General features: G+C 46.0%; 2 protein-coding genes across 3 annotated transcripts; one reads left to right on the forward strand and one right to left on the reverse strand.

The window, feature by feature from the left end:
* Positions 1–2,838: 2,838 nt before the first annotated feature.
* NES (nestin) lies at positions 2,839–26,498 on the reverse strand. Its single transcript, XM_083167175.1, has 4 exons — positions 25,568–26,498; positions 19,725–19,849; positions 12,496–12,569; positions 2,839–11,859 (listed from the first exon to the last, which is right to left on the reverse strand). The coding sequence occupies exons 1-4, from the start codon at positions 26,369–26,371 to the stop codon at positions 4,262–4,264; spliced, it is 8,601 nt and encodes a 2,866-aa protein (XP_083023301.1). The 5' UTR covers positions 26,372–26,498; the 3' UTR covers positions 2,839–4,261.
* Positions 26,499–41,341: 14,843 nt separating this feature from the next.
* Positions 41,342–60,370, forward strand: LOC146050528 (dnaJ homolog subfamily A member 1-like). Of its 2 annotated transcripts, none has more exons than XM_083167577.1 (8): positions 41,342–41,498; positions 51,092–51,226; positions 53,162–53,351; positions 53,564–53,668; positions 55,183–55,413; positions 57,757–57,987; positions 59,356–59,456; positions 59,593–60,370. In XM_083167577.1, the coding sequence occupies exons 2-8, from the start codon at positions 51,095–51,097 to the stop codon at positions 59,809–59,811; spliced, it is 1,209 nt and encodes a 402-aa protein (XP_083023703.1). In that variant the 5' UTR covers positions 41,342–41,498; positions 51,092–51,094; the 3' UTR covers positions 59,812–60,370. The 2 variants fall into 2 exon arrangements, with proteins under 2 accessions (XP_083023703.1, XP_083023704.1); XM_083167578.1 differs by lacking the exon at positions 41,342–41,498 and adding an exon at positions 46,172–46,254.
* Positions 60,371–72,089: the final 11,719 nt, after the last annotated feature.

A 72,089-nucleotide genomic window follows, 5' to 3' on the forward strand; every position in this document is an offset into this window, starting at 1 on the left:
GTCACCTTAAGAACTTTATCCCCCCACAGTCAGGATGGGGGATACCTAACAAGCATGGAATAAATGAGGCCATCATTTTATCCTTGGGTGTCACCTGCAGGCCAACCTCCAATCAGCCTAAGCAGCCTATTGGTTAATATATAATCAGGCACTGGGCAACACGCTGATTTACCAAACAAATCCACTGTAATCCTCCCCCCCCCCCCCCACACCCAAAAAAAAGAATGGAATTTACCTCCTTATAGTATAGAACAGTGGTTCTCAAACTCGGTCCTCAGGACCCCCCAACAGTTCACGTTTTCCAGGTCACCCGGCAGGTGCACTCATTATTCACTGACACATTTTAAAAGATACCCAGGTGGGGCTTATTACTTCACTTGTGATTCTGTGTGGAGACCTGTAAACCTGCGCTGTGTGGGGTTCTGAAGACCGAGGTTGAGAACCACTGGTATAGAATATAATGTGCCTCCTCTTCCCTGTATTTTAGAGTACAATTAGCCTCCCCCGGCCCTCCCCATAGTATAGAATGTAATAAGCCTCTTCCTACTTTTAGTGAGACTTAGAACCCCACTCTGCCTTAAGAACCCATGCATTGAGCCGTTACAGCGGCCTTTCTCCCTGCATCATGCCGTCCCCAGCAGGTACCGTCCCCAGGCACGTGCCTTGTGGAAAATCCGGCACTGGGCAGAGTGACTGGTAAGTGTTTTGCCGAGAAGGCAGGGAAGTGGGCACAGATTACCGGGGCCTCTGTAGGAGCCCGGGAGTGCAAGGGAGGTGTAACCACACCTTCCGCAATGCTGAAATTATGCACCACCCGCAGTGCACATGCCAATAGAGGGGAATAGCTGCCGACAATCCACTGGCCCAACTGGGGTATCATGAAACATTCTCAGTTTGCAGAATGGAATCTCGTTTTCACAAAGCCCCACAAAACTAGGGGGGGAGATTGATCAGAGCTTGGGAAGAGAGATAAAGTACCAACCATCAGCTCCAAACTGTCATTTTGCAAATGTAGCCTGTAAAATGGCAGTTAGTTCATACCTAAACGATACCAGTTCACACTTAAGCTGATATCGTCCCTTGCATCATGCAAGTATAATCCATGGTTGCCGACTTTCTGGCTGGAGGGAAAGGGGGCGGGGCCATGGCCATGATGACAAGTTTAGGGGTGTGGCTAGAGTGATCGTGTCATTTAGCCACGCACACACACACACACACACTGGGCAATGTCGGTAATTTATGCACTGCACTGCGGGGTGTGAGGTTTAAATGATGTGATCGCGTCATTTGACCCACGGACACCCCCCTTCCCCCCCCCCGCCGAGGGGCAGTCCGCTGGAGATGCAGGACAATACGGGAGGGTTGTCGTCCTTTCCACGGGGCCGGGAGGGGACCCGATTTTTGGGAGGGTAGGAAACCCTGGTATAATCGCACAATACGATTCAGGGTCCCACCGCCTATTGGATAGGCCAGGTACACATTTACCCAGAATTAGGAGCTGATTGGTTGGTGCAGTACTTTATCTCTCTCCAAGATTCGATAAACCGCCACATCTCTAGTCACACACTCTTCCTTTCAACTGATGCAGGCTCCCCGGTAGAAACATAGCACATGCAGAAATAAATACACCAGAGTGATTCAACATTAGCTAATTTTTAATTCGTCATAAAGAAGCCACATAGCTACATGGTTCTCAGTTTACATTCCATCTAAGACACCTGTGACAGCGCCTCGGACATACAATGCTAAGTAGACATGGCACAATCATTCATGTAGTGGGTGCAGTATCTGAGACAGTCAGATAACGCATTAGGCACATTAGCGGTGGACACATCTGGAAGACAAGACACAAGCTGTAGCCCATAGCAACCAATCAGATAACGTTTCTCATCAGTCTAGTCTATGCATGCTAGGCTGCTAAGAAAGCTGATTTCTGATTGGCTAATACAAGTGACAGCCCTAATAACAAATAAGTAAGATATAATTTCTTGTCCTTTTAAACAGGGTTTACTCGCCGACCAAGAACCTGATTTGGGAATAAAAAAAGTTACTACAGTAAGCACCTACGCAGAGCAGTGCTGCATTGCTGGGGGGCACGTGTCGCATGCGCAGCGAGATTTAGATTTGGTATAGATGTGTCCAAGTAGAAATCTAAATTGCATTGTAAATATTTGTGGGCTAAAAGCAGCCCGCATTTACCCTGCACAGAAATAATATAAATGTATTTGACCTCCTTGTATTGTAACATGGATTGTTCCAGTAACCAAGGCCCTTATTCTAATCGGATCGGTACGGCCCGCGTGCGGCCGTACCGCCGATGTTTTTACTCTGCACATGCGCAGAGGTGAATCTGCGCATGTGCAGCCCCCTTCGCCGCAGACGTATTTCGTCCGCCGCAAAGGGGGCGTATAGGGGCGTGAGAGGCATCATGCCCTCATTTCCCTATGTGTACGCCCCGCGTTTCATGGGCGTTCCCATGCAAACGCGGGGCGTACGCATGGTAATGAGGCCATGACGCAACTCATGGGGGCGGAAAGCTGACGTCGCCGGATGTCAGCTTTCAGCCCCCATACAAGCTACCACACGGACGATTGTCCGTGTGGTCTCAGCTTGCGGGAGCTGCCGCGGCGTGCGGACCTGCCTTCGATGGTCGACGACCATCGAATGCAGGGGGCAGCTCCCACCATGGTGGAGGCGTAGCCTCCACCATTTTTATGCGGATCGCCAGCCGTCCGTGTACGGACGGCCGTGGCGATCCGTAGGGTGGGCGGGGATTCGTCTGGTGCGGTCGGAGCCGCATATGCGGCTCGACCGCACCAACCAGAATAAGGGCCCAAGTGACTTGGTTTTCTTGCTTTACTCCCAATTAAGAATCAGGGAGATCATAATCAGCAATTACAAAAATTACAAAAAATAAAAATAAAAAGACAGTATCACATACACTAAAGTGTTTTCTTATCAATCAATATATCTTTGTTGTTGTGGCAGTAGCTGTTATAATGTTATAGTGAATATACACCTCACTACTGCAATAGCAAAAATATGGAGATCAAGAGGTAATATGTTATACAACAAAATGGAGGACCTTTGCTTTGATGATAGTCCTATGGGAAGAGCACATTTATATAAACCTCTCAGGCCTCTTCAGTCCTCAATTAAAAATGTGCTGATGTTAAAGCTTGCATATATAGGTCACCCATTTTAAAATGACACTGTTCTTTTAACTAAAACATAACAAGTACGCAGGCAGCGATTTTGTTAGCTGAGATTCAAGCCCCATAATCCGCTACATAGAAATGATATCACTTCATAAATTCATGAATAGCAGACCATTCGTAAATTCAAGGGTGCCAAGAGGGGGTTTGGGTAGAGAGTACCTGAGTCTTGCCCATTTTTGGGGCCTAGATCTGCCAATGATGTGTAGCCACACCCCCAAGTTGGTGAGACTGTGGTACCTTAAGCACTACCATGTATCCCAACAAGGTGTGGCCATGCCCCCACATGCTTAGCCCCAGTGTGAATGTGTAGGCCACAATTTGATAAATACTGCTTCAGGCTACAAAATGGCTGCCTCCATTTTTTTTTTATGAGAGACAGCTGCAGTTTAGACAGGTATGTTGAGTTTACCCAGCTGTATTTTTTTTTTCTGTATCATAATAAATTCAATGAAAATATGAATTTACATAAGCTCAGAGTACAGATAAGTGATTAAAAAAAACATGCAGCCGTGATTGCTCATATATAATAGAGATGTTGTACCATGCAAACAATTAATTAATTAGTCTGAAGAAAAATAAAACTGCAATTAATTATTGAAAGAATGAAGATAGATAAAAATGTTAAGCTGGACCTCTCACCCTCCAAATTCAAATACATTGTCATAGAGGAGTTTGAACATCCAATAAACCTTGTCTGATTTCCTGCCTGTATGACTCACATAAGAGATTACATATGATAATATACCATTCCATGCATAAAGGTCCCATTTGGTGATATGGCCTTGCCAAAATGTCAGCCAGCTACATGTTGTGTGCCTGTGCCGGCCTCTAAATTTCTGATCCAATGAGTTATATGGACCCCTGATTTGTCCCAGCTCTCCCTTGTGCCTGTATAAAACTGCTGGCACAGATCTTAGGGCATTCGCTGTGGTTTGGGCCTGTTAATGTTAACTTCTCCATAAACGGAGCAAACACCCATTGTTGTCATGACTTTCAAATAAATAAAGTTTTTGTTGTTTAACAAACAGTGTCCTTTAGTCCATTTACTTGTCTGATGACCATGAATCTTCTTTTTCCTGGTTAAGTTTTAAGCCCAACAGTGTCTCACTGGCCTCCTGGTTCTTTTTGGTGTCTACCATAATTTCTTCATCGGCCAGTGAAGACTTTATTTGAGTTTGATCGTTAAATTCAACCTCAAGATATGGATTTATTGCTTTCTTGGTAAAATTTATTATATTAGCAGCAGACTCATCGTAGTCAAAAGCAGCATAAATGGATTTTTGAATTTCATTGCCTTCATCTAATCTACTAACTTCCTCATGGTCTAATGTTTCAGGCACAGATTGGAAGACACCCTCTAGATTTCCTTTTGGCATCATAAATTGAATCATGGGGTCTTCTATAATATCCCGAGAACATTCATCTGCAGTGTCTTCTTCCCACTTTACAATAGTCTTCAGTTCAGATATGACTATTTCACTGTGCTGCTTTTTGGAATGTCCATTGAACAGATGGTCTTCTAAGTCCAGTGTAGCCTGTACAACTGTATGCTCGTGCATTCCATTTACGGTGTTAATATCTATCTCGTGTTCTGTTGAGTGTTCTGATACAACCTTGGCTTCCTGAACTGCTCCTCTCTCAAAAGCACTGTACGAGTCAAGAGAAGAATCACTGCTTTCACCTGTAGTATCTTTATCGTCATCAGATTGTTCTGAAGGACTTAAACTGGGAACTGGTCCAGAAGTTGACAATGTTTCACCTACGTAGGTATCTTTAGAAATCTGCACAACTTCTCCACCAATGAAATCTTCCTCAGTAATTCTGTCTCTTTCGTCTTCAGGCTCAGGAACATCATGGACAGTGGTATCATGTGGTGAGCTTTCATTTGAAGAAACTTCACTTTCTAAAGGTATATTGGCTACTTCTACATCTTCTTGGGGATTGTCCACACTTATTTTGTATTGTACTTTGGATTCTTTCTCCATTGTATAATTTGAAAGTTCTAAATCACCATCCTCGCTTTCATTCTGGTGAGAGTCTTTAATATAGACTTGATTGCCAAGTTCAGTTCTGTCACTATTGAACTGTGTTTGCTCTTCCATATCAGTAATCTTCTCAATTAGGCAGTCTTCTTTTTCTATGAAATCTGCATTTTCTCCACAAAAATTCAGAGTGACCGTTTTATCTTTGACTATAGGTGTTGTTCCGGCATCTGCAAATAATACTATCTCACTTTGTTCAGGTGGAGAAATCAGTTCAGTGTCCTCCGTAAAATGTGTCTTTGCATTTGTACCTTCATCTACAGTTAAACACTGTTCATGTTGTGATGTCAACTGGAACTGGTCTTCTGCCAACTTCTCAAGTTTCTCCATGAAGTCAGATGACGGTGTCATTTGCACTAAAGTTTGTTCCAACTGGTTGTGTTTGCTTTCTTTGAATGCACTCTGCAGTGAGTACATTGAGACCTCTTCTTGTGAGTTCATGGATTCGTCAGATTCAGAGTTTTCATTTTCCAATGTGCTGACTGTTAGATCCTCATACTGCTTTTGCTGCACAATAACTAGTTCATTGTCCAGTACTTCAGATAAGGACTGAACTTCAGGTTTTTCAGTTTCTTGTTCAATAATACATGCTTCATCTTCTTTGCTTAAAGAGTATTGCTCAATTTCTCCTAGGGCTACTTGGGAAGACTTTGACTCCACACTGCTGTCGAACACTAGGTCATCTTGCTTATTCTCTGCTCTGTACTCGGGAACTTGTGGTTCTGCAACATCTTCAGGTTTTTCTGCTGCTGACATTACCTCACTGTCTGCCAATTCATCAAATTCATCATCAAGGTTAGGCAATGGTGTTGTATCTGGAAGAGTTTGCTCCAACTGATAATCTTTACTAATTTCAAAGTCCTCACTTTTCTGAGAACATATTGAGATATCTTGAGAGCACAATGATTCATCAGATATAGAAAGTTCATCTGTCAGATTACTGGCTGCTGGAAAGTCTTCAATCTCCTCCTGATGTCCAATAGGTCCTTCAACGTCTGATATCTCAGGGAGGTTCTCTTCTGATAGCTTCAGTGATGACTTGTGTTCTACAAGGATGTTTTCAGACTTTGTCCCAAGCTGAACTGTAGACTCTTCCACCCTTTCTTCATTATTTTCATGTTCAGTATCTTTTGTTTGGTACTGTTGTTTGTCTAAATTAGAGGGATCCTGTTGTTCTGCGAAGAGGTTTTGATGTACATTTTCACTTCTCGCATTTTCTGTATCAATATCACCTTGTTTTTGTTCTTCCTCTACAAGTACTTTGTCTTCAGAAATGGTCTCTTTCTTATTGCCACAATTATCCAGGATGGAATTTTCATTTGATTTTGCTTGTTCCTCACACAGCTTATCAAGAGGTTGTTGTTGTGCTGGTTCAGTTTCTCCATCATTATCACTTACAAATCGAAGATTGTTTTGAATGATATTCAATGAGAACACACTATTTTGCTCAACACAAGACTCTTTTTGAACTGCTTGGTTGATCTCTTCATTAATAATGGATACAATGCTATCTTCTGCTGTGGAAAGTGTTTCAAAACTCTCTTCACCATCTCCTTTACTACTATCTGATTGGGTTAAATGCTTTTCTTCTTCCTGATGCATGCTTGATATGGCTACCGTATCACCGAGATGGTCATTGTTAGGTATTGTTTCATGGACATCCACATTATGGCTACGTGGTTCCACCTCTGTCTCATTTACTGGTAACTGACTTCCCTGAGCTATATCTGTTTCTGTTGATTCATTGTCTTCAACAACATCAGAATCATTTTGAACTGGTTGCTTGTCCTCCTTCACTACTTCAAATTTCTCTTCACTTAAAAATTCTATTTCTCCAACTGATTGGTTTAAAGTTTCATCTTCTCTTTCTTGCTGAGAACTTATTTTGGCTTCTTCATCACTTTTATAGTCATTGTCATGCACTGGTTCATGGTCTTCCACATTATGGCTGACCAGTTTTACCTCTGTATCATTGATTGATAGCTGACTGTCCTGTGCTGCATGTATTTGTGTAGATTCATTGTCTTCAACAACATCAGAATCATTTCCAACTGATTGCTTGATCACTTTATTATCTTCAGGTGCTAAATATTCTTCTGTTATGAGGACTACCTGATCCTCCTCTTCTTTTTTTCCACCTGTTTGGCTTAGATCTTCACTTTCTTGCAGAAAGTTAACTCTGGCCTCTGTATCTCTCAGAAGGTCATTGTCAACGTCTGGTACCTGGTCATTGTTATCCACATTATTGGCTTCCAGTTCCTCTGTGTTACTTTCAATGCACACTTCAGAATCATCATGAATGATTGGTTCCGTCTCATTAACCTGACTATCAGTTTCTGTGTTATTACTTTTCTCTGCCTCATGGCCCAGTAATTGACTTTGAGATTCTGTGCTTGTCAACAAGGACGTATCTTCTTTAGCAATACACTTCTCAATAGCATATTCTTTCTGAATTGATTGCTTGGCCTCCTCCATTGTTTCATAACTCTCTTGACTTAGTTCTTCACCTAATTGGTTTAAATGTTCATCTTCATTTTCATCCAGATGGTCGTTGTCCGGCACTGGTTCATGGACATCCACATTATGACTTTCCAGTTCCTCCTCTGCCTCATTCTTTGGTGACTGACTGTCCTGTACTATGTGCATTTCTGTAGATGCATTGTCTTCAACATCAAAATCATTTTGAACTGATTGCTTGATCCCTTCATTCTCCTCAGATGATGAATAATGTTCTGTTGTGAAATCTACTTGATCCATCTCTTCTTTTTCAGCACCGTTTTGACTTAAATCTTCACTTTCCTGCAGCAAACTATCTGTGGCCTCTGTTTCTCTCAGATGGTCAGTATCAACTTCTGTCAAATGATCCACATTCTCCACATTATTAACTTCCACGTCTTCCTCTGTGTTTCTGTCAGTGCGCTGTTCAGTATCATCTTGAATAATTGGTACATGGTCATTAAGCTGATTTTCTGTGTTATCACTTCTAATGAGACTCTCCTCTGCCTCGTGTTCTAGTAATTGACTTTGAGATTCTGTGCTTGTCAACAAGGACGTATCTTCTTCAGCAATACACTTCTCAATATTATATTCGTTCTGAACGGATTGCTCGGCATCGGCTACTATTTCAAAGCTCTCTTGATTTATTTCTGTCTCTCCACCTGATTGGTTAAAAATGTCATCTTCCTTTTCTAGCTGAGAACTTATTTTGGGTTCTGTTTCACAGAAAACTTGTTCAGGGTCTTTGATATTATGGCCTTCAGGCTCCACATCTGTCTCATTCTCTGGTGACTTACTGTCCTGTGATGCATGTGCTTCTGTAGATTCATTGTCTTCTACAGCATCAGAATCATTTCCATCTGAGTGATTAATCACTTTGTTCTCCTCAGATGCAGAATATTCTTCTGGTGTGAGGACTACTTGATCTTGATCTTCACTTTCCTGCAGAAAGCTAACTGTGGCCACTGTGTTTCTCAGATGGTCATTGCCACCTTCAGACACCTGGTCTGTGTTATCCATGTTATGGCTTTCCAGTTCTTCCTCTGTGTTACCATCAGTGCAAACTTCAGAATTATCCTGAATGATTGTTCCAGGCTCATTAGGTTGACTGACCGTTTCTGTGTTATCACTTCTAATAAGACTTTCCTCTGTCTCTTGTCCTAAAAATGGAATTTGAGGTTCTGTGCTTGTCAATAACATATCTTCTTTAGCAACACTCTGCTCAATATCATAATCTTTCTGAACTGATTGCTTGGTCTCCTCCGCTGTATCATAAGTCTCTTGCCTTAGATCTTTTTCTTCACCTAATTGGTTTAAATGTTCATCTTCATTTTCATGCTGAGGACTTATTTTGACTTCTGTATCACCGACTTTGATAGGTATCAGTTCATGGACATCCGGTTCCACTTCTGTGTCATTCTGTGGTGACTGACTGTCCTTTGCTGCTTGTGTTTCTGTAGAATCATTTTGTTCAACAACATCAGAATCATTTGGAACTGATTGCTGGATATCTTCTGCATCCTCAGATGCAGAATATTCTTCTTTCATGATGACTACTTGATCCTCCTCTTTTTTTCCACCTGCTTGGATTAAATCTTCACTTTCCTGCAGAAAGCTTACTGTGGCCTCTGCATCTCTCAGAACATCATTGTCATCTTCTGACAACTGTACAGCATTATCTACATTATTAAATGAAGTGTATTCACTTGATTCTAGACACTTTGGTTCCAGTTCATTGAGCTCAGGGATTTTTTCCGTGATGTTACTTCCCATAATATTTTCTTCGACATCATTCTCTGAGAACTGTCTGTCTTCTACTTTGCTTGTCAATGTGGACTCATCTTCAGGTTGCTCAATATCAGATACAGGTGTGCTTTGAGATGATTGGATAAACACCTCGCTGTCAATTGATTTGCTATATTCAATTATAGAATTTTCTGTGGAAACAACTTCATTATTCTCTTTACTTATTTCTTCTCCAACCTGTGACTGAGAACTCTCTTGGTCAATAAGACCTGTGTTGTCTTCTTCATCAAGAAATTGTCCAAAGTCCTCTCTTAAGTTACTTAGCTGATGAGCAAATTGTTCCTTTGCAAATGATTGAGCAGCGGTATAATTTTCTTCTGCGTTGTCTAATGGCAAAGGGTTCTGGTCTTCCTCTTCTAACTGTTTAACTTCCTCTGCATCAGTCACATCAAGACTCTTATGTTCACCTTCTGGTAACTGTGTATGCAGTTCAGATACTAACTTCACATTCTCAGGCTCAGCATCAATTAGATCAATTTCATTGCATAATTGGTTATCCTCATGATTGAGTCTCTCTTCATCACTAATAATGTCTCTTTCCTCATCTTCTCCAGTGACTAGGCTCTCCTGTTCTTTGCTATTCAACTCAAAGTCCTTCTGATCATCTTGATCTTCAGTTAGAATGTCTTGTAGCCGGCTTCTATCCTGCAGAGCACCTAATATGTAACACTCTTGTCCCACAATCACGTCTTCCTCTAGACCTTTTTCAAATTCTACATGTTTTAAGATGGAATGTTCTTGATCTTCGTTATATAACTCATGACCATCAGTTAACTGGTTATCTTCATTTACATCCCTTAGCACATGAACTTCCTGGTATATTGTGACTTCTTCTGAAAGCTGAGCTTCAGCCTCTACAGGCTTTACATTATCAGTGAGATGTTCTGCATCTGAAAGCTCAACATCTTTATCTGCCTGCGGGCTTCCTAGTTTACCATTTACATCAGTCCACTGGTCAATGATATCAAAGGACTGAGGACCATCAGTAACATCTTCATCTTTTTTGGAGGATTGTGTGACATTCACAAGATCACTAAGTTCCAGACTTACTTTCTCTGTATCTACCTCAGGATGCTCACTCTTTTCTTGTGTGTCCCCCAGTTTCTGTTCATCTTGGCCTTCTCTTGTGAGATCTTCTTCATTATCAAATAACTGGTTACGGTTTTCCTTTAGAGCACTTAGCTGACACATTATCACTTCTTCCTCTTGAAAGTCACTTTCAATTTCAACCGGTTTTAAAAGGGACGTATCCTGTGCAGCAACATCCTCATTAATTTGCAAAGGTTCATCCTCTTTATTAGCCCACTGATTTATGTTGTCTGTACTGTCACTTAAAGAACCAACATCATGTTCCGTATCGAAGGATGCTGTATGATTGATATCATCTTTGCAACTGGCAAGTCCATGGTTTGAAACCCCATCGAAGGGGAACAATTTTGGTTCTTCCATTTCAACGGAAGAGGTTTCTCCTTGTTCCTTTATCTGTGATGAAGCCATAGAGTCATCTGTGTCTGCTGTAATTGGATCTTTAAAATCCAGGACCTCAACATTTTCCTTAATTGTTGTCTCATTACTTTGGTACTGTAATGATTCCACAACCTCATGTTTCTGACAAATAACAATTTCTCTGGGATTCTCCTGTTTTTCATTGAAATGTCCTACAAGTACATTCTCAAAGTCTTCACATGGACTGTCAATGACAGCTGGTGGGACATCTAGCCTGCTGTTGTCTTTGTGAGGTTTCTCAAAGAATTGGTCTTTGTTTTGAGCTTTCAGAGAAGTCTGTTGATCCTCCACCACTAAATCATAGATAACTTGATTATGTTTTCTAACAGTCTTCAAAGAAGATTCAAGGTCTTCAGATTTCTTTAACGTTGTGTCTACTGAATGGTAGGTATTTTTGTTTGAGTCTTTTGTGTCATTCTTTACGGTCTCTTCGGTAACAGCTTTCGATGAATCTCGAGTATATGAGTGAGAAATGGTCTCTACTTTACTTTTCCGGTCAGCGTCTACAGTTCGAGCAGAACTCTCTAAGTTGCTTTCAGCGGTAGGTAGCGGAGTAGCTGCCTTAGCAGAAGAGGCTTTGGCGTATTTTAGGCTCTGAGACTGAAGCACAGAGCTTACTTTCTGGAACTCTTTGGTTACAGGACTCGCCCTACTTGAAAATGAGGTATTCTTCACGTTTCTGGAGCGTGGAGGGGTTGACGTCTCTACACTCTGGTTTTTGTTACTATTGAGTCTATAGTCCCTATTTTCGGCCTGTCTTTTTCGGAGTGACTTCCGTTCCAGCACAGAATCTAAAATATGAGACATAAAACAAACACGAATGAGCAATTTCTCCAGCAATAGCATGTATAAGTGTACAATGACTTAACAGAAGAGCCAAATAATATACAAGTGGGGGCCTGATTTGGAGCTGGATGCGAATTTGCATCCAGCTGTGGAGCTTAAATATGCAAATGCAGCATCCACCAGAAATTGGTTATGTCTGAACAGAGCCAAACAGGGTCATATATTCCAGGTCCACAACCCTGCTTATTACCCAGGTTGCCTGCTATCAGACAGGCATGACCCAGGTCATGATAACCAGGTTATTTCAAAAATGATTTGAATGGTGGATACAGTATGCCTTGGATGGCTCTCCCAGAATGGCTGAGACGCTCCTGGTTACAGGGAAGAACCGGCAAGTCTCCCAATTTCAGCTTGAATCCCTGCCCAGCCACCCACTCAGCTAGTAAATGGACGTTCCTGGTTTCCAATGACGTGATTGTCACAGAATCACGTCATTGTGGCCACGTCCCTGCGGTATAATGACAGTAATGTCTGCATTGTAAAGCAGGGCGTGGCTATGTTGACATGGTTGTGGCTACTACGACCTGTACCCCTCCCCTTGTTATACATCCCACCCCTCCAGAAATACAGGAGAAACTCACCATTAAAGGCTGAAGATACTTTATAATCCACACTTGGTGAGTATATTCTTGTACTCTCAGCTTCTAACAGGGATCTGCAAGGAAGACAGAATAAGATTATTAGTACAATACCTCTAAGGACAACACAAGACACCTAAGCACATAGTGGCAGATTCAAGGGTGGGTGTCATTGCATTCACTATATGCCCTCTTGCTGGCGTGTTGCCCCGGTGATAATATGCAAATGCCAGTTTCAGCCTCGAACCGTGTGTACTAGCATGTGCTGGAAGGTACAAGCCGTGAGACGCCATTTCTACAACCCTGCAGCAGCAGTGCTGGTTGTACTACACCATCAGCACCCCCCCCCCGCCGTTAATGGGGGGGTGCCCCCCCCCCTCCCTGCCTGTCCGGCCGGCCCCCCGTGCCTGCCCCCCCTCCCCCCATTGCCGCATACTTACCTGTCTGCGCGTCCCAGCTCCCCTCCTGGCTTCAATAAATTCTATGCAGACGGACCACGATAAACTGGCTGCCCCCATACCGCAGACAGTTTCAGAGAACAGTCTGCTTTATGGGGCGGCCATTTTATTGTGGTCCGTCTCCATAGCATTGATTGAAGCCAGGAGGGGAGCCGGGACGTGCGGACAGGTAAGCATGCGGGGGATGGGGGGCGGGGGGATTACTATAGCACCGCAGCCCCCCCCCCCCGGCGCCCCCATATGCACAGCGCCCCCCCCGCGGCCGCGGGGGCTGCGGTGCTATAGTTACGCCACAGGCCTCCACCATCAATACACACACAAGCCTATGGCAGACGCTGTGTCTTTGTCTGATCTCTGTCGAACAGCATACCCTGCTACACCCTGCTACAATTTTGCTATTTGGCCACACTGAAACTGTTGCAGAGCAGGCTGGGATGTGTAGTTCAACAGCTGGAGGACTGGATCTATGGTTTCATAGCATTAATGTTAAAGACCAATGGCATTAATGAACACCATCGATAGTTAACCCTTCAGTGTCCAACTGCAGTTATGGAGCTGGTGCATTGTGGGAGGAAGGAAGGACTCTAGAAACATTGTGGTGCATTGTGGGAGGAAGGAAGGACTCTAGAAACAAGCAATGTCAGAAAATCACAAATAGAAGGAAGCATCCCCAGTCCCAAGGATGCCGCACAATGCATCCTTGGGACTGGGGATGCCACTAAAGAGGAGTCCGATGGACGACAGGGAAAACAATGGACATTGGGGAGGGGGGAGGGGGGCTTTGGAGGACCGCCACAGGACCAGGTGAGTATGTTAAAATATATATATATATATATATATATATATATATATATAAGAGAAGTGAGCCAGTGGCAACCAATCAGCTGCTACGTATAATTTTATAGAATGCACTCAATAAATGTTACTTCAAAGCTGATTGGTTGCCATGGTCAACTTCTCTACTGGCTCACTACTCCTCTTATCCCTGCTTCTTATCCATGCTTTTTTCTTTATTCTGCATCACGTTCTCATTCCTCATTTTCCAGTCACAGTTTTGTATAATAACTATATTACCTCAGCAGTAGAACCAATCTATTTCCTTGTTATCTGAAGCATTCATAATTAGCAATTTTAGTTTTATGTAATGAAGTGTCTAATTTAGAAGTGGACGGTAATCACACTGGCGCTGACCCAATCGCCAACACAGAATGGGACACACGTTCTGAGATTTGTAATGTTCCTGGGAGGTAATGGGAGGGTGGCGAAGGCGGTGCGGGCATGTCACAGAGAGCGGCTGCATTCCAATTATTATTATTATTATAATTTTATTTATAAGGCGCCACAAGTGTTTCGCAGCGCCGTACACAGGAACAGTACAGGGAGACAAAACTTGGCATAACATTGAATAAATAACAAAAATAAAGTACAAATAGAGAGCACCACAGTGCAATACACATTACAGCTTAAATGTAAGTAGTGAGGACCCAATCAACATACAACTAGAGGCTTGAGGCCAATGATGGAGATGAGTATGAAGATGGTCACTGAGTGTTGGAGTAAAGGAGAGCTGTGAGTGAAATGTGAAGAGAAGTGGGCTTTGACAACAGGAGGGAAGAGGGCCCTACTCGGAGGAGCTTACAATCTAGTAGGAAGGGGAGACAGACAGATTACAAGAGGTGCAAGCGAGAGGGTGGTGGTTAGATAGCAGGATGTAAACAGGCAAGGGGTCGGAGAACCAGCTGGTTTATGCAGTGGAAGGGTACGCTTTGATGAATAGGTGAGTTTTCAGTGCCCGTTTGAAGCTTTGCAAGGTCGGGGAGAGTCTAATGGAGCGAGGGAGTGCGTTCCACTGAAGGGGTGCAGCACGGGCAAAGTCCTGTACTCTAGCATGGGAAGCAGTAATCAGGGTGGAGGAGAGACGACAGTCGTCAGCTGACCGTAGAGGGCGGGAGGGTGTATGAATGGAGATGAGGTTAGAGATATATGGAGCAATGGAATTAGAGATGGCCCTGTATGTGAGTGTGAGGTGTTTGAAGAGGATTCTGTAGGGGAATGGAAGCCAGTGCAGATTTTGTTGAAGGGGAGTAGCAGAGTTAGAGCGGCGGGAGAGGAAGATTAGCCTGGCTGCAGCATTGAGGACAGATTGGAGAGGAGCTAGTTGGGATTGAGCGAGGCCAGTGAGAAGAGCATTACAGTAGTCAAGCCGTGAGATGACTAATGAGTGGATGATCAGCTTAGTTGCACTCTGTGAGAGAAAGGGCCTGATGCGAGCAATGTTGCGTAACTGGAACCGGCAAGAATGGGCCAGGGCTTGGATGTGGGGTGCAAAGGAGAGGGAGGAGTCAAGAGTGACACCCAAGCAGCGGAGTTGGGGAACAGGGGAGATGATGGTGTTGTTAACAGTGATAGAGATATTAGTAGGGGGCATAGTTCTGGGTGGGGGAAAGATAATAAGTTCGGTTTTGTCCATATACAGCTTCAGAAATCGCTCAGACATCCAGGTGGAGATGGCAGAGAGGCAGTTGGAAACTTGAGAGAAAACAGTGGGGGACAGATCAGGAGAGGAGAGGTAGATTTGGGTGTCATCAGCATAGAGGTGATATTGGAAGCCAAAGGAGTTAATAAGTGCACCCAGAGAGGAGGTGTACAGAGAGAACAGAAGGGGGCCAAGGACGGAACCCTGAGGGACCCCGACAGGAAGGATAGAAGGTGGTGAGGTAGAGCCAGAGGCAGAGACTGAGAAGGAACGGTTGGAGAGGTAAGAGGAAAACCAGTTGAAGACTGTGCCAGAGAGGCCAATGTTTTGGAGTGTGTGGAGGAGAGGGTGATCCACAGTGTCAAAGGCAGCAGATAGGTCCAAAAGGATAAGCAGGGAGAAGTGACCCTTGGATTTGGCTGACAGCAGGTCACAGATGGATGGTGCACCACGGCTTCAGACATCTCAGTCATTGAAAAACCGCATTCGGCATTTGCGCAAAGATACATGAGCAGCTGCGCAAGGCCGGTCCTACCATTAGGAAATTGACGCGTTCCTTCCTGTGTGTGATTAGCAGATAACGCTTCCAATGAGAAACTGGGTTTCGAGGATTTTACTGGGGAAATATTTGCCACCGATCCTGATAAAGTCATGCTTGTGTGCAGGAGGGCAAATGTAATTTGATGGACCTGCCTTGTTCTGGATCATCCATTCATACAGTGAATGAATTAACTACAACTGTCCGCTGATGACACTTCATTGCTGCTGGCATTGGCACATGTGTATGCATTGTGCCGAGTTCCGTCATCCACGGTATCACTGGGTACACACATTGTCTAGTGTTTAGACTCTGCATCCCCTATGGGGGGATATGGCAGGGTTGCCTACCCTGCCGGATTGGCTGGGAGGGTCCCGGAAATCGGGTCCCCCTCCCGGCCCCCGGAAAGGTGGGCAATCCTCCCAGATTCTGCCTCACCCTCCCGGCCGCATCTTTTAATTACCGCGATTCGCGGCTATTTGCTGAGAGGAGCGGGGCTAAATAGGCAAATAGCGTCATTTAGCCCCGATCCCTCTGCAAGGCCCCGCAAATTGAGGGGATTTACAGTGCTGGGGGCGGGGCTTGATGACATCTACATAAGGCCCCCGCCCCCACACGTGATGCTGACAGACTCCTCTCCGGGCTGCTCCCGGAGAGGAGAATTTTAAAGTAGGCAAGTACGGGATACGGTCGGTTGGTCGACCTGAAGATGGTCGACAGTCATTAGGTCGACACCACTAGGTCGACATACTGCAAGGTCGACAGGGGTCTAGGTCGACATGGGACAAGGTCAACAGCTCATTAGGTTGACACAAGCATTAGGTCAACAGTCAAAAGGTCGACATGGGTTTTTTCATTGTGTTTTTTGAGCCGACATGTGCCGACAGGCGGTATTTCATGCCCTACCATCCACTAGGGTGTGGTGGGAGAATAGCGAGGCACCGTGCCCGAAGCATGGCGAGCGCAGCGGTGAACTTTAACCTGTGTCCATGTCGACTGTGTCGACATTCGGGTAAAACACAGTGAAAACCCCCATGTTGACCTGTTGACCGTCGACCTAGACCATGTCGACCTAATGCTTGTGTCGACCTAATGACCTGTCAACCTTGTCCCATGTCAACCTAAACCCCTGTCGACCTTGCAGTATGTTGACCTGGTGGTGTCGGTCTAATGACTGTCGACCATTGTTAGGTCGACCAACCAATCCATACCCCCTGTGGGGCACCCCATACACAAAAGACAACAATAATAATGCTGTAAGTAACAAGTGGCCTATTGCAGATTTTGTAGCCTCGCAGGAGAGCCTCCGCCAGCCCCCGACACATCTACTTATCCCTTTCACTCAGATTTATTCCGATGACATAATGGAATGGCTCAGGAGGGGATCTGTAGCTGCAGCCCCCTATGATCGCTATTATGATGCTAATGAGGAGCCGGCATTGTCTGGAGCCATCTGGGAGGCCTGAATCGAACACAGCGCGAGGAGGCGCAGGCTAGAGGTCCCTTGTCGGGAGCAAATTCCCATGCAGAGAATGGGGCAGAGCTTATAGATATTGCACATTATTACCAATGCTTGTTTTTTTTGGTTGGGGGGGGGGAGGGTGTACCAATGGGAACAAAGGCTGCTTATGCCCAATTATCCTTATATAATTAGCAAAATTACAGATCCCCCACTCACGTTGATCTGTACAGGACATGGTGTATGTCTCTTATATTAATTTACCCCCGGGATTTCTCTGTGGGTCTATTGTGAAACCGACAAAGAAAGGGCTGGGTTCCACCACACACAATCCGGATTCTCGGCATGATTGTTCCGCATCAGCAAATCGCAGTGTTACATTCATTCGGCCTTTAGCTAGTACACTTGTGTACTGTACACTGCTGCTGAATGCCACATTAGCCTGGCAGGGTACCCACTCAAGTGAGTAATCATGTAGGCTGTGGTGTAAAAGTGCGGGAGAGCACCCTGTGCTGACCACGCCCCCTGAGAGCATGACATCATGACCCTGTACACAGAGCCGAATTTCCCATTAGGCACGTGAGGCACCGGCCTAGGGGCGGCACATGTTTGGGGGCGGCACTTGGATGCCTGTGATAGTACGGTCAGCCCAAAATGTACCAATAACTGCAAAATATCCACTGTACTGTACTATATGCCATCTTAAATAGAGTGTAAATGGATAGGACATGCAGATACTGTCCCTATAAACTGTCCTACTTAGTAAACATTATTGTTGTGCCTAGGGGCGCCCTCATCCCTAAATCCGCCCCTGCCTGTACATAGAGGGTGGGGCTGTCCGACTCCTGAGCATACTGAAGCAGCTGCTCGGCTATTCCTTAATACCCCATGTACTGTAGTTTATTTGGCTATGGGGCTTATTGTGATGTCTATTGTATGTGCAGTATATATAACTAATCAGAAGCGTGCTTACTATAGAGTTACTGTGTGCCTTGTAACAGTCCTTAGAGAGCCAATTGCCCCTACATGTAGTTGCCAAGCATATTTAAAGGAGTAAGCCCACTTTAATGCCTTCAATTGACCCCAGGGAAGACCAACATTTGCCGGTTGTAGGACGCACAATTATGTGATTGTCACAAGTCTACTGTTACTATACTCCGGCATTGTGTGTTTAGTACTAAATGCGGATTTTCTCCCGTAGGCATGAAGCTCCTGCAACGTGCTCCTATGGAGTTCAGGTGCGGACAGATAGTCATCTAGCCAATGGGAGCTGGATAGCACCAGAGTCTTATGGGCAGGCAGATTGTCAGTTAGCCAATGAGAACTGGTTGGCCCCAGAGTTTGGTGGGCACGCAGATATTCAGCTAGCCAATGGGAGCGGAATGACACCAGAGTCAGATGAGTGGGCAGATAGTCAGCTGGCCAGTGGGAGCTGGTTGGCCCCAGAGTTTGGTGGGCGGGCAGATAGTCAACTGGCCAGTGGGAGCTGGTTGGCATCAGAGTTTGGTGGGCGGGCAGATAGTCAGCTGCCCAGTGGGAGCTGGTTGGTGCCAGAGTTTGGTGGGCAGGCAGATAGTTAGCTAGCCAATGGGAGCTGGTTGGCACCAGAGTCAGATGAGTGAGCAGATAGTCAGTTAACCAATGGGAGCTGAACGACACCAGAGTCAGATGAGTGGGCAGATAGTCAGCAGACCAATGGGAGCTGAACGACACCAGAGTGAGATGAGTGGGCAGATAGTCAGCAGACCAATGGGAGCTGAACGACACCAGTCAGATGAGTGGGCAGATAGTCAGCAAGCCAATGGGAGCTGGTTGGCACCAGAGTTTGGTGGGTGGGCTGACCTGCCACTGCTCTGATGTTCCTGGCTTGTCCCTTTTGCTGCTTCACATCACAACCACTCCTGGCTGTTACTTAGATTAATATGTGGCCCTTTTGAAGGTTAGAGGGCCACCCATGTGGTCCCTGAAGTGTTACCTGGTTGCCCATTACTGGCATAATGTCAGTTAGTATGGGTTAAACCTAGATATAAAGTACACGTTTCTGGAATGTGGCATGAGCTTTCAAAGAAATATGGCAGCATGCAGTAAACCACTTCTGTATGGGTTTTCTGAGTAGGCAGAGAAGTTCTGACATGCAATGAAGGGCAAGATATTATTATCCTACTAAGATGGTGATCATTTATTTCCAATGCTGTAGTTCTAGGGAGGCAAATGTCTCCTAATGACGACAATGAAACTTTAACATGAAAAAATTGTGCATTTCCATTTCAGGCCTGAAGATGGCAGCACTGTGTTATTTACCTGTATGTGGCCACTTCCAAACTGAGGGTCATCTTCAGGTGCATGAGCTGCTGTCTGTCCTCGAGGACCTGAGCAATCTGGACTCTCAGATCCTGTTTCTCCTTCTCCAAGGCTTCAATTTCAAGCTGGGAGAAAAGGCAAATACATTGACATTAGCTATAATATAAAATAGAGGCCACACGAATTGTAATTACTGGCCGCAAACTGCATGGGAGTATTACACTGTCAAAACACAGAGTAAAGGCAGTATAAACTTGGTCAATAGTTAACTGCAGGGAAGTATACATACATATATATATATATATATATATATATATATATATATACACACATACATACATACATACATACATACATACATACATACATACATACCACATGAAAAGCCTGTGATTGTCCCTTTGAACCTTACTCTGTAGGAGACCTCACAAGCTCAGTGCTGCATCTGATTAAAAACCCTCCCATGACTAGGCTGCTGCTGTCCTCTATGGGCCTGAGAAGCATGTAATGAGCTCCACCAATCAGAGCTCAGCACAAGCCTCTCAGCCTCTGCCCTCTTGTGCAAAGTCTCATTGTCACATTGGCAGAGCACTACCCCACTCCCATGCACAAAACCTTTAGCTAAAAAAAAAAAAAATATATATATATATATAACCACAGGGGGCCCCTGGCTAGAGGGGGGTCCAGGGGTACTGACCCCCTTTGCCCCCCCCCCCCTTTAATCGGGCCCTGGCCTTTAGTAGGCAAGGCCTCGCTTTGCCTGCTCTATCAGCAGAGGAAGCAGGGACCTCAGAGATGCTCACTGCCCCCCTTATCATTGTTCCACGAGGCACGATGGAGCCCTAGCATATATCCTTGGCTGAGTAAAGGTACCATGGCCGCCCTCTGGCCTCTCTGTGGCTCCTCTGGCCTCTCTGTGGCTCCTCTGCCCAGTGTGTTTTTGGGTCAGTAAAACCCTGTTCTGTACAAATGTTTTTGTTAAACATATAGGAGCATATGTACCAAGCCTTGGAAAGTGATAAAGTGGAGAGCGATAAAGTACCAAGCAACCAGCCCCGAACTGTCATTTATCAAACACTGTTAGAAGCTGATCCGCTGCTACTTTATCTCTCTCTGCTTTATCGCTGAGGCTTAGTATGCCCCCCCTAATTAGCAGCGACCATATTTAAATACTCTTGTTACCAATTGGAAATTTTAAGGTGAAAAGCAAAAACAAAAAAACAATCTGACTTAATAGAGGCACAGAAGTTACTGTGCTATACTATATATACTATATACATTGCTGGGTCCTTCTGTCCTCTGGTCACTGACCTCTCGTACAATGCAGTCACAGAGTAACATTGATTGATAGCTTCTCTCTACCATCACCCCCATGTCTTCCTGTATATGGACACCCCCCATAAAGCTACTGAGCCCGCAGAGACCCATCGTATAGCCTGGTGCACTCCGGGGCCGAGCACTCCTGTCACCGGGTCCAGCTAATACGGTTAAGTGGACAAAATCAACTTAAGGGCACTAAAGGAAGCAGCCATATGCCAGACTGATCTATAATTCAGGCCCACGAGACATCTGCTTCCTCCTCCCAGCAAATGGAATTAGTGTGTAACTCCCGACTGGTAAGTAATAGATGGGTTCTGCGATGTCTCTAGGACCCGCTTATTCCCGCCGGCGCAGTGGGGCGCGAGTCGTGTCTTGTCACCGTGTCGCCTAATGTACCGGGGGGCTGCGAGAGTGGGGATGCAATCATTAGGCCGATAGTATCTAAGTCGGCGTTTAATATGCCATCCACTTATGGTCGACACTTGAAAAAAGGTTGACATGCTTAGGTCGACGTTGACAAAAAAAGTCGACAGAAGCTAAATGTTGCCATGGAAATAAAGGTTGACGTGAGTTTTCTCAGTGGGAGGGAGAATATAATAGTGCCTGAAGCATGGGAGCAGCCGCAGTACACTTATACAGTGTCCTTATCGACATAGGACCCCTGAGATGGAGACATTGCCCATAGCAACCAATCAGTGTATAACGGTTTGATACGTCTCCCCCATGTCACTAGATTTCAGGCTTTGGAGCCAAGATACTTAGACCTATCTCAGTGCTGTGTACAATCTCCGTATACAGTGTCATTGCACTGCGACTTCCCACTATGGGGTCAATCCAATAAGTAAGGATGAACTCTTGGGTGTGAATCAGCCCGAATTCGCCCCTAAAGTTCCATTGCTGCACTGAAACACTGCAGCAGCACATTGCGCCCATTGCACCTAATTGGACATCTCCGACTGTAAGCTCCTGGGCTCAGTGTTTTCTATTGTGCTTTTCAGGGGGCATTTATTGCATCATCAAATCACATGTATTACAAGGAGTACCGTACCGGTCATTGGGTCGACCGTTGAAGGTCAACACCTGAAATGACCTATCGACACCTGTTGACATGGCTAAAGTCCGACACAAGCATTAAGTCGACGATCGAAACATTGATCTGAATTTTTCATGGTTTTTTTTTTGTCCCAAATGTTGACACACTATTTTATTCTCCCACCACGCCGTAGTGGGTGGTAGGGTACGAAATACCGCCTGTCGGCATGTCGGCTCCCAAAAAATGTGAACAACTCATGTTGACTTTTCAAACTGTCGACCGTCCCATTGACGATGTAATGCTTGTGTTGACCTAAGACCGCGTTGACCTATTTCATGTGTCAACCTTCAGTGGTCATCCTCAATAGGGTCGACCGTATGACTGTAGCCCATTAGGAGCAAATTGTAAGTTTCTCTCTTTCTGCACACAACTAGATTGCAAGCTCCTGAGCTCACACCTTCTATGTACATTTATATATAGGGTGCAGCGTTCATGATTCTTTAGTGCACTTACTGTATATACGCTGGTTCTACCATCACCAAAAAGTTGTATATCGCTATAATGAGACCATTAGCGGGGGAGAATAGGGGACAGGAACCAATCACGTAATTGGCTCATAATGTGACTCAGCTCCCAGGACAATAGGGGCTTCCTCTCCCAGACACAGCTGCGCTGACTGTACCAGATGGCAGGCATCTAAGATGCGCAGCATTCCACGCAGCAGCCACGGGACAGTAGCAATTATAGAGTCATTATACGGGCGCAGATCACAGTAACTCCCTAACCCCTCCAGTATGCCAAGTATGTATACGTCCACAGAGCCAAGAGCTGCAAACAAGTCCGATATATACAGTTATTTACATATCTTCTAACTTGTTCTTAGAAATTATAAGACATACTTGCCTACTTTTGAAAACTAGTTTCAGGGAGATTATAGTTGATAGCAGAATTTTGCACAGTGCCCCATTGAGAGGGCGTGTCATGCTCCACCCAAGGGGTGTGTCTAGTTCATATATGGAGAGATTGTGAAAAGAGATTGTGAATGTGGCACCTAGAAGTGTGGGTGTGCACTGCTACATCTGAAAATAATCTTTTAAAAGGACTTATATACAAATGTATATGAGCCCCAAAGCAGTTAGGAAGAGCTACTATACTTGGTAAAGTGCTGGGAAATGGTGCTGATGATTCAATGTAAAAGTATCAGTCTCTCATTCCTTTTTTCCCCAAAAATGCAACAGTGTAATGTGGGCTAGGTGAAATGAGGGAGATTGCTAGACTAATGAGGGAGAGAGGGAGATTGCTGCTATTTCAGGGAGTCTCCTGCAGAATGCAGGAGGGTAGGCAACTATGTTATAAGAGCACAAGGCTGCAGATTAGGGTATAAAGGACCCCCAGCATGTTCCCTTCTAGCCATACTGTATATAACATGTTCTTCTTGTCAGAGAAGGTCAGGTTATATAGGTTTATGTGTGTATTAGCAACAGGTCATGCTTTCGTCTGGCAGAGCTAGAAGTAGACGTGTGCAAGTGTCAGTCACACGGAGGGCGGGCTCTCAGTGGGCGGCACCATCCTTGTATCTGGCTAGCAGGGTGCTCCCTGCAGGTGGAAACTCCCACGATTGGACCATAGTTGCATAGGGGTGGAGCTAAAATAGCACAATTAACATAGAATCATGTCATTAGGTCCCTCCCCTTCCGCAGCAGTACTATCTATTTTGTTATTCTACCCTAGTTTGCAGGAGGGGACCCACTCTTCCGGGGCTGAGGGGGCTACCCTAAAATTTGAGTCTGCCTGTATAGCCTGGTTTAATGAATATTGAATGAATATCCGCCATGTATAAGTGTCACTGTTTACTCCGGAGTGCAGAATAAGCTCCCAGAAGGGAGCCCACAAAGTGAGCGGGGACACACGAGCGATGGTACGGATTGCCTTGCCCCGCCCACGTGATGACATAAATGGTGTAAAGGAGGGATATTGTGACATCATCGGCAAGTACGGAAGTACCTGGTCCTCATCCGAGGCTGTACAATAATAGCGTTGGCTGTGTAACTGGGTCTGGTCTCTTGAGGCCCCGTACACTTGTTCCGATTTGAGCCCAAATCGGATGTGTCTGGCATCCGATCCGATGCATGGTCCCATGCGCATTGGATGGGACCCAGAGATCATATGTGCTGCACGTATGAGCTCCGTGTCGGACCCCTCCCATCGGCAGGGAGCGGGGAATGCATGCGATACATGGCAACCAGAATAACCCCCATAGTGTATGGGCACCTTCTTCAGTAAGGACTGCATACTTATCATATACAGCGTTCTGTGACCCAGCAGTATCCTACTTAGTGACTGCTGATACGTCCGTGTAATGCTGCACACACACCGTTTACAGCAGGGGTGTCAGCGTGCAGGCTTCCCTGCTGTTGTGGAACTACACTTCCCAGCATGCCCTGCCAATTTTTAACCACTTCCTAACAGAAAATCTGTGGCAGGGCATGCTGGGATATGTAGTTCCACAACAGCTGGAGGGCGGTCAGATGTACACCCCTGATCTACAGTATAATCACTGACTTAACGTCAGTTTATTTATTATAGTTCTTCATATCCCCAAGTATAAAAGGAAAGTCACTGACACACCTTAAGGTAGAATGACATATATGTCGTGCTCAAGGGTATTATATGCTTACACAGTATAATTATGCATAGCATCCAATCAGCAGCTTGTATTCTGCTAGTACAAGTTGCAGACTCTGCATCTCATTTACTAACTGGTATGGATTTATGGGGGGAGGGGGATCTATGGTGAAGTGGTTCATTCTCACGGGCAACGCATTACTGCTAATTCCAATGTCTGCTAGACTTTTATTTGTTTTCTGTGTTTCTCAGCCATGTTTTTATATCATTAGGCAGACTTGTCTTTTTTTGCCCTTGAATATGACACAGAGCAGCTTTACCCTGTGTGTTAGATAAAATTGCATCCAAAGAGCAGTTCTGTGCCATATCCAAAGGCAATATGAACACAGAGCTCTATCTGCTGATAAGGCATGGCCGAAAAGCACAGGATGGGAAAGCAATGCATACAATTGTTAGCGCAAGGGTAAAGAGAAGGTTCTAGATCAATATAGTTCAGATACAGACATCCGGCGGCTCTCTAGCAGTGGAGGAACTACAAGTCCCAGCATGTCTCGTCAGGGTGGGACTTGTAGTTCTGCCACTGCCTGAGAGTCACACGTGGCCAAGTACAAGTTAGAGTTGTACCTGGGGTGCAGCGACTACACCCAGTGATAACAGTCTCATAATGAATTCAATGTGCGGTTCCTGTTTATAGTTCATTAAGAATGTACTAAGGCGTCCAGGAAGCGCAGTGACTGTTATTTCTGGGCTGTGGGAACTGTTAACGTTTGATGAGTGTGATGTTTTACATGCAGCAGCTAAGTGTTTAGGATGATGTGCTTGTGTATTGTTTGCATTGGTGCTACTGTTTGGTTTGGTTACACACCTGGAACTTCCCTTCCTCTTCTTGCTGCTCCTGCCACTGCTGGGAGAGGATTTCCTCCAGTAAATCTTTCCTCTCCTTGAGACTCTGCAACTCTCTGTCCAGGTTCTGCAGATGCAGCTGACTCTGTTTATTCTCATCCACCACCTTCCTCAGGTTCTTTTGGATCTGGGACAAATTGGTTTCCAGAGCTGACACTTCATTCTTGTACTCCTCCACAGCTCCCTGCCAGATCTGGGACAGCTTGCTGGCATAGTCCTCCACGTTGACCGGGTTGAAAGCTACAGGTGCGAGCTTGACGTTCCCCAGTCTTTGGGAGTAGCTGGAGATCTCTTCCTCCATCCCTGCCTTTTCTTCCTCGTGAGCATTGAGAATGTCCTCTATCTCTTCCTGGAGCTGAACAAGTCTATCTTTCAGCCAGATCTGGGCTCTCTGTTCCTCTTCCAGGGTCTTCTGGCTCTCACACAACTCTTTCTTAACGCCTTGGCGGGCTTGCTGCTCCTGCAGGCACAGTTCTTTCACGTATTGTATCTCCTGATGAAGATCATCCCTCTCCATCTCCACCTGGATCATCTCCTGGTGGCCCTCATCCAGAGCTTCCCTCAGCTTCATAATCTCCTCATGGTACTTCCTCGACAGAGAACTCTCGGACCTCGTGCTTTTCAGGTGATGGATTTCCGCTCTGAGCGTTTCATTTTCTTCTTCCAGGGACTTTACCCGGGAGAGATAACTTTCCAAGCGCTTGTTCAGGCTCCACATTTGTGAGGACTCTTCGCCCAGTGACATGGACGCCCGGTAGGTCTCCATTCTCTCCGTCAGCCTGGACTGAATCACTGCGAGTCCTTTCTAAGGAAATTTGTCAACCAGCCTTTGGGAGTTGTTGGACGCTAGGTTGATGAGTGAGAGAGTAGCTGTGTAGGAACAGAGCCAAGCTATTCATGAGCTGCATCTGGCTGGGGAGGGGACGTGCCCATTATAAGACACTGGTTAACCCTTTACAGGACGTCCTGCAATTAAGCAGCATCATATGACTGTCCCAGGCAGTGTCAGGTTTAAAAAAACATCTTGGCACGAGTCGTACTGCAACAACGTAAACACCCAACACCTAAACTATTCCTCGTTTTCTAAATAGTCATTGACTCTCGAGGAAAGAATTTTTTTCAAGAACAGATGCCCAATGTCATTAATTTTAATAGGATCATTTGTCTTAGTACACAAGTGATGTTCCTGGTAAAGTATATTTGGGGGTACAAAATAGAATAAAAACTATTTTTGCGGGTTATTGGCGCCCATACATCCGTATTGTATTGCTGTGATGTGTAAGTAGAGATAAGTAAATTCATTTGACGATCATTTTAATGGATTGGATCGTAAGTTTGGAATCTGAAAGCTCATTTCTGTAAAATAAGCATAAAAGTAATAAAGGAAAACAATGACTTGGTTAAAAATGTCAGTGCGCTGCGGCTATGGTTGGTGACATTTGCCGCTTTAGGGCTGATTTTCGACAGGGAGTAACTGCGCTACATTACAGGTAACTTAATAATGAAATGAGTTTGGGGTCAGGGACAGTGATTTATAATTTATTGGGGCCAGTGGCCCGGAGGCAAGATAAATAGTGGTGCACCCCCCCCCACACACACAATTGTATGTATGTATGTATGTATGTATGTTGTGTATATTATATTATAGAAGTGAGTGTGACATCTATGGTCCTACTAGTCAGCCACAGAAGCGATTTTGATGGCTTTCAATTAACTGATTCAAACTGGCAGGCGAGGAGAGGTGGCCCCTTGGGAGCAGGAGCCCAGCAGCTGATGACTCCATTGCCTCCCAGTTACCCCTCTGATTGGGGCCATGTCATCCTTTTTGTTCCAGTTACTTCCACTGAAGGTCAACAAATGGAACAGGTTGACATGTCTGAGGTCGACAGGGTTTTAATGTCGACACAAGCATTAGGTCGGCAAGGTCGACAGTCAAAATGTCAACATGAGTTTTTCACAATTTTTTTTAGCCGACATGTGCCGACAGGCGGTATTTCATGCCCTACCATCCACTCGGGTGTGGAGGGAGAATAGGATAGTGTGCCGAGTGCAGTGAGGCACTGTGCCTGAAGCATTGCGAGCAGACGCAGCACACGTTGACGTTGTGCATGTCGACTATGTTGACATTCAGGGCAAAAAAAAAACTAAAAAAACTCATGCCGACCTTTGGCATTGTTGACCGAATGCTTGTATCGTCCTTATAACCCTGTTGACCAATTGCAGGTGTATACACCTCCAAGTAAAAGGGGAGACTTTTTACACCAAGGGTTGCAGAACATTTCCTCTGAACCACCAAGCCGTTCATTTTATTTGTTCTGTACAGGAGAAAAAACGGTTTTGTATATGACTAATGTAAGTAATGATAATGTGCATATGTGTTACAGAGAAGAAGAGATAAAATAACATCAATCAAAGGCAAAAGTCTGACTGCATTAACCCCTTACCGACATTGCCTTTTAAGGTAATTTTTTTTTTTTTTTTCCTCCTTGTGTTCAAATAAGCGTAACTTTTTTAATTTTCCGGCTATATAGACACATGAGGGCTTTTTTTTTGCGGGACAAGTTGTACTTTCTAATGGTACCATTTACTATACCGTATAATATTCTGGGGAATCAGGAAATAATTCAATGTGGGGTAAAAAAAAAAAAAAACGCAATTCCACAATTTTGCGCTGGTTACGGTTTTTTTGGAGTTCATAGTTCGTTTAAAATGATGGGTTATCTTTATTCTATGGGTCGTTACGATTCCGGTAATACCAAACTTATATAGTTTTCGTTACATTTTACCACTAAAAAAAAAAATAGAAAATGTTAAGGTTTTTCGAATTTGCGTCGCGTCGCCATGTTCTGCGGCTTATAACTTTTTTATTTTTCCACCTACGGACCTGGGTGAGGGCTCATTTTTTGCGGGCTGAAGTGTACTTTTTAATTAATACCATTATGGGATATGGGCGACTTTCTGATCTCTTTTAGCTATTTTTTTTTGGGTAGGCGATGCGACCAAAAAGCGTAGTTTTGGCGTTGGGGATTATTTTCCGTTTACGCCTTTAACCGTGCGGGATAACTAATGTTATATTTTAATAGATCGGACTTTTAGGAACGCGGCGATACCAAATATGTTTATTTTTTTTATTATTTATTTATTTTTATTTGGGAAATGGGGAAAGGGGGGTGATTTGAACTTTTAATATTTTATTATTTTTTTTTTATTTTTAAACTTTATTTTTTTTTTTTTTTTTACTTTTACTACAAGGCCCCCTAGTGTACTTGACCACTAGGGGGCGCGATCGCCTGTACTAGGTTCAGCCATAGAGCTCTATGGCTGAACGTAGTGATTTTTTGCACTTCCTATTACATCCTGCCTGAGGCAGGATGTAATAGGTATGAATACACGGACAGCACAGGGGTCTACATTAGACCCCTGGCTACCATGGCAACCGATCGGCACCCTCCGATCGCGCATTACCTGCTCTCTATCAAGCCAGCTCACTCCGTGAGCTGGCTTGATTCACCCCCAACCGACATATGACGTAAATGTACGTCCTATGACTCCGAATTTTCAATCTTGACATTTTAGTTGCTGAAAGCAAAATGAGTGCACATGTGCTGCCATCTTGTGCCCCTACATTGCTGGATTACACTGGTGTAGGTGCATCACTCCCAGAGACAATGGGGTCATCTGCCTCAGGGCTCCAAGCCGTGAAAAGGGCACCTGCATGTACAGCATCACCTGTGTGGGATTTAACTGTGATTGCTGCTCTTACAAATGCAGCTCTGTGGCGCACACGTAGAGTTAATGGCAGAGCTCCTCGGTTTGAGCCGAACACCTGCAATAGGGGACAGGATGGCTCCTAACTGGTACCACTCAACCTGTGCTGCTACAAGTGACCATAAATTCACGGTGTGCTCCAGAACACATACAATATTTGTTTCCTTTTTTAAGGGGGTACCAAACTTCAACTTGCCTCCGGGCGATTGGAATGAACTTACGCCTCTGCATTGGGGTATATTTCATTGGTAGGGTGTGTGGTGCACAGTGGTTCAGGAGGACCTGCACCGTAAACCCTACACCTGGGAGCAGCCTACTCACCCAGTATCCCCCTCTCGCTATACTCATCCTGCGGCACCATCATTTTCAGTGATATATCCTGGAATATGTCTCCTCACAGGCTCTGCCACCATGCCACAGTCTCTGCTCTGTTCTGCAAATGCACCATCTCTTCTCACTGGCAAGATGGCGCCAACACATATGAGTATTGGAGTAGCCGCTGCCTTCCCACTCCTTCCCCATCTACAAACACTCCCCCCCCCCCCCCCACCAGCAGCCACTTTTATTCCTCTGTTACCCCTTTCATATCGCAAATGGCGGGTCTCATCTGTCATGGGAGCGACCCGGGATTTGCAGTGTCTAGCTGCTCACAGCATCTCGGCTTATTGCCAGGTCTCCAATATCATCAGGGGGGTGGGACGAAGTGGCAGCGCGTCAGGTGGGGCAGCACTAAGGTGACGCTACTGCCTCCTCCTTAGAAGAGAAAGGGACCCGGGTTACCTGTTCACACTGCTCAGCAACCCGGGTCCAACCCTGGAATAACACTTCTTTTATCCCGGTTGGGATTACCAGGTTGCTGGACCCATGGTATTCAAAATGGTTGCACCCCGACCCAGCAACAACCAGGGATTGACCCGGGTTATTTGTGCGGTGTGAAAGGGTTATATGTTATGTATGAAATGTGGGTATGGGTCACTGGGTTGACCACTAAAGATCTAGACGCCTTAGGTCGACACAATATGTCATGTGTCGACCTAAGGCCTGTCAATTTTAATAGTGTTGACCAAACGACCGTATACCTGAAATGTTGGGTTTATTCAAAAAGAGGGGAGTTCTATTTAAGATAGGATGTTGCCCGTAGCAACCAATCAGAATCTACTACTTTATTTAGCACCTTCTAGAAGATAATAGATACAATCTGATTGGTTGTCATAGCAACGTCCCATCTTCAATACAACTCTCCTCTTAGTAAATAAACCCCTAATGGTTTATGGTACACCGTTCCCAGTATCTGGTCCTAAGATCGACATGCACTAGGTCAACATTGGCAGAAGGTTGACACAAGCAAAAGATGTGGCAATAGTCGACATGAAGAAGTCGACATGCATGAGCTTATCATGCATGGTGAGTGAAGCCAGCTATTCAAGGGTACACACTACACTAATTGGGGGTATCTACATTGACACCAAAAAACATAAAGAGGTCATGTTGTCCTTTTTATGTGTTGACCTTTCAATCGTGATCTTTAGCTTGTGTTGACTTTGTGCATGTCGATCTTAGGTGTCGATCTATTGACTGTCAGCCTAGGCACTGTCTGTCCTATGATCCACAGTCACTCCTGTTAGGGTTCCTGGCCTCACGTGATACTGTGCATAAGCGATTTCCATGTTGCACATGCACAGCACACAAGTGACATCATCAGCACACAAGTGACATCATCAGCTCACAAGTGACATCATCAGCTCACAAGTGACATCATCAGCTCACAAGTGACATCATCAGCACACAAGTGACATCATCAGCTCACAAGTGCCTGGTGTGGGGACAAGTGTCTCATTTCAGTGCACCAATACGGCCTCTCCTGCCCGCACACGTGGGCTTTCCAGAAGGCCGCCAGGGGTACGAGGGTATCGCAGCACATCGGAGGACACCAGAAAATATTTATTTTTAAATTGGTAATAACCATGGAAATAATCATCGCAGAACAGTAAGGGAAGTATCAGTCACTACCTACTGACAAATCCTTATATATATATATATATAGCCCTGGACCTTTAACTAGCACCAGCAGAGGTGGCAGCACAGCATGGGGACAGAGGTGAGAGGTCAGACACTCCCAAAGCTGTACACCAATATCTGATATACATAACAACTTCCAAATGACACCTCCGGAATATGGACTTTTGGGGCCAAATGCAGGATACTGGCCGAACTCGGACATTTTTATTAAAGGGGCAAAGGGCAATCATTTACAAGGCAAAACCATCCACACAGAGGATGTTACATTTGGTCATTGGGCTAAAAATAAATGGAATACACTTGTTTGAAATAGGAAATATCCATTAACATTTCAAACTGATAATTAGCGTAGAATATCTTCAGAAAAGCTTTTCTAACATTTGTTGGTATTTTACTAGGGAACTGAATATCCTTAATGTTAGAATGTAATGCATGTAGTGCCCCCTGGTGGTGGAAGAGTGTCTTACACTTGGAGTTTTGAAACCAGTATTTGAAATGAGTTCTGTGCTTTGTAGAGACTCAGGTGTAACAGACTCTCTTCTTGAGCAGGGGTATTTAACATGCTGCCCTCCAGGTTCTGTGATACTACACATCCCCACATGCCCTGCCACAGTTTAAGCATGTCCAAAAGGGAAACTGCTTCATAGCATGCTGGGATATGTAGTACTACAGCAGCTCTGAATTGCGCTGAGACTCAGGAGTCACAGACCAATCCTGAGTAACTGCTTAAGACCAGGAAGAAATGAGGGTCCGGTTCCATTATTGTCCTTAACATCGGGGTGCTTTATATGACCGACCATGGAAGAGAAGAATAATTCAATTACTTCCAGCTCAGAAGCACCCGGCATAGGGACACTAGACCGGGGGCACACTTACAGTATGTGTGGTTACACAATACGGTGACTTGACAGCGGACTCCTCCCGTGGATCCAGAAGCGGATTTAGACGTCAAGGGGCCCTAGGCAGGATACCGGTTTTGCCCCCCCCCCCCACCCCCCAAAACCATCCATAGCCCTATATTTTTTGCTGCTGATTGCAGGTGGCATCGATAGAGTACCTTGGCGCATGCACAGTTTACCGAAAAAATGCTCATCTGCGTGAACCTGGGCAAGGGGGGGAGGGGTGCGGCCAGAGGGCTGGCACATGGGTACGCCCACAAAAACAGTGGGTGTGCCCAGAAAAATGCTGGGTGTCACCATGCGAATGTAGGCGTGGCAAAGCCTGGACGGGGCAGGCGGTTGACGTCACATGACGGCTGCGCCCGCCCCCTTTTGGGCCATTTGCGAGCAAGTGGAAAATCTGTCCTTTTTTCCTAGCAGGGCGCCCAGATTTATTATGTAAGCGAACATACAGTAGTAGCATGCGATGCGCTTTTCCCGTTCTCGTTCCCTGTCACCTGTCATTCCCACCCCTTGTCAGATCCTCTCAGAAATCACTGATATTCTGTCGTGAGAAGAAGCATACCTCAGAGCTGGTGGTAATTTATTGTGATTTTTGAGATACGTGTTGCGATTATCGAGATGGCTTCATCGTTGAAGGTGTTCACGCTGGAGGAGGTGTTCACGAGGAGGAGGCGATCTCGTTTTTTCAAGGGCACCAGCTGCTTCCGGTGGCGCAGAATTGATGCGCCTTTCTGTAAAGGAATGCATGTGGCACTGCCATGTGAAAGCGTGCCGACTGAAGGTGAGCCTGAGAGCGGCCCACTGGTTTCCTGGGTGCCACTTGTCCTTTGTCACCCTCGAGCGCTTTATATACTCATGGGCCCAGGAGCTGACATCCATTGAGTTCTGTCAGGAACAGCTGGACATTTCCTAAAAAAACAGCTGTGTTATACAATAGATGGATGCGGGAGGTGTGCACAATGGACCTCATGGCGCAGCCGCAGCGCTGTATCGGCGGTCCAGGCCACATCGTCGAGGTTGACGAGTCCATGTTCGTCAGGAGGAAAAGTAATGTTGGCCGTATGTTCCCACAGCAGTGGGTTTTGGGGGGAATTTGCCGGGAAACGGGACAGTGCTTCCTCACAATGGTGCCAAGACGAGATGCAAGCACATTGATGGCGGCTATTGTGGAAAATGTTGAGCCAGGCACCACAATTTACAGTACAGCACTGAGCAACTGGAACTTGCAGGGTATCAGCACGCCCAAGTGAATCATAGATTTAACTTTATAGGGGGTGCATACCCAAAATGTGGAGCGAATGTGGGGCGCGTGCAAATGGCGCAATAAGCGCCAAAGAGGTACAACACGCCACATGCTCAATTCCTATCTCCAGGAGTTTATGTGGAGAAAAACATTGGGTGGGGATAACCCATTTGAGAGTATACTGGGAGCACTTACCCTCCTCCCTAAGGATAATTAAGTGTTTGCTCGCCACGCTTCAGGGTGGCGTTGATACTGGAGGTGATGCGAAACAATGGCATAGGTGCTTTCAATTGTAAGCACCCATCACGTGTCCTACTATGCATATATCACATCTCATTGCATGGGTGCTTCTACTATGCTTAGCAAGCTGCTCTGAATCAGGCCCTTGTGCCTGACGCAGAGGGAGCAGTGCAGCTGTATAACGTACCTTGCAGGGAATGTGGCAGCGTCATGGAGGGGAACTGAAAGCCAGCAAGTGACTGAGTAATGGAAATGATCTTTAGTCCTTGAGGATGAGATAAGTGTATGTGTGACTGGAAATAACATACGATAAGAGAGTGATAGAATCTCAGCATTGGCGGTTATAACCAATCAGGATGCGTCACACATCGTGCGTCACGTATCACTCCTTGCAGGCAGCTTGGCACTAATGGGGGCAGAGTTCTCTCAAGGACATATATTGAGGAATTAAAGTATTTTAGCCACAATGGGGGAAATTTACTAAGATGGGAGTTGTATTTCACATGGGATGGGCAACCAATCAGAATCTACTTATTTATTTAGCACCTTCTAGAAGATAATAGATAGTATCTGATTGGTTGCCGATAGCAACATCTCATGTGAAATAGATGAGTACATTCCCCACAATGGGCGGTATTCAATGTGAATACCGGCGAGGTGCAGCGAATCCTGTTTAGGATTCACTGCATATTCGCCACGTTCCCGAGCCTCGCCGACTCCGGTATTCAACGAGTCAGGGGCTCGCTGCCCCTGACCGGCGAATATGAGCTCCTGCGGCTATTGCCGCAGGGAGCCTGAGGACGGTGGCAGGCAGGGAGATGGAAGTCTCCCTGCCTGCCCCAGAATGTTTGTGGGGGGGAGGTGGGCTCCCCGGGTGCCAGGCAGCACAGGCTGCCCCCCAGGGGTGCCAGCAGGGGACCGGGTATATTCACTACACCCGATCATGCATATGTAACGATCGGGCGCAGTGAATATATGAATATCTAATGAGCGGCTCGGCTCCGGCGCCCCCTGCTGGCTGCTGTGTAAAAAAAAAAAATATATTTGTTTTAAAATTAAATATATATTCATGTGCTTACAGCACATGAATACAAATAGCATGCCCCTCCTCAGAATAAAATTCCTGATTTTTTTACACCAATTGTAAAAAACAAAACACTTTATTTTAAAAGTTCACATTCCACTTCACCATAAAAAGATAGCGATTGCTACTCGGTGAATCATGGCGAAAAAAACCTTCAAATGTATTCGCCATCTGGTCATTGAATAGGGTGATTCACCGTTTTAGTCAAAAATTCGCCAAACAGCACAAAATCGCCATAAAAACATGGCGAATACCGCCCTCTATCTGTAATTTAAATAATATCATTAAATAATTTATTTACATTTCACTTGGGTGAATGCCGGGTTAGTGATGTCACCAGGGGCCTTATTTTGGTTCATTCTTTCTGACAAAATCCTTCTTAGATGGGCAAAACCATGTGCACTGCAGGTGGGGCAGATGTAACATGTGCAGAGAGAATTAGATTTGGGTGGGGTTTTACTTCAAAGTGAGATCTATATTGCAGTGTAAAAATAAAGCAGTCAGTATTTTCCCTGCACAGAAACAAAATTACTCACCCAAATCTAATTCTCTCTGCACATGTTACATCTGCCCCCCCTGCAGTGCACATGGTTTTGTCCATCTAAGAAGGATTTTGTCAGAAAGAATGAACCAAAATAAGGCCCCAGATGAGGTCATCTCCTAGCGCCGGCTATTCCTATGCTGTAAACGGGTTCCAGGTAGCATCGACCCACTTACCATCCCGGGACCAACACTGCAAGCTAGCTGGGTTGGATTCCCAGATCACTGGACCCGGGTTAACCCTTTTCTACTGAGTTAACCCAGCGATAACCTGGGTTAGATATTCTTGATTAACATTTTAGTATCATATAATATAATCTTGATTTTAGAAAACCAAAGACTGTATACAGATTCCGCTTTTTGCTATCCCATCCCCTAAAAATTAATTTTTCATTGACAGAAAAAATAATTGTCAAGAAAAAACATGTTCTGCGATGGCCGGGAATCGAACCCGGGTCAACTGCTTGGAAGGCAGCTATGCTCACCACTATACCACCATCGCCTGCACAGACCTGGCTGCCTCATTCAGCGAGTCAGTGCAGCCCACCCTACGTGGCTAGCTGTACTGTAACCTGACACATTACCTTACGGAGATGTAACGCTGCATGTGTGCACTCACAGGAATCTACCTCCTGCATAATCAGTGTGTTCTGTGAGACAAGCGCGGCAGTAACCCTGACATCTGGCGTGGGGGAAACCGGACCCCCGGGGCTTAAGGAACATTCCGCTGCATCCTACGTGTCAGTCACCAATGGTGTGTCGGTTACTGTGTGACTGCGGGGGGCAGGGTTAATCCCTCAGGCAGGTTGGATGTTCACACTTACTCGTTCTCTATTGATCCTCTGAAGCACCCCGGAATAAGATGTTACGCTAAGAAGCGATTTATTCAAAGACGAAGAATAGATTTAAGACTTGCTAGTTAGTAATATAAAGTGATTTGGTGTCTGGTTCGGGTATCCCCAGCTGCAAACGCCTGCACAACACCCAGTTAACGCTCCCAACATGCCACCACACACACACACACACACACACACATATATATATATATATATATATATATACATACACCACCCCAGGTTTGCACACATTCCCAATGTTATGCACACTGGCAGGGCCGGTGCAAGGCACCGGAGCGCCCCAGGCGAGTCTGGGTGGGGGCGCCCCTGTGCCGGGGGAGGGGGGGGTACCTGTCCTGCGGCGCTGTCCGGTGCCGGGGGAGGGGGGTACCTGTCCTGCGGCGCTGTGTATTTAAAGCTGGCGGCGGAGGCAGCGAGGGATCCCTGCAGTCAATTAGAAATAACTAGCGCTATCCGCCGGGCTATGCTGAAGCGCTTCTGTTGTGAAAACACTGGCCGCACGCTGATTGGCTGAGATCAGCGTGCGCCGTGCTGCCAGTGTTTTCACAACAGAAGCGCTTCCGCATAGCCCGGCGGATAGCGCTCGTTATTTCTAATTGACTGCAGGGACCCCTCGCTGCCTCCGCCACCAGCTTTAAATACACAGCGCCGCAGGACAGGTACCCCCGCGGCACAGGGAGGGGGGGCAAAATGCCGCCCTCCAGTGGCCGGCGCCCTAGGCAAATGCCTAGATTTGCCTAGTGGTGGCGCCGGCCCTGCACACTGGCTGATGAGCTATCAGCGACCGGTATAGCGCAAATACACTGAACGATATTGTTAATGATGCGCGGCAGAGTGAATCGATAATGATATGGAGCGTACACACTAGACAACACGAACAACATATAATTCACAATCTCATCATTATCAATGAATCGTCTAGCGCAGTGGTTCCCAAACTTTTTTGATTCACGGCACCCTGAAGTATCTGAATTTTTTCAAGGCACCCCTGGGATTAAGTAAATTGTGTTAATATTGAATCTTTAGGTTTATTTATGTGAGAAGGGACAGGATTCACTTCTGCTCCTCCACATAGTTTATGATTGGCAGCTGCCAGCAGTGGTTTTGCCTATTTACAATGACCAGGGCCGTTTCTAGACAATTTAGCTCCCAGGGCAAAGGAATAAAAATGCGCGCCCCCCCCACACACCCACACACACACACACACACACACACACAAAAAAAGACATTGAACACGACATAGAAGAAATAGGGGGCGCGGTTTATTTTACAAAGGTGGTGTGGCTAATATAAGGGCGTGGTCTAGCAGGAAAACAATTACCTTACATCTCACCTTTGCAACCTGCAGGTCCAGATATTGGTTACCGCAGGAATTGTCATTGTACTGTGATGTCACTGTGTGAAGGCCACACAGTGACATAAAAATATAAAGGCCCACACAGTGACCTAGTATGCCTCACAGATCAAGGCCAAACAAAGACAGGCTACTTGAATCATTGTACACTATTTATCCGTGATTCCAATTACACATGACGCCGCACACCGTGATGACAATTACACATTGTCGCACACCGTGATGACAATTACACATTATGTCGCACACCGTGATGACAGTTACACATTACGCCACACACTGTGATGACAATTACACTGCACACTGTGATGACAATTACACATTACGCTGCACACTGTGATGACAATTACACATTACGCCGCACACTGTGATGACAATTACACATTACGCCGCACACTGTGATGACAGTTACACATTATGATGCTCGTTACACCCCACAGTGTGATGGCAATTACACAATACTCCCCACACCGTAATGCCTATTACACATTATGCCCCACACGCCGCTGCCGCACAACTCATGCCGTTTACTAATATGCCCCCACAGTGCCACACATATGCCCATACAGTGCCAGATACGCCCCCACAGTGCCACATATATATGCCCCCAGTGCCACAGATATGTCCCCAATGCCACACATATGCCCCCGCAGTGACACACATATGCCCCCGCAGTGACACACATATGCCCCCACAGTGTCACACATATATGCCCCCACAGTGTCACACATATATGCCCCCACAGTGTCACACATATATGCCCCCACAGTGTCACACATATATGCCCCCACAGTGCCACACATATGCCCATACAGTGCCAGATATGCCGCCACAGTGCCACACATATGCCCATACAGTGCCTTATATATATGCCCCCACAGTGCCAGATATGCCCCCACAGTGCCACACATATGCCCATACAGTGCCACATATATATGCCCCCACAGTGCCAAATATGCCCATAGTGCCACAGATGTGTCCCCAGTGCCACACATATGCCCCCATAGTGCCACACATATGCCCCCACAGTGCCACATATATATGCCCCCAGTGCCAAATATGCCATTGTGCCACAGATGTGTCCCCAGTGCCACACATATGCCCCCACAGTGACACACATATGCCCCTACAGTGCCACATATATGCCCCCACAGTGCCACACATGCCCCCACAGTGCCAGCAGCACAACTTACTGTCTCTCTGGGTCTCCCCCTCCAGTCCCCCGCCGCTGCCTGCTGGTGCTGTTGGTGCTGCTGCTTTTACTGTGTCCCTGAGCCATCAGCCATTCATATCTCACATATCTCGCGGGCTGGCTCCTGATTGGCTGCCAGCCCGCAAGCTCCTATGATTGGCTGACCGCCTAATGACACAGTGAGCGAGGGGAAGGAGAGCGTCACGCGATGCGCTCCCCTCGGAAATCACTCACGCTGTGCCTGCTCTGTTCGTTGCGGACAGGGAGAGGGGGAGGAACTCGGAGGCGGCGGCGGGCGGCATTGGGGTGAGCTCAGCTGCCTGTTTAAAAGAGGTGGACAAGCCGTGCGGCGCCCCGGGCTGCTGCACGGCTTGTACGCCTGTAGAAACGGCCCTGACAATGACCATGTCCTGGACCCCGAACCCATGGCACCCCTGCAAAGGTCCTGAGGCACCCCAGGGTTCCACGGCACACAGTTATGGAACCACTGGTCTAGTGTTTCCCTAAAAATCAGTAGAATGGGAGCAGTGATGCGGCACATGGATGTTGGGGTTGTAGTGATGGAAAGGGCTTGTGTTTATTATACAGTTTTACACACTTATATACAGTATATACACTTATATACAGTACCCTTATACACAGTATACACACTGACATACCATATACACACACTTATATACAGTATATATATACACACACAGTATACACACACTTATATACAGTACCCTTATATACAGTATACACACTTTTATACAGTATATATACTTACAGATTATATATATATATATATATACACACACTTATATACAGTATATATATATATATATATATATATACAGTACTAGTTTTCTGGAAAAATAGGTTCAGGAACTCCAGGTCTGCGGGTGGATCAATTAAAATTTTAAAAATATATATAATAAAGAGAGGGAGGGAGAGATAGGTGTATATATTGTATTTAGAAACAAAGGCACTCACAGGTGACTCAAAAATAAAGCTTCTCTTATAAAAAAGTACATTTTCAGTTCCTGATGATGTCATATTTAATTAGACGTTCAGGAACTGAGTTCCTGCTGGTTCCTGCTGAAAAATAGCCCTGTATATATATATATATACAGTGGTCGAAGTGGGGCGGTATACGGGGGTATGGCATACCCCCACTTTAATCTGAAGATAAAAAAAAAAGTTTTTTTTCCCCCTCAGGATGCTCTCTGATCACTCAGCAGCACATATTGTGCTTTTGTAATACCCCTGTACAACGGGGCAGTCTGGCAGGGGACGTTGATGGACAGGGGGGTGTCCGAAGGTGCGCACTATATTCACTCTTTACTTTTCCATACCCCCACTTCAAAATTTCCATACCCCCACTTCAAAATTTCCACTTCGACCACTGTATATATATATATATATATATATATATATATATATATATATATATACACACACACATACTATATACACACACATAAACAGTATACTATAATAACTATAATATACTTCATATATAAGTATAATATATGAAATATCTTATAGTTATATATTGGGGGGAGGGGGGGGAGGGCACCAGAAACTGTCTGCTGGGGGGGGGGGAATTGGGTACTTATATGTTAGTTGGGCGCACACTATAGTTAGTACGCTCAGACCCCCACTATCCATGTCGGCATGGAGTTGACTTTATATAGTGTGGTGAGCACAGCGAGCCACCGAGCCCGAAGCGTGGCGAGCGCAGCGAGCCCCACGAGGGGACGCGGAAAACTAAGCAAATAGCTTAGTGGGCGCCCAACTAACATAAAATTACCAAAAATGTGTAGATACGCCACGGACACAATGCTGTGCTCCTGGACATCCCTGGTAATACAGCACCTGTTTTCATAACAAAAATGTATTAATATAATTATTTATGTAGCAATGAGTACTCTCCTATAAATATTTTACCTATTTTGTTTATATAATAATAAATACAGGAGATTTTCTTTTTAAATGTTCACATGTTGGCCAGGCTCCCAATTCAGTACAGGGGGAGGGTGAAACAGTCCTTTGCATGAGAAGGATCCCTAATTAATAATTAATGAGGGAGATACGTACAGATACATCTATATAGCTATAATAAAACACACATCACCTAAATGAATTGGGATGATAGGTGGGCGTGTGGGTGGGCGTGGCTACGTCAATCACCGTACACACAACACTGCCGTGCTGTCGCTGTGGGCGTGGCATAACAGAGAGGGGGCGTGGTTCTCTGCCTTTCCAAAAGGAAAGCCGGAAGATTGATTGAAACGCTAAACCGGCTGCCTCAGGAAAACAGCGAGTGGGCGTTCACGTCATCGTTTCCTGCCGTTATTGGCCGCTAGAAGAAGGGGGCGCGGCGTACTCGATCCAGAGGGGGCGTGGTCTCGCTTCCAGAGCTTTCCGAGAGGCCGGGTCAAATGATGCTATCAAGGGGCGTGGCCAGCGATGCAAAGCATCAACACGGAGGGCGTGGCTACCTTGTAGGCTTATGAATGAGGCTGTACGTCTGCGGGCGTGGCTTCGGCTGGCGGAGGGGCGTGCCTGGGCTTCCAGAGAGTTCGGAGAGGCGTTAAAGGGACAGTAGCGATAATAGTAAGACGCTCCTTAGTACATGGCATTAGTGTGACGTGTTTGCAGCGCCGGGAGACAGGAGCAGCACATAGCTGGCCGGGGGTCACGTTACAGGTATGATCCCTCCTATAGCGTGTGTGTAGAGTAGGTGACCTACGTGCACGGAGAGTACCTGTCACTAGAGAGCCAGCCCTGGTCACTCTGAGTCCTGACCCCAGCCTCATTGTTATACCAGCGGGAGAGGAGACAGTGCTTACCCTGTGTGGGCTGAGCCCAAGAGCTAGCACTCTCTCACTGGTGCATTAGGGAAACACCTTGCTGCCAAGTTTGATCTGCTTATATATAGCCAGCAACGTTATTATTTACACTTCTCTGTGTGTCTCTGCCACTATATGCAATGTGTGTACATAACTGTATAATATTTATTGTGTATATACATAAGCCATGCTGTTTATTCAAGCTGCATTAGTATATATATATGTGGGCATTGCACATATCTGCCTGTATTGCTGTCAGCTCTGTAGTTCCTGTATGTTTCCTTCCTCCTGCCCCTGTGATGCAGCCTGACCCTATGTTACACTGCACACAGCTGGGAGCTGTCACAGGACTCCTGTCACTACTTGAAACTTGTTTTGCAGACTTCTAGGAAATGTTTCCCTGCCCTGCTCCCTCTGTTGTGTTGATATTGGTACTGGTCAGGACTGAGGCTCCCCCACAGGATGAGGGTGGTAATACACCGAGGGACTGGGCGACACTTTAGAGAATTTTCTAGAAAGGATTAGATTTGGACTAAGCCCGGCTAATACCCTGCCCACTGTCCAAGGATCAGGATATCACCGCTTGTTACATTGGAGAAGTACGGATGATCTAATGGTTAGCATTACTGCCTCACAGCACTGAGGTCATGGGTTCTATTCCCTCCATGTGTTATATCTGTGTGGAGTTTGTATATTCTCCCCGTGCTTGTGTGGGTTTCCTCCAGGTACTCCAGTTTCCTCCCACATTCCAAAAATATACTGGTAGGCTAATTGGTTACGAACAAATTAACCCTAGAATGTTTGTGTGCATGTGGTAGGGAATATAGATTGTAAGCTCCACTGGGGCAGGGACTGATGTGAATGTTCAAATATTCTCTGTACAGCGCTGCAGAATATGTATGCACTATATGAGAAATTGTTAATAAATAATAAAATAAATTGGAGAAAAGGAAGTGCGTACAGGAAGTGGCAATCTGTTATGTGCCCATGCCCGAAATACATGAAGTTTGGTTACTTTATGATGGCGGCATGAAAAGCATTTAAATGGCATATGCGTGATTGCAGGTCCAATGCGTGGTTCTGTGTGCATCACAGCAGAATCAGCTCAGCTAGTTTGCACTATATTATCAGTATGCTGGTGATATCTTTCTAAAAACCCCTGTAACCATTTCCATCCCCCACTGGTGATCAATGTTACGCACCTGAGTGTCAGGTGTTGTGATATAACTGCAGACATTGGGGGGGGGGGGGGGTGTATTCTGTCTTTCCAATGGCAACACAACAGCCATTCCTTTCCTGAGACCCTGTACTACAACAAGCGGTGATCTTAATAAGTTGGCATATCTGTCCTACCCCACCTACAAGTGTCTCACTGCTTTTACACTGACAGTGCTTGTAGTTGCTGGGCTGTGCATTACACAAGGGTTCCTGGTACACTATGTTCTGGTACACTTGCTGCGCTGTGTTCTGCTGGCTGGTTACATTCAGTGTAGGGAGCATAAGCCGGAAGATCAGATATGCACCTGGGAGACCTTGTGTCTGGGCTTATCTTGTACAGCTGGTTGGCCTGGCCAGTCTAGGAGAATGCGGCTTGTAAATGCATTAAATTGCCTGATAAGACAGACGAGCCAATAAGTATAACTATAGTTATACAAGTTACCACCACTGACACTTTCCAGTTCACGAATGGCTACAGTCAGCCGGGGTGCCAGAATGGAATTGCTGTGGATTTGTAAAGCATGAAACACCTTCAATACACACTAAACCCAAGTTATGGTGCCTATCCACTAGAATGACATCCAAGGGGAGACGCTTCACGAGATGACTCTAAAACTGACAGACAGCTTCCAGTGCATCAAACGATACAATGTATTGTACGCAATCCCAGCCAATCCCATCAGATGTTTGGTAACCTGACCTATCTGTTGCAGCCCTTCCTATCTTCTGGCTCCAATCCTAACAGGACCGGATGTTAAACACATGCAAATTTGCCACTAAAGATTTCCTGGCCCAAGTGTAATCTGATTGAAATAGCCAAAGTTACCCCAGTGTATGGGCACATTCACCTATCATACAACCACTTTTCTAGAGGCTATTCCCACTTGGCAGCGAGCTATGATGGTAATCAGTGCCAATAACTCACCGCCAGTATTAAACACCCTCCCCTTCACTCAGTTTCCATTCGGTGAGGTGGAAATGCCAAGCGTGCCCATTAAGATGGCGGGACTTGCTGCAACCCTTCGCATCCTCTAACGATGAGGATTTCAGGCAAACATTGAATACAGAGAGGGGAAGCGGGAAAGCAGCCATCCTCGCTGTACAAATCCCCTCACTGTCTGCCTTCGGAGATACTATACTGGATTCTACATGCTTATATCATGTAACCACATACCATATGGGGCTATACCAGTGGTTCCCAAGCATTTTGAATCCCTGCACCCTTCAGTATATTGGTTAATAATTTCAGGAAAAATATTAAAGTTGTGATTTAAATGGTTTCCTAAGGTCCACGTATGTGGTGAGGAACAGGATTCACTTCTGTTTACCCACAAGCACTGATTTTGCCTATTTCATTAACCATAAATAACTTGAATTGATTCTGGACCACCAACCTGAGGCAGCCCAGGGTGCCTAGCTGCACAGATTGGGAAGCACTGTGCTACACCTAACCCCTAACCCAGCGATTAACTGCTCATAGTAGGGGGGGGGGGGGGGGGGGGGGAACACACTATATGCACAGTAGTTGTACCTGCACACCTGCTGTCCCAGTCCTGGTAATAGGTGGCTTCCTAAAACTCCAGGCCTAGTGAGCCAGTGCACTAACCCACTTCTGCATGGGAATCTAGACCAATAGACATCATGGCCAATATTAAAAAGGTGGTCTGCCTACCGTTCCTATGCCCGGAACACACCAGAACAATGCAGGTCGTGACCAGATCATACAACCCGCTCATGATCTGTTAGATCACACAATCCGATCAACCTGTACCCAGCTGAATGGTCCTTTCCAGATCCTACCTGCTGCAGGTAGGATCTAGAAATGACCCACGCATCGGATCAGAAATGGCCCAAAACATATCCAATTTACATACAATTGGTCAAGATAGGGTGTTTTGAGGCCAAATTATTCAGGTTCTGGTGTGTACCCTACATAAGTCCCCTGTTGGTCAGGACTAACAATACTCCAATAGAGGGTGCTCTTTTGTAACAGTTATAGATCATATGAATCATACTTGCCTGTCTGACCCTCTCCATGAGGGAGAATATGCTCTGTTCCTGGGCTTCCCTGGTAATGTAGGATTGCCAGCACCTGTGGGGACACCTTTCTTATTTACCTGGCTCCCCACAGGTGATGGCAATCCTACATTACCAGGGAAGTCCAGGAACAGAGCATTTTACCTCATGGAGGGGGATCAGGTAGGCAAGTATGGTATGAACAGTTATTGTCTAATAAAGCAATTATACAGTATGTTAAATAGATCTTCACGTACTCCAGAACAATTTTTAATACTCTTCACTTTAGAAAAAAAAATTAAATACACAATGCATTTATGCCGTGTTCTCACTGAGAGAAAGACACAGCTTTTACGCGGCATTAAAATGCCGGGGACTGCCGCGCTGGACCCCCGTTCATACTGCAAGGCAAATTCCCGGGTCCACATGCTAGACCTGGGAATTTGGCTGCAGTGAGAACAGGGTATTAGTCTCACACTGCATCATGGGTACAAATGTAGACTGCATTTCAGATAATACATAAATTAATCATGGCATTGATTGTAACAAAGATCAGACATGGAATCATGGCATTGATTGTAACAAAGATCAGACATGGAATACAGATACAAGTGATAAACCAGGCAGACGCGATGATGAAAAAAAAACTAATTTATTGGCACAACCTTCAATGAGGACATAATGCACATTGATATAATAATCCTTATGGACACAGCCATTGAAATATTATCTTGTAAGAAACATAATGGTTTAATGATATAATGGACCTAGTAAAGTGATAATTTACCAATAAAATGATTATCTAAAGAGAAATAATACAACATTAAGGCAACACCCAAGTGCCCTATATAAAATAGCACGCACACCTTCAGTACACAATTACAGGCGGCTGACTATAAAGGTCCTCTTACCACCACAGTGATGTGACTCCTCCAAGCTCCAATGTGACAATGCCAAGCATGAGAACAGTGTCTGCCTTATAAAGGCAGTGAGTGCTGACATCACTTCCTCCCACAGATCTAATACCAATTAGTAAGTTAATTAATTACTATTAAGTCACCATTTTAACCCTATGGTAAACTACAGTGAGTTGGTGTCTTATTAATTCACAACGGTCTAATAATTAGACCGTTGTGAATTAATAAGACACCAACTCACTATAGTTTACCATAGGGTTAAAATGGTGACTTAATAGTAATTAATTAACTTACTAATTGGTATTAGATTTGTGGCAGGAAGTGATGTCAGCACTCACTTCCTTTATAAGGCAGACACTATGTCCACGCGGTGGCACATGTAGGTAAGAGGACCTTTATAGTAAGGTGGCTGCAGTTGTGTACTGAGGGTTTCTGTGAGTGGTTAGACCACTGATTCTCAAAGTAGGTCCTCATTCAGCGTCAAATTATTTGTTCCACCTGTGGATATTTTCAAATGTGTCCGTGAGTAATGAGTGCACCTGTGCTCCTGCTGGGTGACCTGGGAAATGTGCCAGTGAGTTATTAGTGCACCTGTGCAGCTGCTGGGTGACCTGGGAAATGTGTCAGTGAGTAATGAGTACACCTGTGCTCCTGCTGGGTGACCTGGGAAATGTGTCAGTGAGTAATGAGTGCACCTGTGAGGTGACCTGGGAAATGTGAACGGTGTGGGGTCCTGAGGACCGAGTCTGAGAACCACTGGGTTAGACTATTTTATATATGTAACTTGGGTTTAGAGTGTTGTTAATCCTCTTTAGTTAAATAATCCCATTATCTGTAAATTATCACTTTGAAAAGTTTACCAAGATTATTGGTAGACTAGTAAATCTGCTGAAAGCTTTGAAAGCTAGTCAGCTACCTTCTATGTCTGTGCATGTGAGAAAGATTGATACCACGTTCTCATTGCCTCCCCTGCAAAAACCTCAGACCCAGGAATATCCTGTGTGCCCCTTTCACACCGCTTCCCCTGGTCTTCCTGCCCACAAGTGTCTGGAATGTAATAGCAGCTTTGATTGGCTGTTGGGAAATTTGTAAAAATTGTTAGATTGGCTGTTTAAAAAGCAGCTTTTATTGGCTGGCTAAAGATGTCATTTAAAGAGGCCTTTTTTTTCACCAGCGCAGTGCATTGATCTATTACCCCAGGAATTGGTGGAGGGTGTGCTGTTCCAGCTGTATACTCAGGGGCATGGGGAGGAAATGGTGGATGGTGTTGTGTTCCAGCCGGATACTCAGGGAAATGATGTGGCATTGGTGGAGGGTGTGACATGCTGTGTGCCGCCATGCTTCCTTGGCCTGGGGGGAAAAATTGTTTGCCCTCTGCTATACATTGGATAACTACCCTCAAAAGTATTACGTGGTGGCTGGGGCTGTGCATAGCCTTGTGTCCTACATAAAAGGCTATTAAGTAACTCCATCTGTGTCTCGATTCTCGCGATTTATACGCTCATGCAGATCAACAATCGCTGTAAGGAAAGAGTTCTGTAGCTCACGCTCATTGTCCATAAATTGTTGGAGGCGAGCATCTTCGTGCGCTTGCATAGATTCATCCATTTCCTTCAGGTGTTCGGGCATTACGGCGGTCGTTGCGTTTGTGGCTTGTTCCATCTTTGTGGCCCTCTTCCTCCAGTGTGGAACATTATAAACTATGGGAAGAACAAACACAACACATTAGTACAGCAGCCGGTACTTGTTTCCTAGCACGGCGCCCGTCGTGGTACATAGCATGCGATGGACCTGATTTTCTGTCTTTAACTGGCTCAATTGCCGGTAAAAGTGAAAATCGCGTTGATCGAGCCCAAAGCGTGGCGAACGCAGCGAGCCCCGCGGATACCTGTGAAGCCCACGAGGGGACGCGGATACCTGTGAAGCCCGCGAGGGGACGCGGATACCTGTGAAGGTATCCGTGTCCCCTCGCGGGATCGGTGGCTTGCTGCGCTCGCCACACTTTCTAATCTCAACTCCACGCCGACGTGGATAGTGGGGGTATGAAAAGGTCGGAGGACACGTACCGCCGTCCCTCGCGGGCTCGCTGCGCTCGCCACGGGTTGGTGTCAATACCGCGGTGGCGTTAACAATGGGGGGCATTTGAAACATCAGGGGGGTTTTCTATATAAATGGGGTGTTTTGGGGCATTTTACATTAAAATCAATGCAAAATCTGGTCTCAGGGACCATTTTACATTGATTCCAATGTAAAAATCGGGTCGATTGCATCGCATGCGATTTGGTTGGCATGCGATGGACGCGATTTTTCCGACCCGATGCTTACCATCAAAATCGGTGGCGCTGTGCTAGGAAACAAGGGTACTTATGTAGTATCTGGGCTGCCGATTTTTTGATTGTATGCCTTAAGTTAAGGCATACAATCAGATGCGATGCGATGCGATATCGCATCGCATCGCATCCGATATCGGATGCGATGACCCGATTTTTCCATAGGAATCAATGTTAAAATGATTCCTATGGAAAAATGGGTCCTTTTCATACCCCTACTATCCAAGTGGGCATGGAGTTGGATATAAACCTGTGGCGAGCGTAGCGAGCCACCGAGCCCGAAGCGTGGCGAGCGAAGCGAGCCCCGCGAGGGGACGGTATTCGTCCCCTCGCGGGGCTCGCTTCGCTCGCCACGCTTCGGGCTCGGTGGCTCGCTACGCTCGCCACAGGTTTATATCCAACTCCATGCCCACTTGGATAGTAGGGGTATGAAAAGGACCCATTTTTCCCATTGAATTCCATGATAAAATGGACTCAGTCCATTTTAACATTGATTCCTATGGAAAAATCGGGTCATCGCATCGCATCGAATCGCATGGTCGCATGCGATGCGATGCGATCTCCCGATCCGACCCGATTTAGAAATCGGCAGCCCAGATACTACATAAGTACCGAAACAAGTACCCAGCAGCCTATAATATTGATTTTTCTGCACCTTTCAAAATTACATTGTTGGTGCCCATACACTAGAAACCCACCATAAGGACTGCATACCGGGTTCAGGCTGGTCAGGGGGGGATTGTGGCCGACTTCTCATTCAGACCTGTTAGCAATGTTGCTGACCGGCCTGAATCAGAACCCTACTACACACATACTGTACATGTTGGTGTTAATTTGAAAAACAATACATAAATAAAAAAGCAGTGGTGTCCGATACGTGCTTGAGGCCTGTTCCCTCCTGCACAACAGCTACATGCTGCAACATTTTAAAAAAAGTGTACTGTGTGTGTAAAACTATGAAAAAAAACTTACTGTTGGTGCGTAACTGTGGACATGGACTCTCGGGGGCAGATTTATTAAGCTTGGAGATAAAGCGGAGAAAAGGTAAAAGGAGATAAAGCAGCAGCCAATCAACTCCCAACTGTCTTTTTCAAACACAGCTGATTGGCTGGTGCTTTATCTCCTTTTACCTTTTCTCCGCTTTATCTCCAGTTTATCTCTTCTCCAAGCTTAATAAATCTGCCCCTCGGTTCGGTGCATTGCTTCACGGACTGCAATACCTTCAGCTCGGTGTGCTGTTCCAGATACTGATGGCAACACTGATGGTGGTCGCTGTCCTGGCGGTGGTGAAAACGCTGATGATGGTTCTCCCACTTTGGAATTCTGCAAGGGAACTGATGTATCCAGAGCTGGGGGGTAGATTTATTATGGCGGCGCCTATCGCGCCGCTATAACAGTTCCTGCTTTGCCTCATTAGCGAGGCGAAGCAGGAGGGGACACCGACAAGATCTATTAAGATCTTGCCGCCGGAGTGGGGGAGCGCTAACTCCCCCCTCCGGCGATGTCCCTCCTGGAGACAGCGCATCAGTTAATACTGATGCGCCGTCTCCTTTCCCCCCGGCCGGCTCACTGCGCATGCGCGGGATCTCGCTAGTCTCGCGAGATCCCAGCTCAGCTCCAGCAGCAGGGACAGCGCTGTCCCTGCTGTAGGTATAGGGCATCGCCGCCTGCAGCTGGCGAAGTCGACAGCTGCAGGCAGGGGAACGGTCAGCGATGCTGACCGTTCATAAATCTGGCAGGAGGCAGGGGCGCAGTGCAAAATATCGCCCCTGCGCTATGCCTCCTGCCCCACACCGCCGGCGTTAGAGTAAACGCTCGGCGAGTGTGATAGATTAGGCGATGTGCTTCAGCGCACGGGGATAGCGCATTTACACATCAACGCCACTTCGTAAATCTACCCCTGGGGACCATAGCGGTGGAGCTTTCAGGCAGCGGGACTTGTCAGCGGCAGCAGTTGACTTTGAAACACTGGAACGGCCCTCTGATTGGCTGAGGCCGCTGAGAGAGCGCTCTCAGCCAATCAGCGGCCTCATATTCCCGCCGCCTGAAAGCTCCACGCTACACAACTGCCATGCATCCCCTGCTTCGGAGTCCCTCCGGTCCCCAGCATTAAGGTACCAGCTCCCCGCCATCCCGTCCCCGCTTCCCCAAACCCACCGCTGATTGCATTCGAGCAATCGCATGTGGTAAAAAAACCACATGCTATTGCTCATGCAATTCGATAAATATTATGTGCAGCTCATAATATCTATTGATACGTGCCTGCGCATCGCATCAAATGCCAGCTTAAAAATGCATGCAATCATTCGATTTATCGGCCAGATGTGGCCAAAATCGAATGATTGCATTCGATATCTCACATATGTATGGGCAGCAATACAGTATATAGATGGTCGTATTCTCAATGAAGTTTTTCACTGGATTTACACATTTTAGTGACCTCAATCATGTAAGGAAATTTTTATGGATGTTAATAACATCCAATAAAGACTATTTCAGTATTGGTATAACTTGGTTCAGCAGCTACGTGCTATATGATCCACCCTCCATTAGCTTTTCAGGGCTATGACAATATGTAACTCATTTATTTCTATAAATATTAGATGTGTTCTATTAAACATAATTATGTTGGTTCTTAATAGGAAATCTTCTAGATGTGCTTTAATGATTAATATTGATTGGAATTTTATATATTGTGGTATGTAATTCTGTTATCTGAAATTGTGTTCTACATTTGTAGACTGATGAAGCCGGAGATGACAGCATTGGAATTTGCATTATGGCTTCCCTCTTAATGTATACTGTGCAATTGCTGTATTTGTGTTAGGACCTAGGGATAGATGTCTAGACAGTGGCTGTTTTCATCTAAAATTTTATAGAGCTATATATACTACTAAATGTCCTGCAGGGTGGGGAGCCCAGACTGCTACTGTGATGTAATAACTTCAATTCTACATATTTTTCTGCAGAAAATGGTGAAAGAAACAATGTATTACGACCTACTGGGTCTTCCGCCAACCGCTTCCTCAGACGATGTGAAACGGGCGTTCAGACGGCTGGCTTTGAAATACCACCCCGATAAAAACCCAGATGCAGGTGATAAGGTAGGTGCACTCTGTACAGTGGACACTTACTAGCATAGATTTTCTGTTCAGCTTTTTTTCACTGGTTTCTAATCCAGGGGTCCACATTGATCTTTCTGTCAGGTCTGATTGTAATTTATAAGTACGGACCTCCATTAGCTTCTGTCTCCAGCCGGAGGGTGGGGATGCTTGCTGACCATACTGCTAGTTTCCTGGGAAAGCGCTGCATTCAAGAAGCGGTCACGTGGATCAGCATGTAAGCAGAGTTTGTAGGTGGTTAATCTGTAAAGGTGCCCACACACTAGAACGATATTTTGGCTGATTTCCGAAAATCGTCCGATATTTATCGATAACCGGTCAAAAATCGGCCGTTATTGGTCCGCTGCGCGCTCCCGTGGAACTTTTGCTAAATCTTCTGATCTTAATTGCTGCATGAAAGATCAGAAGGTTTAGTAAAAGATCTATAGGAATGCACATGGGATCTTAAGAAAAATCTTAAAAATCTGGTAAAGATGTGTGTCTTAGTCACAACGCGGTGTGACTAGGATGCACAGGAAGACCGCTGCAAAATGTGATTTGAAACTTGTATATTGCGTGTTAGTCTGTATATGGAACAGAACTTGTATGGGGTTGGGGGTAGGCTGCAGCTGCTACATTTTAGCACTCTGTGTACAGCGTCTGAGACTCAGTCGCACACAGACATACAAGTGTCGCATATCACATTATTTAGCGCAGTCCTTTAGTGTTGCATTGCAGCGATGACACATTTGCGGTAGAAGATTTCAGCTGCTAAAAGATGCTCATGCAACCTGGTGTGCCAAGAGGGGCTGTTTGGTTTGACCGAAGCAAGCTATAAGGACTCTGCTGTGTATGACTCCCTGTAAAACCTACACTGTACAAATAAAGCTTTCATTGCCACAATGCAAATCGGCGCTACATAAAGGTGTCAACCCAGTGGTTCCCAAGGCACTATAGGGGGCAATTCAAATGTTTTACACGTCCCACCACTGTACATTGCCTTTCACTTTAAATGATACGATATACAAACACTTATTTTGGCACCAGCTGCAGATGAGGGAGGGTTTTGCTTTGTTTGCCCCTGAATTGTTTTGCTGCTCCCCCCGATCTTAACTACTGACTTGTACTCTTGGACGCAAAGGTGCCCAAAAACAGTTCAGTTCCCACATAAACGGACAGGTTTTAAGGATATCTATGCTTGAGCACAGGTGACTTAATTAGAACCTTTCAGCACATTTTAATTCCCCCATCTGTGCTCAAGCCTGGTTAGGGTGCCTTGAGAACCGCGTTTGGCAACCACTTGAGTAACCCCTGGTGGTGGCATCTCCCCCCAGCCTGCAGATTTCAATGTCTGACTACAACTGCTTTAGTATATCCAATGATACAGAACAGTCCCTGAAAAAGTATACTATAATAGGCGTATTTAACATTTGGCCTCCATCTGCTGTGAAGCTAAATTTCCCAGTATGCCATGCAACTATTGTGCTATTAGGGCATGCTGGGATGTGTAGTTCGTCACATCTGGCGGATAGCCCTGCACTGTAAGAACTGTTCGTCTCTTGTGCTATTAGGGCATGCTGGGATGTGTAGTTCGTCACATCTGGCGGATAGCCCTGCACTTTAAGAACTGTTCGTCTATTGTGCTAGCTATATATACCACTTGGGGTCTAGCGTTGTGTACACTAACAGTCCGTAGGTGTCAGATCAGTCTCCCAGGCTAATTTTTAGGCTTTCCTCTTCCCAAATCCTGCGCCATGTGTCCTTTGTTCTCCTGTAGTAGTAGGACCTACACATATGATAGCGGCTGCTCAGGGGGAAGCATTTGGGGCCAGGAATATTGAGGTTTCCTCTAAATGCTCCACGTAAATAATGCAATATGTTCTGACCCTTCTAACTTGGAAAACTCGTTTTATATTCTCATGGTTTTCCTTCATGTAGTTTAAACAGATCTCGAAAGCCTACGAAGTCCTGTCCGACGCCAACAAGCGATCGCTGTATGACCGCGGGGGAGAGTCCGCAGTGAAAGGGGAACGAGTGGACGGAAGGTGCGGCCGGGGAGCGCAGATTAACATACTGAACCTATTCTTTGGGGGCACACCCAGAACCCGGCCACGTGCTGACAGGAGAGGTAAGGGAATGTAAGGAATGGCCCCTGTTCTGTGGGATCTGTCTTCATAATCTAGTAGATTCATTAGTAAAGTGCCGGCACCAAAGAGTTTTATAACTAGAGCTAATTGAAGACTGAGAATTAGCTTTGGATGGATTTAATCTCAACAGCCTCTCCTTCCAAATAACCAGTGTATATCCTGTGTAAATGTATTCTCTTTGCTTCTTCCTCAGGGAAGAATGTTGCCCACCTTCTCTTTGTGTCCTTAGAGGATCTATATAACGGGGCCACACGGAAACTCTCCATTCAAAAGAATGTCATCTGCCCAAATTGCAAAGGTAAAAGGTCGACAGGCCATGTCATTCCAAGACCTGTGTCAGATACGCTGTTGCTGCCTCTTGTCTGTACTCGCTGATGTCACTAGGTGCTAGCAAGCCGATAGGCTGCCACTCTCAGCACCTGTGCACGCCTGAAGAGTCCTCTCACAGTCCCTGTTCTCCGTGCTTACACAAGTTAGGGTAACCCTGTTGGCAAACGTTGTCTTCTGATGGCCTTAACAAATTGTGCCAAGTCCCTATGGGCAAAGCTTTGACATGAAGTAACTGGAGCACTTATTTAAGAGTGTCTGCCTCATGTTCAGTCACTATCTACTTTGTACAGCTGTCAATATAAATATACATACAATAATAATAATACAAACATCGTCTATGGCTTCCTGCTGCCTCAATTCCCCTCCTCACATGTCACTGCCCCTTGTCATATGCAGCACTGTCCTCACTGGCGCATCCCTCATCTCCTGATATACTCTGTGCTGCTGGGGACCCTGCTCCTCCCACTATATAACTCTCAGTTTGTGGCTTCCTGCTGCCCCCATTCCTCTCCTCACATCATGTTACTGCCCCTGTCACATGCAGCCCTGTCCTCACTGACACATCACTCATCTCCTGATATACTCTGTGCTGCTGGGGACCCTGCTCCTTCCACTATATAACTCTCAGTATGTGGCTTCCTGCTGCCCCCATTCCCCTCCTCACATCATGTCACTGCCCCTGTCACATGTGGCCCTGTCCTCACTGACACATCACTCATCTCCTGATATACTCTGTGCTGCTGGGGGACCCTGCTCCTACCACTATATAACTCTCAGTATGTGGCTTCCCGCTGCTTCCATTCCTCTCCTCACATCATGTCACTGCCCCTGTCACGTGCAGCCCTGTCCTCACTGACACATCACTCATCTCCTGATATACTCTGTGCTGCTGGGGACCCTGCTCCTCCCACTATATCAGTGGTTCCCAACCCTGGTCCTCAAGTACCCCCAACAGTGCATGTTTTGCAGGTCTCCACACAGAATCACAAGTGCTGTAATTAGCTCCACCTCCAAATGTGCCTGAATGAGTGCACCTGCCGGGTGACCTGGAAAACGTGCACTGTTGGGGGTACTTGAGGACCAGGGTTGGGAACCACTGCACTATATAACTCAGTCTGTGGCTTCCTGCTGCCTCCATTCCTCTCCTCACATCATGTCACTGCCCCTGTCACATGCAGCCCTGTCCTCACTGACACATCACTCATCTCCTGATATACTCTGTGCTGCTGGGGACCCTGCTCCTCCCACTATATAACTCTCAGTCTGTGGCTTCTTTTAGTTTTAATAAGTGAGCTTGAAGACGTATACTGTATTTGAGAGCTATATGTGCACAGAATTTCTTGTCCTATTTTCTATGTTGTGGTGGTGAACCAGACCCTGCTCCTGGCGCAGCTGTTGCTCCTCGACCCTCTCAATGTTGCATCAGACATTAAGCTGAATTTGCTTCTGGTACACTGTGGTAACAATCCTGTTTCTTGCCAGGTGTAGGTGCACAGCAGGGATCAGTGACTCAGTGCCCTAAGTGCCAAGGCACTGGCATGGAGATGCATCTGGTGGGCGGGTGCATCCCTGGAATGATGCATTCCCTACAGACCACGTGCTCTGAGTGCCACGGAGATGGGCAGCGCATCAGGCCCTGCGATCAGTGCCCTGTGTGCAATGGGAGGAAGGTGACCAGGGAGAAGAAGATACTAAACGTGCGCATAGATAAAGGTACTAAATTCAGTTTTTTTCTATCCAAACCTTGTTGGTCTCTGTGTGTGTGGCCCCCATACACTGGACAATGTACTTGCAATTTGGGCTCTGTGTCTAAGTAGTGGACACCAGTGCTGTGGGGGAAACTGTGGCCCTCCCTGAGCTGGGGGCCACCATACTCGGCCGCAGCACCCATAATGGCGTCAGACCAACATCCCACACACGTTGTATTAGGGCCCTATTGCAAGATCTGCAGGTTCTCCCACAAGCTGAATCGGCCCAGTATAGTCCTATACATTATCTATACAAGGCCACACTCAGCCACAGATACAGACATATATCCTATTCAGCCTGGCCTCCTCGTGCGCCCCAGTTGCAGTGTTATACAACAAAGATGCAATTTAGGCAGAAAGACACCCCATGTTACACAGGACCGGTTGGCCATCACGCTGGGCCCCTCACATTGTGGCATACTGCAGCTGGAAGTGTGAGGACATCTGTTAGTGGGTTGGATACCAGTAATGGGTGTCCTATGGCTTGTCCTTTTAAACCTGGGTTTTTCAACTGGTCTTCAAGTTTCCGCAGCGTTTCCTGGTTTGTGGTTCTCTGTAATCGTGCACAGGTGCAATAATTCTCCCACGTGTTTCATTGGAAGACATCCTGAAGCCATTACCCGTTGGGGTACTCTAGGTTTGAGGTTGTGAACATATGGTTATAACCACTTTAACTTTTCTTTTTAAACTGCTGACAAGTTGCCGTTGTTATGAACTACGTTAAAAATGTTTATTTAAAATATATCCAAAATTATTTTATTTAAATGTATATATTTCTTGTGAACCTCAATAAAACATTACTGCTTGGTATATTGAGGCTAGGTGTATGAGCAGGCTTCATAATTCCACACTAGCCCTTTAAACTGTGGGACATGAATTACAAAGGTTCTGTCGCTGAAGAAAACCAGTCAGCCAGCCCCAGAACCTGTGTAATTCATGAATGTACAGGTTTAAAGGGACAGCATGGTAAGCCTGTCTCGAGTACCATTGAAAACTCAATAAAGGTGCGTACACATGCACGATGTATCGGCCAGTATGTACCATCGATATATGCGAACAACATCATTCAGATATAGCTACCCGAGGGATCGGGCAGGGTGTATGGAGAACACGCTGCCAGATCAGTTTGCAGATAGATCTACTAGTGTCTGGTGTGAATAAAAATCTGGTAATGTTTCGGAGCAAATAACATTCAATTATTTGCTCCCAAATGCTGAAAAACCAGACAATTGCTTGGAACTATTTGTTTATATCAGATTGAATTTACAGTTTGTCTGACCATTGTCGGTTTTCCCGCATTCCTGAGCAAATTTTTGAATGTAATTTGCACCCATACATTTCCTGGTTTTTGTTCCCACCAGACAGATTGGACAGATCTGTAGGTGTGTACCCAGCTTTAGAAAACTGCGTGCTATCCCAACCTTGGTCCTCAAGGCAATTTTCTTAATCAAGGTATTAAGAATAGCCATACATGAGCACAGGTGATTTAATTTCCTCAGTTATTTTGATTTCACAATATGCGCTCAAGCAATGGGATATCCTATAAAACCTGAACTGTAAAGCTGGGTATACGCCTAAGGATTTATCTGGTGGGAATGAAAACATGGTAAGGGAGAATGTGAGAATTTAATGTTTGAGCAACTGTTTTGTCTGTGTTCCAGCATTTGGGATGAAATGGTTGATTGCCATTTGGTCCCATACATTACCAGATTTGTATCAGATTGGACAAATCTTTAGGTGTGTACCCAGCTTTAGTTTGTGTTGAGGACAGAACCTGGTTTAGACAGATGAATGCTGACCATGTACAGCAGCAAAGTTCCACGGAAGTAAGCAAATGCCACTGACTTCTACAGAGAACAGTCATTACCAGAAGGAAAATACATATTCTCATATACTTTTCATACCTCCCAACTTTAGAGATATACCTAGCGGGACACCAGGCACTCCCTGGTGGGGGCGTGGCTTTGCGGGATGATTCTCCCACAAGGCCACCCCCTGCTTCACTGCCATGGGGGTATGGCCAGAGTTCTGAGCTGCTGGCAATACCTCCTGTCCCTCTTGCCGCTGCTCTGCTAAGCAGTGTGTGTTGTGCTGAGTATGGATGCCAATCCCAGAGCATTTTTTTCAATCCTGGGAATCTCTATTGAAAAATGCTCAATCCTGGGATTCCCGCTAAGCCGGCACTAGGATACTGCCCAGGACCCACAATCTGTCCTCCAGCAGTGGGTAGACCACGTGGCACTTCTGGCTATGGTGGTGGTTGTACCCCAGGTTGGCATGTGACATTCTCACGTTTCCCTTCCCGCAGGTATGAAGAACGGACAGAAGATCATCTTCCATGGAGAGGGCGATCAGCTCCCCCAATCACAGCCTGGAGATATCGTCATTGTCTTAGAACAAAGGGAACACCCAGTTTTCCAGAGGAAGATCCACGACCTCATCCTGAATTTGGAGATCGAGCTGGCAGACGCCCTATGCGGGTGTAGACAGCGGGTGCAGACTCTGGATGGGAGGACGATCCTTGTCCAGTCGCGGACAGGTAAAGCTGGGTACATGATATATCTACAGGCTGGGCAGCGTTGGTCTCCATACACTGCCCGATCCATCAGGACTGACGGCACAACCGGGCAGTGCTCCCGCCCATTCAGCTGTCCATCTTCTCCTACTTCCTGAGACTGATATAGTAGGGCTACAAAGCTTGTCCCCGCTTCTGTACAGGACTGACGGCACAACGGGGCAGTGCTCCCGCCCATTCAGCTGTCCATCTTCTCCTACTTCCTGAGACTGATATAGTAGGGCTACAAAGCTTGTCCTCGCTTCTGTACAGGACTGACGGCACAACGGGGCAGTGCTCCCGCCCATTCAGCTGTCCATCTTCTCCTACTTCCTGAGACTGATATAGTAGGGCTACAAAGCTTGTCCCCGCTTCTGTACATCTGTAGAGCTAGAAAAGTGCACCTGAGATTTGTTCATATTTGTTACCTTTTTTTTTAAGCTTCCATCCAACATTATGGCCCCCAAATTGTTGCAGGTCCCATACTAAGTTTGTGCTCATATGTGATGATTTACAGTTAAAATCAAATGCGCTGACCTGTGTTATCAGGGGGTGTAACGTGGGGAGCCATACATGGGCCTAATGCCAGCTTCATAGGCCAGGAGCCATGGTCCCCGGATACAAATGTACAAGACTGCGGACTTGGCGTCTGCATGGTGAATGTCCTGGACCACGATGGCACGATGTTCCACATTCCATCTGACCTCACACTACCAGAGGCATGTTACCTGTATATAATAGATGTGTCCTTAATGGTAGATTAGCAGAATGTAGTACTTGGTACAACAGGCAGATGGCGGCATTGAAGCTTTTTATTTGTCCAGTTTTAACTTCCTTTAAAGTAATGTGTGTGCGCACACACACACAGACAGATATGCCAGTGAAAGACCTTCCATCCAGTCACTGTAGTGCAGGTACAAGCCATACCATGTGACCTTCATATAATATTAGTGCAGTGATGGGGAACCTTCGGCCCTCCAGCTGTTGACCTACACATCCCAGCATGCCCTGCAACAGTTTTAGAATGGCCAAGTAGCAAATCTGTAGCAGGGCATGCTGGGATGTGTAGTTCAACAGCTGGAGGGCTGAAGGTTCCCCATCACTGTATTAGTGGATATCTTATAGAATGAGTCTGAAGTCCGTGTTGATGGACTCAGGATACATCTCTACTGTCTGGGATTAATGGACGGTATTATGGTGTATATTGGTCCAGCTGTCAATATGGCCACCAAGACAATTTACAGACAATACTGTCAGATTTGTTAATGTATTTGAATTTTTTAAATTCTAAAACGAAGTATTTGGGTAATTTTTTTTTCCTGTAGTTAAGAGCCTGTCTCTTCCTTTTTGTAGGGGAAGTCATCAGACCAGGCGACGTTAAATGTATCCTGCGGGAAGGGATGCCCGTCTTCCGTAAACCACTCGAGAAAGGAAACCTCATCATTCAATTCAAGGTACCGCCGGCTAGTTTGTGGTGTACGTAGAAAATGTTCACAATCTATTACTTCAGCTATGAAACCACAGTTTCTCCAGACATCATGCCATAAACTCCACTGTGATCTGATCAAATATATTTTACACCTATTTCAGGTAAAGTTCCCTGAACCTGGCTGGGTTCCCGTTCAGCAGCTACAAAAGCTACAGGAATTGTTCCCATCCCGAGCCAAGCCAAACCTACCAGAAGTTTCGGAGGACGTAGACTTGGTCGATTACGACCCAAGTGAAGAGCGAAAGCAGAATAGCAGGAGGGAGGCATACGAGGAAGATGGCGTCCAGTCTTCCAACTTTGGGCAGTGCCAAACCTCTTAATCAGTGGCTGCTTGGTAGACCCAACAGGAAACTCGATGGAGAACTCTTATACTTTTTGGATACAAGCTGCCTTCTGGCGCTGCCAAAACTTTAGCCATAGCCTGCAAACCCCCCCATGGGGGGTGTGAACTGGTCTTCCCGAGCACCTGTGGATGAGTCTCCACTTCTGGATCGGACAAAGCTGAGCCTTGCCTGTTATACAGTCGCCTGTAACTAGTTTCCTGCCTCCTTGCACGTCTAGCGCGCTAGACATTCCCGAGAGGTCTTCATAGCCGTGAGACGTTGGTTTGGACTATGACTATAGAGCCTAATTGTCTGACATCAATGGCACTGACTGGTAAAAGACACCCCGTGCGTTCCTACTAGCTGTAACATAACATCACCCACTGCCTCTGACACTGAACATAGAGGCATCTGCCGTTGGGACATGATGACAGGATGTTCAATAGCGCGGACCAGCACCAACCTATGAGATTTCAGGCATTGGTGCGCCAAATGACTACATTAGTGAGAGATGATAGGATCTCTTTGTAAATATAATTAAATTGATTAATTAAAAGCCCCCTGTTTCGCTTAATCACTTCTGTGACGGGAATGTTTAATGGCTCGCCCAGTGTTTAATGTGGTATTGTGTTGCTTTAGAGTTACGCAGTAAAATACTGCCTAATCTAGGACAATCGGAAACTCTACCAAAATACACTCCGTACAAGTATGTTTGTTATAGCATAGTTAATTGCTTTTCAATTTAAACAAATAAGGAGCCATAAAGTGAAATTTCATTCAGTGCTGTAAAAATGGTTCCGTTGACAATTTGTCACCAGCAATTTCCGAAGTGGCCACTAGAGGTCGGTATAAGACCATGTGGCCACACAGGACTATCTTGAAGGTAGAAGCTGAGTGTTTGTTGCTAAAAGTAACATTAGTACTGGAGAACTCTGAACCTACAGTATACTACTTTAATGCATAGAGTACATCTGGTGCAAGACTATGTATTTTGGTGATGCTGTGCCAGCATGGTAACATGGATCATTTGGGTTGAGATCATTTGGTCTACAGCATGGTGGTCGACAGTCATTAGGTCGACATGGGAAAAGGTCTACATGGTTCTAGGTCAAAAGGTTATTAGTTCGACAGTGTCTAGGTCGACAGTCACAAGCTCGACATGGGGGTTTTTCACTTTTTTTTTTACCCGAATGTTAACATTCGACATGGACACAGTTTAAAGTGCACTGCATCCCCTCGCATAGCTTGCTGCGCTCGCGATGCTTCGGACACACAAATATATACTCCCTCCATGCCCTAGCGCAGGCATTCCCAACCACGGTCCTCAAGGCACACCAACAGTGCAGGTTTTACTGATATCCAGGCTTCAGCACAGATGGTTTAATCAGAATCCCTCAGATACTAATTAAGTCACCTGTGCTCAAGCCTGGATATCTGCAAAGCCTGCACTGTTGGTGTGCCTTGAGGACCGTGGTTGGGAATGCCTGCCCTAGTGAATGGTAGGACATGAAATACCGCCTGTCGGCACATGTATGCTCAAAAAACAGTGAAAAACCCCATGTCGACATTTTCACTGTCGAGCTAATGACCTTTTCCTATGTCGACCTTCATGCTGTAGACCAAATGACCGCATCCCGGGTCATTCATGGCTGTCCTATTTGATAATCTCTAGAAATGGTGCAACTGATCTACTGAGAAACTACAGCTGAATCTGCTCATATCAGCCATGAGTTTCAGTTGCAATTCCCCAAGGGCTTAGCAGTAAATACGAAGTATCCCCCGAATGTATCAGAAGGGATCGCAGCAGGAATTTCCGATCCCGTCTGCCCATCTGGGATTCTTAGAAAAAGTGGTGGGATCTCTCAACTTCTGCTGTCACCATGGAGTGCTCAGCTCACTAGTTCCAAGGCTCCTCCTACACTGTGACTGGTGTACACTCTCCCACTGCAGGATACTCCCAGAAAGCCAGGACTGTCCTGCTGAATGTGGGACAGTTGGGAGGTATGCGGTCACAGCTGGGAATTTGTACAGAGGTGGGGTGCAGATGCCGCTGCATTTATGCCAACACTCCGTTACCCCTTGACAATCAATCACTTAGCAGAGACTCCCTGTGACAGTTATCAGATTGGATGTGTGGCCATCTCTGAATCGGGCCTGCAGGAACGATTGCCACAGTAAATCGAGCTGGCTGTAGCTGAGCTGTTGGGTATGGGGTCCAAATCAAGAATTGAGGCCACAGGGTGCGATACAAAGAGCCTGCAAGACTGGTAATCCTAAAACCAAATAATGGCGCAGCTGTAGGTGTTGTAGCAGGCAGTGTCAGACTGGGGCTGGAAGGGGCTCCAGGGGAATGCATTGCTAGGGGCCTATGCTCAAGGTGTGTGGCTGCTCTCCAGGTGGCGTCAGACTTGACAACCATTAGATAGGACAAGGGAGTGATTGGCCAGAGGGTGAATCATGTAGATTCCTTCTATAGCCTTGCTCCACCTGGTCACGGACTCTCTTGTAGCGTAACCAGTGCTATTTTTCAGCAGGCTCCAGCAGGAACTGAGACCCTTATTCTAGTTCACTCTTTCTGACCAAATCCTTCTTAGATGGACAAAACCATGTGCACTGCAGGTGGGGCAGATGTAACTTGTGCAGAGAGAATTAGATTTGGGTGGGGTTTTACGTCAAAGTAAGATCTATATTGCAGTGTAATAATAAAGCAGCCAGTATTTACCCTGCACACAAACAAAATAACTCACACAAATCTAATTCTCTCTGCACATTTTACATCTGCCCCCCTGCAGTGCACATGGTTTTGTTCATCTAAGAAGGATTTTGTCAGAGTGAACTAGAATAAGGCCCTCAGTTCCTGCTGGAGCCTGCTGAAAAATAGCACTGAGCGTAACCATGTATAAGTTGCAGAGTCTGGGACCCTAGAAGATGGGATGGGGCCACTGGTGAATTCCCCAGTACCTCTGACTCTAGTATTGGGCACAGAGGCCAATACCGATGTCCTCACATTTAAACCACCCTTCTAGTTGCCCCCATGTCTTGGCGTGACTGTGGAGCTGGGCGACTTTGTGTGACCCTTTTCCATTTAAAATGCATCTAATTTGCATTGCGATGTGTATAGTGATATGCAGCATGCCTATATTCTGTGTGGATATACTGTAGCTGCATACCAAATGCTATGTTAGTGTTCTCCTGGTATACACATACTGCCGCATTCACACAATATAGGAATGCCACAGATCATTTTACTCAGCAAAGTCTGCTTGTGCATCTTATAGCCATAGTGATGCAATACAGACACATTTTCGGCATAAGCCGCTCAACGTTAACAGAGTTGAATGAGACCTGCGGGCCCACTCGCACCGTGCCTCGATCAGTGCATGAGGCTGGATGTACGAAGATACTGTACATCTGTACCTTTATACCAAGGAATATAATGAGGTTTCTGGCACTCACTATGCTGCCTCTTGTCTTTGGTTCTCTATAAATCCACTTGTCAGGAGGCTGCGGTTAGTATCCCACTGCTGGGGATGGTTAGCAGTAGGTGGAGGGTTAGGTTTAACCACGAACAGGGGAGGCTTGGGTACCAAGGGCTACAAGATTTTCGCGTGACAGGAGGGGCTGTTTGGCGTGACCTGTAGTAAAGACATTTTGTTTTCTGAATAAGAGTCTTTGGCCCAGGGATACAATGGAAAAATTCTGCTGCTTTAGGGTTCGGTACTTCAAAAAGCTTTCAGATCCTGTCTACACCTATAAGAAACCATTCTGAAACTTGGCCACTAGATGGCAGCATTGACTAGTCTGGGCAATATCCCATTTATATCCATTACTACAGATGTTCTGTGGAGCGGGAAGATGATCCAAGTGATGACTGACTGCAGTATAATAGAAGGAGCCCATAACTGATCTGCTTATCTTACTGGTGGTCTGTCTGCATTCTATGAGGGCAAAGGCTTGCACAGCGTGACAAACTCCCTGGCATATGGATCCCTGGGTCCGATATGGGTGGCCCTTACCATGCATCGTTCTGCTTAAACTGACGCTTTCTACTGATTACTTTTGTTGCAAAAGTACTCATCCTAAATTCTTAGCGCAATATAGGCAAAGTAATGAGGAAAATGTGCGCAGAATCGGGACTCTCGCCTTGTAAGGTCTGAAAATGGCGTTAAAAAAGAGGCGGGAAAGAACCCTTTATTAAAATATAGAAATATTCTCCCCAGATTATTATCCACTTTATTGCATTTCTCAGTGAGATCTAGAAGTCCATTACTGACCCATGACAATCTACAGAACAGCGCCGATTAATCAGTTGCTCACTGCACTCTGCTATGTTTTCCAAAAACTCTCCCTCAGATCTGATACTATTATGTGCTGTTAGTTTTTTCTTAACGGCGGCCATAAAGCAGTAAAAATAGTGCATTCATATCTTTGCAATGATGCCTTAACAAGTATCTCATTGTCTTGCTTCACCTTGACTGTTAAGTGAACTGATTGCCTACACACAGCGGTGAACAGCGGCAGCCATCTTTGGACTTAGGCCAATATTTGCTCTGTCAGACCATGAGGCAGTTTGTGCCTCACAGATGTCGTTTTCTGTTCGGGAGGTGTTTTGGTTGGCTGGCTGTATTTTTAGCATATATTAGTATGGGCACATCATTCATCAGTAACTTAATATCCTTATAATGTTCAGGTGGTCCTAAATTACTTCATACCTTCTAACCTAATTCTTCTCGTTATATATCCATCTGTCTAGAGTGACAGAGGTTAATGTGTTCATTAACGATTTTATGGGTGCCCTTAAGGGACAAACACCCGTTGCTCTGACTTTTAGTGTTGTGATCAGGACGAGTCCGGACACCTCTGCCAAGCAGGCCATGCGTCGCCTGCAGGGACTGAAATGTCTAGTGCATTGTAATTGAGTATTGATCCCTACAGAAATGCAATATCTTTGTGCACCGAGCCCCCCACCCCTTCCCCTTCAAATGGATGCCTGCCCAAACCAGCGGCCTGTTCTACTTTTTGACTTTGACCTGTTATCTGAATGAGCAGTGCAGCGAGGGGGACAGGAAGTGTTGTGTTGCCTTAATCGGGTGTCCTCGTCCGATTGGGCCTGATGGAAACGATGTAAATTCTGTACCCAGTGTTGGAATCACACTGCCCATGTCCCCCAATGGTCTTGTGAGGATTTTTTTTTAATCAAAGTGATTGACAGCGTGGCACCATTGTGGGAAAATGCGGTAAAATGGTACATAGGAAAATGCCGTAAAACCCCCATTAGCCGTCCGCCCCGTCTCTGCCTGGCAGGTACCCTATAGAAGCCTATGGGCTTCTATCTCCGCGGCCGCGTGACCCTCCCCCCCCCCTCTCCCTCCCTCCCTCCCATCCTCCATCGATCTTCTCCTCCCCCAGCAGGTGTCACAGCCGGGAGGACATCTGGCTGCAGGGGGAGGAGACGACGCAGGGGGACACTGACAGCCGCCGGGATGTGACAGAGACCCCCGCACACCACATTACAGCTATCGCGGGGGTCTCCTTCACCGCAACCCGATGCTAGCCGCATATGTCAGTACATATACGGTAGCATCGCGGTGGCTGGCAGGCGAAGGGCGGCGATGTATATTAATACATCCCGCCCTTTGTACCTAATGGAATGGGTCATGTTGGAGGGTATGTGCTAATACCTTGGAGCACAGTTTCTGGACTCATACATGGATATCCTTTAAAACCTGCACTGTAATTGCGGAGTATGGGAAACGTTGCCATGGGGGACATTGAACATCAGAGCGGCCATTTTGGAAAAGAGAGCTCATTGGTAAGGAGCCAGAACCATGACAACACCACAGATGGATTATTGTGCCAGCACAGTTTGTAGGTCAGGGCTGGCAAAGGAAAGTTTCTTCCCTCATAAAACTATCCATATTAATGCAGTTTCTTGTGGAGAAGACACCAGAAAGCAGGTTCTCTGCGGAGGTGTCAGTTCGCTCAGGGTTTCCAATGTTTAATGGCAGCCAAGGCTTGCTTGTCTCCATCCTGACATTTGTACAGTGAACTTTTATGGGGAACAATGGCCCTGTGATAAGGGGACACCAGTGTTTTCCTTGGCATTACCAGGAGTGAAGGCCTCATTATTAGACACAGAAACCGCATCTGCCCCCTGAGCTTTGCCGGATAATGGGACCCTGAATAGACAGCTCAGTCTATAGAAAATTCCTCCGCGCTTCCCCTATCGCTGAAATCAGGAGCCGTTGGCTTGGGTAACGCTGTCTGAACGCTAGTCCTAGAAACCAGCATGGACTTTTTTTTTTTTTTTTAAGTGTCACATATTTAAAGGGGAACCATAGTTCCAGTCCACGTTTTAAGGATATCCATGTTTGAGTACAGAGGGTCAAATTAAGACTTGGGGTGCCTTGAGGACCGAGTGTATATCTCTGCTCTAGTCTGTCCGTTTCTGCACTGGCTCGCTGAGCTCTGTTACAGCCCAGTAACACCTACTGAGGTAATGCATACACCTGTTCTCCTGCTGGGTGATGCGAGAAATGTGTCCACCAGCAATGCATACACCTGTGTCTGCCAATAATGCTTCAGCAGGTGCACATTTCCTACATCACCCAGCAGGTGCACATGTGTATGCATTACTGGCAGACACATTTCCCAGGTCACCCAGCAGGTGCACAGGTGTATGCATTACTGGCAGACACATTTCTTAGGTCACCCAGCAGGTGCACAGGTGTCTGCATTACTGGCAGCCACATTCCCCAGGTCACCCAGCAGGTGCACAGGTGTATGTATTACTGGCACACATTCCCCAGGTCACCCAGCAGGTGCACAGGTGTATGCATTACTCACTGACACATTTCCCAGGTCACCCAGCAGGTGCACAGGTGTATGCATTACTGGCAGACACATTCCCCAGGTCACCCAGCAGGTGCACAGGTGTATGCATTACTGGCAGACACATTTCCCAGGTCACCCAGCAGGTGCACAGGTGTCTGCATTACTGGCAGACACATTTCCCAGGTCACCCAGCAGGTGCACAGGTGTCTGCATTTCTTTATGTAGACTTGAGATTTTGTTCTCAGATACATAAAGCTCTAAAGGACTAATTGGCAAGATTGGCAAACGTGGTCCTCAAGGCACTCTAACAGGCCAGGGCTTAAGAATAACCATGCTTAAGCACAGGTGGATGAATGTGTAGTGCAGTCACTTTAATGAAACCTTCTGAACACAAGAATGTATATCTTTAAATGCTGAACTGTTAAGGTGCCCACACACTAGAAAGATCTGCGATCATAACCTTTAAATCTTTTGCCTGTCCTGGACAAAAGATTTCAGGCAAGCGCACATCTTTACCAAAGATTTTTCCTTAAGATCCCATGTGCGTTCCTATGGATCTTTTGTTAAATCTTCTGATCTTTCATGTAGCACGTAAGATTTCTGACCGATTATCGGTAAACATCGGTCGATATAGCGGCCGATTTATAGGAAATCGGCCCAAAAATCGTTCTAGTGTGTGGGCACCTTAAGTGTCCCTTGAGGACTGACTTTGGGAAACCCTGTTATAATTATACTCATCAACTTTTCTTTTTTTCATCTCTTTGTGAGGAGCCCGGTGAGGTGATGACTGCTCCAGGGATGATATCATAGATTAGATTACAACTTCATATTGGCCACATCGACTCCATGTAGTCACCAAGAAGTACGGAAGACCCACCCACTCTTCCGGGACCTGAGGGTTTACCTGAAAACATTTGGCGTCACTGACCAATGAACCTGGCGACCATGCAACTAATTTAGGTAGGCATGCACCCTTACTGGTCATATGTCAATATATTGGTGATTCGTTAACAGCCAGGCAATGCCCGTTACAATGTATCATTCGTCGGTTGTACAGTAAATCAATAGAGCTTGTCCTCCATCTTGTTTGTGCAGCCCATAAAATGGCTTCAGTCACGTCACTGGTTCCTAGTTAATTAAGAGCATCCTGAGATCAGGTCACAAAATGGCCGCCGCTACTTTGTGTCACTGACGAATGGAGTCTATATCCCTGCCTCCGTTACACACATTGTTCTCCCAGTTTATACCTAACCTGAATCTCAATGTGTTTGTTTTACATGACACAGGCTTAAGTGTGTTTCTTCTCTTATCCGGATCATTCGAACTTCCCATGGGGTTGAGAAAACCATTTACTCTGCAATTAAAGTTACACCTGCTAATGAGAATGCATTTAAGTTTTAGTTGAGGTTAAGATGATGTGTGCATACAGGCCCTCATCCATGGCGGCTTATCTGGGATTTCACATCTACAAAGGTACTAATTGACTTTCTATAGGATTAGTAAAAGCAAAACCTCCATGTAAACCTTTTAAAATAGCTGGGGTGGAATTCTTTGCTATCCCAAGAGCTTAGGATAAAATGCAAATGAGCTTAATTTGTGAGATGCTGCTTTCCTAATTGAAGAACCAATTATCTCATTAATTAATAGGAGCCCAGGGGGGTTGGGGTGAGGTTAGAGGTAAACCAGGATCACCAAGGGCATGCAAAACCAGTGTTTTTTGGTAAACGCCAAGGAATTAGGGGCTTCTTTACTGGTCAGGAGCATTGGGCCAGGCCTCATTTGGTGAATTTGTTCATTCTAATGGGATTTGAACTGAGCACAAATGTAATGTTGGACGTCACATGACACGTAGCAGCCATCTTGTGTTCACATCGGCACATAAACAAGAACCTGTGCAATGTGTGTAAAGTTAAAATGTCTCCCCACCATCCTGAAAATATGGCCTATGTGCGAAAGCCGACATCTAAGCTAGATTCTGCTCTGGCGCCATATTTCTGAGGATATCACCAGAAACATGGCGCAGGTGTCCTCGGGTGAGACATTGATATGGGTGCAGAGTCTGTGACGCAGGTTGCCTTAGGACATGGGTCTTCAAACTGTGGCCCTCCAGATGTTGTTAAACTACAAATCTCAGCATGCCTTGCCACAGATTTAACATTCCCTTATAGCAAAACTGTGGCAAGTCATACTGAGATTTGTAGTTTCACAACATCTGGAGGGCCGCAGTTTGAAGACCCATGCCTTAGGACATCAAGGCCCAGGTGCACTGCACATGTTTATAGATACTCCATTATAACCTATGTTAAAATACCATCTTCTATAAGATTTAAGTAATGCTACTAACATACCCTCCAACATGACCCATTCCATTAGGTACAAAATGCTCTGTTCCTGGACTTCCTTACCAGTGGCAGTAACAGAGGTGAGGCTCCAGCACAGTCCAATATTCAAAGAGGGGGGGGGGGGGGGGGGGTCACATCAACTGTCAGTGAGTCCAGGACAGTGATGTTTGGGGTGGCAGTAGGTGTGGCTACCCTTTTTGAATATTGGACTGTGTTTCAGGCTCACCTCTGTAACTGCCACTGGCAGGGAAGTCCAGGAACAGAGCATTTTGTACCTAATGGAATGGGTCATGTTGGAGGGTATGTACTAATTGTTGTCCGAGACCCCAGAACAAAGTCACAGGGGGTGGGTGGCATTTGTTTGCCCATTAATCTCCACTATCTGCTGAGGTCAGTTGTACTTTAGCATAATCTGGGAACTTTTTGAGGTAAAATTTTTACAGAGCGGCCTAACCTGGGTGTCCATGGAAAGACTGAAGTATTTTTAGGTTGATATTGATACTGATAAACAATGCAGATAGCAGTACTAACAATGGAAGAACGCCCAGTACAAGGACAAATTGTTTACTGAGCAAATCACACTGGTTATCTGACTGACAATTCCTGCCTGTCAGAGAAAGGACGTCCTAGCGTTCCTGTCGGTTCACACTGTTCTGCTTTCACCTTGGTACATGGCCATCAAAATAAAGCTTTTTTCACTTTATATGTCTTTAAATTTTAAAGTTTCAAACCATTACTGACGTGAGTGGGAGCTGCCACACTGACTGTGCTGGGAAATAAAATAAAAAAACAGCTCTATGTGCTAACAGAACAGCGCCCCTAGTGGCTTGACCATAGGAAGTGCAGCAAGGATTTCCCAGAAGGCTCTGTGGAAATGACATAGAGACCCCATTTGCCATCTGCGCCCCCACACTTGTGCCTGGTGGAGTGCCACATGTCCCTGCGGTCGCCTCTCTTGAAGTGGCAATGCAGCAGTTCTCCGGGGGAGCAGCGGGGCTTTTCACATGTCCCAGACACTTCCTCCGCAAAGTGCTTGTGGGAACAGCTGGGCCATAAACAGTTTTATGGTATAATTCCCTATTGCTTACCAAACACACAACAGGGTCGGACAGAGGGGTCACTGGTCAGACTAATTCCTGTCTGTGTACAGTGATAAGTTCCTGTACGAGGCAGCAGTGAGATTCCTCTCCCTCATGCACAATGCTGATGTGTAAGGGTTGTTCCTTAATAAGCATAGTTACCTCCCCTCCTACATTCTGCAGTAGACTCCCTGAAATGGCAATCTCCCTCATTAGTCTAGCAATCTCCCTCATTTCACCTAACCCACATTACACTGTTACATCACAGTTACCTCCCCTCCTGCATTCTGCAGGAGACTCCCTGACATAGCAGCAATCTCCCTCTCTCCCTCATTAGTCTAGCAATCTCCCTCATGTCACCTAGCCCACATTACACTGTTACATCATAGGGTACTTGTGTACTTTCACGGCTCCCATCGCATGCCATATGGAGTGGCATGCGATGGGATGCGATTTTCTCGTGTTTTTATGCATATTTGATAGCATCGCATCGGCGAGCGCAGCGGTACGTGTCCTACGACCTTTTCATACCCCCACTATCCACGTCGGCGTGGAGTTGAGAATAGAAAGTGTGGCGAGCGAGGCGAGCGGGCGCGGATACCTTCACAGGTATCCGTGTCCCCTCGCGGGCTTCACAGGTATCCGTGTCCCCTCGCGGGGCTCGCTGCGCTCGCCACGCTTCGGGCTCGGTGGCTCGCTGCGCTCGCCACACTTTCTGTTCACAACTCCACGTCGACGTGGATAGTGGGGGTATGAAAAGGTCGTAGGACGCATACCGCCGCCCCTCGCGGGCTCGCTGTGCTCGCCACGCTTCGGGTTGGCGTTGATAGTGGGGGTGGTACAGTGTGAAAAATGACATTTGGGGTGCATTTTACATGATTTCAACTCATGTCCATAATTTCTGTGAAAAATGACATTGCATCGCATCAGATCGCATGCGGTGCGATTTTTCCCTGTACGATGCACATCATGGGAGCCGTGAAAGTACACAAGTACCCATCATAGTTACCTCCCCTCCTGCATTCTGCAGGAGACTCTCTAATATAGCAGCAATCTCCCTCTCCCCCCTCATTAGTCTAGCAATCTTCCTCATGTCACCTAGCCCACATTACACTGTTACATCATAGTTACCTCCCCTCCTGCATTCTGCAGGAGACTCTCTGACATAGCAGCAATCTCCCTCTCCCCCCTCATTAGTCTAGCAATCTTCCTCATGTCACCTAGCCCACATTACACTGTTACATCATAGTTACCTACCCTCCTGCATTTTGTAGGAGACTCCCTGACATAACAGCAATCTCCCTCTCTCCCTCATTAGTCTAGCAATCTCCCTCATGTCACCTAGCCCACATTACACTGTTACATTTTTGGGGAAAAAGGAATGAGAGACAGATACATTTACATTGAATCATCAGCACCATTTCCCAGCATATTACCAAGTACAGTATCTCTTACTAACTGCTTTGGGGCTCATCTACACTTGGATGTAAGTCATTTAAAAAGATTCCGCAGATGTAGCAGTACACACCCACGCTTCTAGGTGCCACGTTCACAATCTCTTTTCACAATCTCTCCATATATGGAACTAGACACACCCTTTGGTTGGAACATGACACGCCCCCTCAATGGGGCACTTTGCAAAATTCTATTACCAACAATAATCTCTATAAATATATTGAACATATTGGAAGTGAAATGTGACACATGGGTACTACGCTGACCGTACCCAATTATGCTGCTGACCGTGTACGCACCCCGTAAGCCAGAGTAAACTTTATTTCAATCTATCAAAACCAAATTTACTAACAAACCGTTAGTATGCTTTCAATTGCCTTCCATATTTGTCTACTGGCGGCCATTTTGATTGTGGCATCACCTTTCATAATGGGATTGAGGTGATGCCGGTCATCTTGAGCCATTAGCCAGAGTATAAATCTAATATCCTAATAGTATGTTCTTGGTTACCGGAGGAAACCGGGACAAACATGGAGAGCATATGTAAACTCAACACATACACTCA

Source organism: Crinia signifera, chromosome 12, assembly GCF_055691185.1.
Source record: "Crinia signifera chromosome 12, ASM5569118v1, whole genome shotgun sequence".
NCBI lineage: Eukaryota > Metazoa > Chordata > Amphibia > Anura > Myobatrachidae > Crinia > Crinia signifera.

What these genes read in the sequence shown, in the direction of transcription:
- NES (XM_083167175.1), bottom strand. Translation starts at nt 26,371, where the DNA reads ATGGAGACCTACCGGGCGTCCATGTCACTGGGCGAAGAGTCCTCACAA. An exon ending in TTGGAAGTGGCCACATACAG is followed by an intron (nt 12,570 to 19,724) that starts GTAAATAACACA and finishes TCTTCCTTGCAG; the next exon opens with ATCCCTGTTAGAAGCTGAGA. An exon ending in AGTATCTTCAGCCTTTAATG is followed by an intron (nt 11,860 to 12,495) that starts GTGAGTTTCTCC and finishes CTCATATTTTAG; the next exon opens with ATTCTGTGCTGGAACGGAAG.
- LOC146050528 (XM_083167577.1), top strand. Translation starts at nt 51,095, where the DNA reads ATGGTGAAAGAAACAATGTATTACGACCTACTGGGTCTTCCGCCAACC. An exon ending in CATCTGCCCAAATTGCAAAG is followed by an intron (nt 53,669 to 55,182) that starts GTAAAAGGTCGA and finishes GTTTCTTGCCAG; the next exon opens with GTGTAGGTGCACAGCAGGGA. An exon ending in ACCTCATCATTCAATTCAAG is followed by an intron (nt 59,457 to 59,592) that starts GTACCGCCGGCT and finishes CACCTATTTCAG; the next exon opens with GTAAAGTTCCCTGAACCTGG.